Source organism: Physcomitrium patens, chromosome 11 (genome assembly GCF_059467195.1).
Source record: "Physcomitrium patens ecotype Gransden chromosome 11, ASM5946719v1, whole genome shotgun sequence".
NCBI classification, from domain to species: domain Eukaryota; kingdom Viridiplantae; phylum Streptophyta; class Bryopsida; order Funariales; family Funariaceae; genus Physcomitrium; species Physcomitrium patens.
Window position 1 is genome coordinate 10,350,817 of NC_143420.1, and position 72,089 is coordinate 10,422,905.

At 31.3% G+C, this 72,089-nt stretch overlaps 4 protein-coding genes across 9 annotated transcripts; 3 read left to right on the forward strand and 1 right to left on the reverse strand.

Annotated features, from left to right (window-relative positions):
- Positions 1-19,883: 19,883 nt before the first annotated feature.
- LOC112288750 (D-3-phosphoglycerate dehydrogenase 3, chloroplastic) lies at positions 19,884-23,808 on the forward strand. The gene is made up of 6 exons (XM_024533278.3): positions 19,884-20,533; positions 21,173-21,350; positions 21,782-22,158; positions 22,409-22,615; positions 22,804-23,109; positions 23,224-23,808. The coding sequence occupies exons 1-6, from the start codon at positions 20,030-20,032 to the stop codon at positions 23,587-23,589; spliced, it is 1,938 nt and encodes a 645-aa protein (XP_024389046.1). The 5' UTR covers positions 19,884-20,029; the 3' UTR covers positions 23,590-23,808.
- A 1,677-nt stretch (positions 23,809-25,485) lies between these two features.
- LOC112288873 (lipid phosphate phosphatase delta) lies at positions 25,486-31,127 on the forward strand. 5 transcript variants are annotated; one of them, XM_024533560.3, is made up of 10 exons: positions 25,598-25,883; positions 26,074-26,290; positions 27,482-27,781; positions 28,037-28,132; positions 28,603-28,677; positions 29,031-29,158; positions 29,398-29,495; positions 29,691-29,819; positions 30,126-30,241; positions 30,533-31,127. In XM_024533560.3, exons 3-10 carry the CDS (start codon positions 27,572-27,574, stop codon positions 30,941-30,943), a joined length of 1,263 nt encoding a protein of 420 aa, XP_024389328.1. In that variant the 5' UTR covers positions 25,598-25,883; positions 26,074-26,290; positions 27,482-27,571; the 3' UTR covers positions 30,944-31,127. The 5 variants fall into 5 exon arrangements, with proteins under 5 accessions (XP_024389330.1, XP_024389332.1, XP_024389328.1 ...); XM_090254288.1 differs by having other exon boundaries at positions 27,485-27,781; XM_024533562.3 differs by lacking the exon at positions 26,074-26,290 and having other exon boundaries at positions 25,486-25,883.
- Positions 31,128-31,236: 109 nt separating this feature from the next.
- On the reverse strand, positions 31,237-34,656 carry LOC112288874 (F-box/kelch-repeat protein At5g15710). Of its 2 annotated transcripts, none has more exons than XM_024533565.3 (4): positions 34,281-34,656; positions 33,721-33,907; positions 33,006-33,269; positions 31,237-32,401 (listed from the first exon to the last, which is right to left on the reverse strand). In XM_024533565.3, exons 1-4 carry the CDS (start codon positions 34,381-34,383, stop codon positions 31,714-31,716), a joined length of 1,242 nt encoding a protein of 413 aa, XP_024389333.1. In that variant the 5' UTR covers positions 34,384-34,656; the 3' UTR covers positions 31,237-31,713. The 2 variants fall into 2 exon arrangements, with proteins under 2 accessions (XP_024389333.1, XP_073393453.1); XM_073537352.2 differs by having other exon boundaries at positions 34,239-34,656.
- On the forward strand, positions 34,600-37,662 carry LOC141045942 (uncharacterized). Its single transcript, XM_090253993.1, has 2 exons — positions 34,600-34,916; positions 35,136-37,662. Exons 1-2 carry the CDS (start codon positions 34,600-34,602, stop codon positions 35,233-35,235), a joined length of 417 nt encoding a protein of 138 aa, XP_090110119.1. The 3' UTR covers positions 35,236-37,662.
- Positions 37,663-72,089: the final 34,427 nt, after the last annotated feature.

A 72,089-nucleotide genomic window follows, 5' to 3' on the forward strand; every position in this document is an offset into this window, starting at 1 on the left:
TGGAGATGTGATGTGATGTTGCATTAGGAGGAGGCAGTTCTTGTCAATGCCCGTCTATTTATGTTCTGTGAGTTGGGGTGGAATCGTTTGTCACCGTGAAATACCTCTATGACCTATTCCTGTGGCTGCGTCGTGGAGGCTGTACGATGTCGAGGGGAAATTCAGGGAGAACTATCTCGCGGGCTACTTTGGTACAGTAGGAGGATCAAGTTTTAACGTGGGGATTACGGATCAAAGACGACGATCGAGTTGATTTGGTTCCCAAGGCTGCAGGGAACTCCACGCGGTGCAAAATTTTGGGTGACTTAGTCTTAATTTTGATAGTGTTCGCTCTGCACGCTCCGGATATAGATTCTTTTCAGTCTGCTGTTTTTCAGTATGAGAGTTCTGCTGATAGTGCTGAGTCACTCACTCAGAGCTGGCGCGTACTTGGTTGGTCATCTCGGCCTGTTCATCATCATGATTGTGAACGAGGAAAGGAAATACTAAAAGCAAAAAAGCAAATCAAAACATATAAACAACAAAATAACAAACTAACAAATTGAATCAAAACAAAGAAATTGTACTTGAATAGGACGAGTTGAAAGTAGCATAAGTTGCCATCTGGCTCAAACCTTTGAACAATTCGCGCCAATGATTTATTTTCAGTGCCACCACAAGATGTAATACAATCGCCCGGATAGGTACTGGGCAGGTTGCGTTGATGAAGAAGACACATTTTAATGCCAAGTTTCAAACCTTCTATTGAAACACTCGCTTCACCCTAGGCTTGAACTCGCATTCAACTAAGTTGTCATAACAGTGATGGCAGACGCCATTTGAACCTCAACTATGCTGTCAGTAACCGTCATCGTTATACGGTACTCTGAATTTCCAAGAAGAGATTATTTAATATGCAGGTATTTTTAGTTTCAAATCTTGTATATTGCTTCGCTCCTTGACAGTACAACTTTGTCGGAGCCTACTGAATAGTCTTTGAGGCAATGATCATCTTCCAGGATTCGAAGCAGTACTGTCGATGACGGAATTACACGGCATCAAGCACCAAAAGTAGGCAGTAAATATTGCTTTGTATGTGGTGGAAGTAGCTACTTGGAAGTAATGAGGCTCCGAAGCGAATTGTTTTTCTGAAACTTCGTGAACATGCAACTTGAGTGTGCAGGGTAAGTTTATGATTTCTCCCATGGATGACCACGACGTACTACATCATAAATTATGCTCTCAATCCATCTCGAATCACAAGTCAGTTGCAAAGTATCGAACATCACTTGTGACAGTTACCAAAATTGACCGCGTCGGGAGAAATGAACAGAATCGCCAGTGAGCCACCAGTTGTGATCTCCCCCCTTTAAACGTAAAAATTCAGGCACTTCTCGTGTGGGTTTGTTGGAGGATAACAATTCAAGATTTGTGACTGCACCGATGAACTAGAATGTGATTCAGCGGGTGATGAAAATCGTTCCAATCCGTAGACCGAACACTTCAGCGGTGGTGCTCTCACTGTTGGAACCTCCTGCTTCCGACGTCGCTTCCATCACCATGAGTCGGTACACATGCGATGGTTGGACGATGTGATTATTCGCAAAGTGTGTGAGAATGGGGCGCTTCCGATTACCGAAGCATTTGGAGCGACGGGACTGCAGCGCAATTTGTTCCGTTCTTCGATAATAGGACGCTCTGTGGGGGGAGAGTCCGATGCAAAGAGAGCGCCGCGGCAAAACTATCGTTCCCGCCTCAACATTGCTATTTATTTATTATTTGACGGGGCTGCAAGTCCATTACAGAAACTAGTTATTGTCTATACCTCTTTTGCCATGTAAATAATTCATCTCTATTACTTGGTACATAATTATTTTTCTTATAAAGAATTTAAGAATTTCATTATATTTTTATCATTTTAAAGTTAAACTCATATCTATTATATAAAAGAGTATGGGGACAAATACACAACATAAACAAGAAGACAAAACTGCTTTTTGAATCACTACATGTCTTATTGTTTTCATCAAAAAAGTGAACCAAAATTGGAGTTCACTCTTAACTTTGTTTGAATTAGTCCATAGTCATAGGACAACCTTCTTTGTTAGCTCTTAACTCTCTTCGAGTTAGCATCTTGCTTACAAGCTTTTTGAGTACTCTTTGCATACTCTTGCAAGTGGATTTCAACACAATAGCATTGATCATAGTGTTGTTCTTTTTTGGCCCCTCTTCATGTATCTCGTTTGCAACCATTGCAAGTGTTTTTATGATTCAATTGTTTTAGATTTTGTCAATTGTAATTTTTTCTCTTGCCTAAACACATAATGGCTTTTCATTAATTAAGTTAACATTTATGCTATTGATGGATTTAGAATCAATAGGATATACTAGATTCGTATTATAGTGGTATTGTTTTTTGGTTTTGTTCATGTTGTGACATGATGCAATCATTGCAACAAGGACAGATATGGGTCCAAGTGACTTGATTTTAAAACTAATCATATGATCCTCAAATCAAAACAGAGTTGGGATTCACTATGATTTATTATATGACAATATAAATCAACAGTGTAGTGAAAAAATACTACTTAAGTCTTTTGAGTGATGCATGTTTTATTTTGCATGAGTAAATTGTGATTAAAGGTTATCACCTTGATGCAAGATTCATGCAAAAAATCCAAAAGTGTAGTATCTAATTAAGCTAACACATTATTTATACAATTAAGCATTAGCAAGCAAATTTGTTTCAAATGAAACTAGATCCATGAGAGGTTTAGCAGTGGCAAAAGACTCATCTAAAACGTGCATGGTTACTATTTAAGAGTACCAGCCAGTCTACAACTTGATCTTCCATAGCTGAAGCTGAGCATTTGACATGACTCATATTAATAGACAAGAGTATTGTTTGTATCAACTTTGATTTCTTGTACCTTTGTATCTTCCAATACGTCCTATTTATTTTACATTTCTAACTTGAAATATTTTGACATCGATCCCATAGCACATAATAAATCAAAGCTCTGATTTCAAGCCATGGCCTCATTGGATGTGTAACTACACTTTGTGCTCATAAACTTTTGAAATATTAAGAAGGCAGTCAATGGTGCAGAACATTTGATACATGATACACGAAGATATGTAGTTAGAAATTGGAATTGTGGATTTGTGTCAGAAGAGAAGGCTTCACTTACAAATGGGGATAGAGGGTTGTTATTTATGCTTAGAGTTGGGTCAAAAAGAAAGCATAGGAAGAAGAATGGTGGTTGGGCATGTATGTATATGGTTATTGATTACTATAAAACTCTTAGAGTTTTGGAGACAACAATAATGTCTAAAATCAAGTGTGCTTATTAGAAGCTTATCAAAAAGGTTGTTTTTTGTCAATTTTAGCCTCTATAAGAATTCATTCAGGTTTTTGGAACTATTTACTTTTTTTTAATTTATTTTTATTTTATGCAATTCTAGTGTATATATGCAATCATATTATCTATTAAGAAATTGGAATTTAGATGGCGTAAATCAATAGGTTCTATTAGTAATAGGTTTAGAGAAAAACTATAAATTGTTGCTAAATATTTGTAGAAAATTGAGCTAAGATTATATGATTTGAAGCTGTTATTTAATTCAAATCTTTATTCTCTAATAGTAGCCAAAATATGGCAAATGGTGCTATAGGTTGTTTGAATGCCTCAAAGATTCATGTAAAATCGTAATAAGGGAATAGAGGGTATATCTATCTTAAGTATTTTTGATATTAAAGTGATGTGTTGCTTGTATTTTCAATATCATTCAGATGTCAACAATGAAGAAGTTGCTAAGAAGAAGTTCAAAAAGATTAGCAATTCCTTTGAGGTGAATTTTACAAGTGAACTTTGTCCTCAATCTCAAATATATCAGCTATATCATTTGTATTACATTATTATGTTTTATGGGTACTGATTTTGTTTGTGCCTTCCATAGTAGATTTTATCAAATGATGAGAAGAGGTCATTGTATGATTAGATCACATATTCTATTTTTTTCTACTAATTATATATATATATATATATATATATATATATATATATATATATATATTAATTAATTAATTAACACTTTCTTTTTTTCTTTAAGAGTGGTCAATTTTTGAATTAGCAACTACAAATTAAACTTTTATACCTTTTTGTTGCTAATGACAAGGATTTTTGTTAATTAATATATATATATATATATATATTTATATTTATATTTATAATTATCAAGTTATTTTTTAATTTTTTATATATATCTTATTACAATGTTCATTCATATTCAATTAGATTATCCTATATTATTTTTTGTATATATTGGTTATTTTATTTTTTATTATGAAAAGAAAATTTGTTTTTTTAGGTCCATATGATTCATCAATACATGTTTTGGAACAAAGATTATGTTGTGTTAAAAAAAATCAACCATTTAAAATCATGTAAATAAAAAGTACTTATTTTTATAATTTTTATTTAAGATTTGTAACTTTTTGAATTAAGTACTAATTTAAATAAAATGAATATATTCTAATGTCAATAATGTATAGTTAGAAAATATTTGTAAAATCTATAGAAGTCATATTTAACAATTTTAAATATGCATAATTTATAAAATTAAAATATTTTCATATTTTTTATATTTATTATGTATTTATTACAACTTCTTAATATTAAATTTACCATATTAATTTTGCTCCTTCCCAAACTTAAGTTTTAAACTATACGTCTTTTTAAATAAAATAGAAAATTGGTTCTAATACATCTAAAATATCAACAATTTGGTGTAAGTAGGATTCATTACTTTAATTATTAAAAAAATCATGATTATTATTATTTTGTCATAGTTCTAAAGACATTGGTCAATTTAGAATTTGCATAGACAACTAGAAGCTCAACTATACAACTTACAAAGACACATTTATATTATTGTTTATCAATAACTTTTTTTATAAATAATATGCCATCTTTTATAATTTTTATAAATGGTAAAAGTAGATACAACTCAATTAAAGTATATCTACCTATTTATTATAAAATAATATTTGTAATAAAGTAAAAAAAACTTGTGTTTAGAAGTAAATGGATTAGGATTCCTTAGGCTACCCTTGCAAAGGTGTCCATTAGTGCCAAAGTAGCCTAACTAATTTAAAAATATAATATCAATTTATATTTATTTATTTATTTCATATTTATTCTCTTTGTGTTGTACACCCTATCAAGTAGTCTTCTCCACCTTATTCTCTTTGTTCTTGTATTGTTTTTAGAAGAGGAGGTAAAAGGAGATTTTGTTTTTGGAGCCCCATTGTAATGCCCAATCATAAATCTTTAGTTTTTTGTTATGTAATTTTCTACTACTAAATTATTTATTTATTTATTTATTTGTGGACTGAAAAAAATATCTTATCTCATCCATGCAAGCTTATACATCTCCACCATCAAAGTAACAACTGTGCATGTAATTTTCACTCTCAATGTCTAACCAATGTCTCAGAATTATTGAGTACATGATGTGTGGGAGGCAAGTATAAGTGCCAAGTTCCTAGTATCTTTGATTTTTTTCTTGAATTGTTTTACTTTTAGATTTTATATTAGAGTAGTTGGCTTATGTGCTCCTTTTGCATGAAAGCTTGAGATGAGTAATACCAGCATATGACAATTGGCTGACTAAGTCTTGTTATATTGTCATGGTGCTAAAAAAACATGAGAGAGTGGATTTTGTGAGCTCCATCTATTGCATCCTTCTTCCCTCCCTTGTTCTACTCTCTCCTTGAGGGACTTCTAGTCTTGCTGTAATTTATCAATGTACAACCATTTTTTTCCAAGCAGCTTCATGTCCTGTTGTGGCTCTCTTCCTAGTTTTGTACTTAGTTCCTACTATTGTGGTTTTCACCTCTTCCGATAAGATTGTAGTACAATTTGAAATTAAAAAATATATATATAAAATTTATAAAATTTATGTTGAAATATTTTACTAAGCATAAGACCATCTTGAGAACCATCTTGTTTTATTATGGATGATCCAATTCAAAAATGACAAGCCATTTTAAGTTTGTTAAAGATATGAAGCTTGAAGAAAGAAATCCTCTATATAATCTTCTATCATTCAAAAGAAATAGAAAGTCACTCAAAGATGATATAATATTAAACTAGAATAGCTATTGTCAAAGACAAGAAGACTAGAAAGTCTTGAAACAAGACTAAAGATTAGAAAAGTATTGAAAAGAGTGAAGAACACTTCACTCTTACCTCCATATATATTCTTAATTAGGAGCTATAAGGCAATGTCTTATAAGACCTCCAAAACTTATTGACTTTATAAGACATATATCTTAACTTGCAAGGCAAGTTCTATATGTATGCCACATAGTTAGCTTGTTTTGCAAGCTACCAACACGTGGTTAATTTGTTGACCAAGTTTTTAACCTATTAATCAACTATAAACACATATAAAGTCTAAGCAAAATTTATAAAGCTTTTAGAAAGCTTTTTTAGAAAATATTATGAAATAAATTTATTTTTACTTATTTCTACTTAATCATATGGATAAATGTTAGAATAAATTTATATATTTGTGATACTATCTTATCTTCTAAGGAGAAGTTTTAAGATAAGAAGTCATCATAAATTAAAAAAATTCAAGATGCAATGAATTGTGTTTGCTACATACTTTGATCTTTGTTCTCTTCAAAGATAGTTAATAGGTCCTCTTAGCCATCCATAGTATTCTATACCAAAGCAAAAAGACTATGTTGTTATTTAATTATTATTAAGGCTTTTGTAACTTTCTTCAAATAAAACATTTGAAACACCGTTAAGAGTCATTCTGACCTCTAATAAAATTACCAAACATTAGGATTTTTTCTAAGGTTGTAATATCAAATATATTATATTTTGCCATTTATTTGAAGAATGACATATCATTCTAAAGAATCTTCATCTCGATTATGTCATCTTAAAGGTTGTGATAATTGCAATGTTTCATCCAATAAGTTAGCAAGTGATAGTTCTTGAGTTGAAATTTCTAGTTGTTAATTTTTTATTTCTTTAATATCACAAATATACAAAAGTATCAAATAAGAATAAAAGATAGAATGTTATCTTCTCTAGATCTTGTTTCTTTCATAGCAAAAATTTTATATTCTTCATCTTAGTTTTAATAGATGTCATCAGTAAAAAAAAAACTCAACCTTCTTTATTGTATTTACAAGATTTTTTGTTGGCTTCTTTGTGCATTCACAAGTATTATATCTGCACCAATCAACAAGATATTTTAACGTATTATTGTGCCACCTTGAATCTAAGACTTCTTCCACCTTGAACTCTTGATTATTATCTATTTCTATAGAAAGAGATGACATTTGTCTTCTTCCTAAGATATTCATTGTCTTATATGACTTAAAAAGAGACATATGGAATATAGGATGGATCTTTATAGACTTTAATAGATTTAATGAATAAGCAACAAGATCGATTCGTTCACTAATAGAAAAAAGTCGAAGTCTATAATAATCTAACTTGTCACAATAATATTACGGTTGTTTCTTGCAATAAGCATCTACATTGATCTTTTGTCATTTTTGAGCTTCCTTAAATTATACTTTTATTATTGCAAATAATTCTAAAAAATGATTTTCTAAATCTTTAGCCATAGGATTATCAACTTTTGAAAAATCAAAAGTATCAAATTATAGATGATAATCATAATTAATAAAAAAAAAATGTTTATTAAGTAAAAAAATGTATTAAATTATTATATACAAACTTTGCCTAATGCAAAAAATTATCCAATCAGCTTGATAACAATTGAGAGTATATTCCAAATACTATTCTAAAACTTAATTTATTTGTTTTTTTTATAATCAATTTGAAGATTAAAAGCCAAAGAGAGTTTTATATCCACCTTTATTTTAGAAAGGATTTTTTTTTAAATCTTGATATAAATTAAATCATCCTATCTAATATAATATTTTTGGACAATCTATGATAGTAATAGATGTTATCAAGAAAAAGCTTAGCCATTTCTTCACTTGTGATAGATTTTGAATATAGTACAAAATATGTAATCTTAATTAAATGATCTACTATTATAAATATAGAATCATATAAACTTGAGATTGGAAGGTCTATGATTAAATCTATAGAAACAAAAGACCATATTTATTTCAAAATAAGTAATGGGTGAAAAAATCCATAAGATTGATAATGAGGAGTTTTGGATCTTGAAAAAATATCATATGATTGAAGAAAGTCTTTAACTGCCTTTTACTTTTGAGACTACTAAAAATCTGTAGATATTAGCTTCAAACTCTTGTTGTATCCAAAATGTCCGGCTATTGGAAAATCATGACAAGCTTAAAAATATACACAATTACACTTTGTCTTTTGGAATATATAATCATTCTTTGAAGTAAAGTAAATTATTCTTAAACTTAAACTTAGAAGTATCATAAGATTTAGAAGAATTATTCTTAATATCATAAATAAGAAGATCAAAAGACATACTTGATTGAATTTGCTTGACAAAGATTGAATCAATAATCAATGTTGATTTTATTATTTGAATATAAAAATACTCCAACTTCAAGAAAATTGTTCTTTGTAAATCAAAAGCTATATTTTTTTTCTTTTTTTGTAAAATAAGAGAATCTAAAAAGAGCATCTGATAAACCTTGTTATTTTTTGCATTCATAGGTAATCTTAAAATCAAATCTTGATGTAGACATACTCCAATGGATTTGGTGACAATTCAAAACATGTTTCAAAATGAGATACTTGACATTTTGTGATTAATATATACAATAATTAGATTAGAAGCACCTTCTAAATAATGACTCTATTTTAAAAATGAATCTATAATTACAAGCTCATTGTCATGGATTTCATAGTTAATCTCAACTACTAAAAATTTCTTAAAATAAAAAGCAACCAGATGGAGCTTATTATTTACTCCATTTGTGAGAAAACATCATCTATAACAAAGTCCAATGCATTTGTTTACATAAAGAATGCTTTAGAAAAATTGACGTAATATAAAATTAGTATAGAAATAAATATTATCTTCAAGGCTTCAAAAGATGTTTATGCTTCTTTGCTTCACTAAAGTTTGTCTTTACATATCACATGTGTACAAAGAGCCACAATTTGAAAAATATTCTTGATGAAGATTTAATAATAATTAGTAAATTTTGAAAACGTGACACATCTCTAACTATTTTTGAAACCTTTTAATATATGATAGTTTGGACCTTCTTAGGATCCATCATTAATTCTTTATTCAAAATGATGTATCTTAAAAAATCAACTTAAGTAGTCTGAAATATACACTTTTTCATCTTTACATATAATCTTGCATCTCTAAATTTTTGTAATACATAACAAATATGAAGTTCATGTTCTTATATGTTCTAAGAGTAGATTAGAATTTCATCTAAATAAAAAACAACAAAATCATCAAGAAACTTAGAAAAGACATCATTCATGAGATGTTAAAAAGCAGTTGGTGTATTTGTGAGTCCAAAAGACATGACATTTTATTCAAAATATCCATTCTTTATTCAAAAAATAATCTTTCATTTAATTCTTTTTTTTTAATATGGGCCAAGTTATATGCTCCTTGTAGATCAATTTTTGTATAGGTCTTTTTTTTTGCTTAAGTTAGTCAATAAGTTATGAAATCAAAGGTAGAGGATACCTATTCTTGATGGTGATCTTATTAAGTCCTTTATAGTCTATACACATTCATAGAAACCCATCATTTTCTTCACAAATAGAAGCAGCTCTTGTTGGATATTTTGAATGGCATATGAATTTTTTAGCCAAATTTTTGTCAATGTATTCGTTTATTGTAATCAACTTATTTTGCAATAAGTTGTAGATTGATCCAAAAAGTGGTTGAATTCATTTTTATAAATCAATTGAACAATCATAGGATTGATGCTCTAGAAGAATATCTACATTATTTTTTTCAAAAACATCCTAGAAATCTTGATATTGGCTAAGAATATCACTTGACATCTTTTTACCATCAAAAATGAGTGTGGCATATATAGCAAAAGATGACTCCTCTTTTTATACATACTTAAAAGTTCTTATACCTACCAATAAGAGTTTGGATGTACTAGGCTTATCTATTTCTACTTTATTGCCAAAATTTTGGATTAAATTACAAAATATATAGATATATATATATATATATATATATATATAAAATCTAATCTATGTAAGGATTATATTTTTTAACTAGAATAATCCTAAAATAATTAGATTGAAAGAAGATCTTATCACTTTAAATATTACTATACTATTATAATCTTTAATCATTATATGAAAACAAATAAACTTATGAGTAACATTTTCAAAAGATAAAAAATGACCATCTATAACTTCTATATGTATAGATTTATTTTTTTTGACTAAAGATATTTCTTGTTTCTTGACAAAGTCTTTGTCTATAAAACAAGTTAAGGCTCTAAAATCTAATAATGCAAAGACTTTGTGATTTTTAGGTCCTAAACACATATCTATTATAAAACAAGATGAAAGATCTGAGAAAAGAATAAGACCTTTACTAGGTATTACACATGATTCCAATCACACCATCCCTATTATAGCTAAAAAAAACTTATTTTTTAACATATTATCTTCTTTAGCAATCATGCTCCTTATTTTGTGATTGCATTGCTACTTTAGACAATGTTGAGCAGTATGCTTAGTTTTTTCATAATATGAGCACAAATCCTTTCAATGACATCAAATCTTTTCTTATTGAGTATAAAATTTACAGTACATTGTATCAATTTGTATTGATTTTAGCCTTAATATATAAGTTTTAAAAACTTAAAAGTTGCCATCATTACTTAGTTTATATTTCTGCAACTAACTCTTTATTTTTGATGCCCTTAAATTATTCTAAAGATTTTGCTTTTGATATTATCAATGACAAATCTTTGACGTTATCCTTGAAGCCATATTGAAATTGTTTGATGAGGGCTTTATCATTCCAATTGATGTCATAAGCAAGATTTTGAAATTCAGAAGTATATGTAGTGGCTCATTGTAATCTTTATTGTAAAGGTGAGAATTTGGTCTATACTACTTTTTTTCAATCACTTTCTCTAAATATGGCCGTAAACACTTCTAAGAATGAATTCAAATCATAAAAGAGTCGTGAATCCTTTTCTATCAAAGGTGCAAATCAAGAAAGAATACTTCCATATAGAAGTGCACTTATAAACTTAACTTGAGTAAATTCATTAGAATATTAGAAGGAATGCAATCTTAGATAGAGCTTGACTTATTGCAAAAATCCTCAAAATTTTGATCTTGTTCCATCAAACTTTTCAAGCATACTAATACTTGCCTCTATTGTGCTTATAGGTGCAAAACTTCTTAGATTTAGTTGTGAAGTTAATTGACTTTCTTCCCTTAAATATACAACTTTTTGATATAGACTTTAAACTTCTTTCATAGGCAATGGATTTGTATTTTCATAGTTGGTGGTTGTGATGCGAGAAATTTTCATCTCAAGATTATTAATAAATTTTATCAAATATAACATCTAAGATTTTCTTTTTTTCAAAAAACTTAATAAATCCACAAGTCAAATTAGAGGAGGATAATCTTCAACCTCTAATATCAAATAAAAATTTCTACATAGAAGGATAATCCACTTTCTTTAAGGATGATATTAGTATTAGAAAACTAAATTTTTTTTTAAAGATAAATAATCCACAACTTTCAAAATATAATAATAGAAGTAGAATAAATAATTTATTTTTAAAAAAATATAAGAGAAAAAAATTAGCACTCTTATAAAATTGTGAAGGGCACAAAGCTCAAAAAAACAAATCCTCAATATACTCTTGTATCACTCAAAAGAACTAAAAAGTCACTCAAAGATGGTACAATATTAAACTAGAATGGCTATTGCTAAAGACAAAAAGATTAAAAAGTCTTGAAAGAAGATTAAAGACTAGAATAGCATTGACTAGAGTGAAGAAGGCTTCACTCTTGTCTCTATATGTATTCTTAATTTAAAGCTTCTCTAAAAAAATATTATGAAATAAATTTATTTTTACCTACTTTTACTTAATAATATAGATAAATATTAGAATAAATATCTATATCCATGATACAACTATGTCAACTAAGTATGGATATTACAAACATACTTAATTATTCTAATAATTGCATAAATAATATGAATAGTTAGAAGTATATTAAAATAGATTAATTTAATACTATCTTATAGAATAGCTTCTTTAAAGCTTTATAGATGCAATTTCATCTTTTGACATATTTATAAGTGATTGGTAGGTTGAATACTTAGTCAACAAGTTAGTCACATGTTATACATATTGATAGCTTGTGGTATAAGCAAATCATATAGCACACATGTGAGAAACTTGCTTTGTAAGTTAAAACATATGTCTTGTAAATTAGACATATGTTAAAAGTCCTATAGAATGTTGTCACATAACTCTTAGTTAGATATTATATATAGAAGCAAGAATGAAGTTTTTTTTCTCTTATCAATTTCTTTTTTACTTCTAATCTAGTTTCAAAGGTCTCTAGTTTGTTTTATCTTTTGGCAATAATCATTTCAATTTCTTCTTAAATATACATACTTTCTTATTTCCATTTTGTCATATTTTTTTAATACAAATTTCACTTTTTTACATATCTTCTTTGGATTCTTATCCTTGATAAATTGACAAGACTGCACTTATAATATGAAAGCTTTGTCTTTTTTTTAAAAAGAGTAGATTAAGTTTTTTTTCTTAATAAGACATAAGTATATTTAAAGTTGCAAATTACCCTCTTCTAAACTAGTATTGTTTTTAGCATTTTCTTTGTTATCAAGTCCTCTCTTGTACTTGTTATGAGCAATATTAGACATCTTCTTTTCTCTTGTAATACCATGACAAAGCTTGTTGAAATAAAGAATACAATGGCACAAATGCAAGAGCAATTGAGGATTTGATTAGGTGTTATTGATAGTTTAGAATTTAAAGAGACAACTTATAATAACCTTATTAATATAATCAAAAAGAATAAAATTTCTAAAAAATATTAGTATATTTTTTAAAAAATTAGTTTTACTAATAAAAAATTATATTAAAAAGAATCAATGATTAAAGATAAATTCTTAAAATGTAATATTTTTAAAGATAAATTTAAAAAAAAAAAAAAAAAACAAAATTTGTCTTTTAAAAAGCTAGACAGAGTGTTTAAATAAATAATTGTTATTAAATATAAATCAAAACCTAATATTCAATCAACAAAAATAAAATTGATTCTATCTTTAAAAACATGATAGAAGAATCAATTCTTAAATATGTATTTAACCAGTTGATACTTATTTTTTAAAAAAAATAAAGAAAAAAAGATACAAAAATCATTACCTTTAATAACAACATCCTCATTAAATATTAATTTACCTTGCAAAAAAGATCTAACTATCATACATAAAATCAAATAAGCAAAGTTTTTAAAATTAAAATTACTTATTTTTATTTTAAATATATCTATATATATATATATATATATATACATATATATATAAAAGAAGAAGAATCAATATTAATAAATAAAAATAAGAATTATCTATTAATCAATTGGAACTCAAGTATCTACATACTAGCAAGTCAAATAATGCAATCAGATTTAAAAAGGACATTTTTTGTAAAGAAAAAATTCTAATTAGTGTGAAAACGTAGAAGCAAATAGAAAAGAAAATTTATAAATAAATAAATGATTATGACTAAATAATTTAGTTAAAGAACAAATAAAGGATAGATAAGGTGAATTGAAATTAAGGAGACTATAGATAAGAGAATACATTTCAGCATTTTCAAAGACTAAAGAATGGCAAATCAATAGCTATAATTAATGAATCAAATTATATATTAATATATTTAATTATTTTTTAATTAAATTATAAATATAATAAACAGTGATAGAAGTAAGATAAATATAAGCAACTACCAACATTTCTGAAATCAAATCAAAGGTTCTACAACATAGTTAATAAAATAGAGTTAGATTGTTTTTTTTTATAGTCCAAGTTTTTAATGCAAAAAAATAATTAAAAAAAAAAAAAAAAAAAAAAAAAAAAACTAAACTAAACTAAACTAAACTAAACAAAAACTAAAGAAGAAGTTTTTTCTTAAATCAAATTGATCTATATCAACATATTCAGCTTAAGTCAATTAAGGTGAGAAACAAATTAAGTGTCTATACAATAATTACATTAAGTTAAAAAGTTATCTAACTAAAAGAAGTTAAGATGTCTCTTTTTTTACAGAAGTTATGTCTATTGTATGATCAAGTATAATCTATTTAAGACAAGGAATCAACTACATAAGTTGAGTCTAAATTTTTAACTTAAAAAAGGCAAATGAAGCTGAAAATAAATTATTTAAAACAAAATAGCTAAAAAAATGTGAATAAATTTAACACAAAACAGTACTAGTTTGATTCTTAAGTAGATTACATTAATATTTATTGAATAAATAATGTTAATAATATTTTATTTATAATTTTTATAAGAAATTTATATTTAATTTTCAAATAACTAATTATATTTTGGTATATATAAAAAACAATCAAATAAAATATTATTTATTTAGAAATGCATAAAAATCTTAATATTTAATAATGTAATATATATTTCTAATATTTTTTTATAAATGACATATTTGTGGTCACAATTTACCCATTGTCATTATTATCTATAAACAATGGCTTGCTCGTCGTTTGTTATAGTATATACTTATTCTTCTTCCAAGATTCAAACCTTCAATATAGACTAGAACAAAAGCCAAATATTTATGAAAAATATTTATATTTACTTCTTATATACATATTTTAATATGATATTCTAATTTTCAAAACCCTTGTATTTTTTTTTTACATCTTTTATTCCTAAATTATCTAATTTATCTAAATTTATATTTATTAATAAATATATTTTATGCCACCTTGATTTACTATAGCTTATTTAATTATATATTCTAATATTTTGTCAATGCATTGTATATCTTAGACCAATGTATTTTATAAAAATATTTTCGATAAAAAACTTAAAGATGATATTTTAATAAAGATTATACAATAATTTTAAGATTTGTTTAATTTTAAGAAAGATATTAAGTATTGCTATTAAAACTTTTAATTTTTAAAAGATAAATTTTATAGTTACAATATTTTTCTTATTATTTCTAAAATATAATTTTACTACGATATAATTCAATCTTCTTTTAACTATCATTATTTTTTTACATGGATATGACAAAGCTTAATTTGAAAAAGAAACAATAGTTTTTTAAATTTTTCAAATTTTAATATTTTTAAACTCTTTATCCACAATAAAGTTTTAATTTTGAAGATTAAATTTTTGAAATACTTTAAAATAAGTAGATGTGTATTAATTTAATTATAATAAACATAAAATCCATTTACCATCAATCATAAAGTCTTCTTTTTTGAATTAAAATACATGTATATAGTAGGTGCTTAATTATTTTTTTGAAATTAAGTTCTAAAATAGAAATATATATATATATATATATATATATATATATATATATAATAAATAGATATAAAATATGTATTATAAGAAATATTAAGAAATTTTTTATTTATTTTGAAGGTAATATGTAGATAATAAAAAGTTTTAAAAAAATATATATATATATATATATATATATATATATATATATATATATATATATATATATATATATATATATATATATATATATATGATTAAGTATATTTTATCAATGTAGAAAATTTGGGCTTTAAAAAAAAGATCTTGTACTTGGTAAGTCTAGCAAAACTTATATCTTAAAGAGATCAAGTTCAATATTGCCATATTACTTCTAAGTGTCTTGAAGTTGATAATAATAAAATTAAACTAATAACACACACACACACACACACATATATATATATATATATATATATATATATATATGCACCAAATTTTAATTGATTAGGTGGTATCAATAAGTAGTTTTTTCAAATAATTAACTAAAATTTAGAGAAAAAATATTAGAATTAAGTTTCAATAATATAAATTTTATAAAAAAATTCAATAAATCCATATTTTTAATATTTAAGGATAATCATGTAAAATTTACTGGAATTTAAAAAATAAAATTATATATATATATATATATATATGATCAATTTTTTTTAATATTTACCTTAAAAATAATATTTTTATGTAAATAGTAGAAGAGTTTTAAGATATCACATGTATAAGAGATGGTCTAAGTTCTGTTAAATACTATTTATGTTTAATAACTTCTACTAGGTAACTACAAGTTATATTAAAAAAATATATTTATATTATCTTATTTCTAATTTTATATAATATACCTCCTTAATATACTTATTTTTTAAATATGAATTTAAACATGCTTTTTAATATATACTTCTAGCCTAAAAATCTCAGAAAATATTTAAATCCTTTTGTAATAGCATTTAAAGGTTAACATTTATCTTAAAAAATGTAAAAAAATTGAAAATATTCCATAAATCTATTAATTCTAATTCTATTTAAGGCTAATTTTTTGTATCCTTTTATTTTTAATAATTTCATTAATTAATTACAAGTATGATCTAGATATATTTTAATTTTTTACATTTTATGAAAAATATTAATATTTAATTATAATATATATAAATATTTTCTTTTAAAACTGTGGTAATTTGTTTTTAAATATGGTAATATCTGAAAATAAATACTATATGATTGACTATATATATATATATATATATATATATTTGAAGTCTACATAATTTTCATCTTAACTTAAGGTAAAGATCATATTTAATTTTGAAGGTATATAATTTTTTTTATGAATTGATTTTCTTAATTGATTTTTAATATAATAATTAATATATTTATAATTCAATATTATTTATTTTATTTTATATTTTTTTTTGTTATCAAGCTAAGCACTTTCAAAATATGATGAATTAATAAAGGTATAGAAAGGAATGTAGAATATAAATTTAAGTAAAATATCAAATATTCTTGTAATTATAAAAATCTGTAGTATCTTATTTAGATATATATATATATATATATATATATATATATATATATTTTTTATTTTAATAATAAAAATATTGTTCTTTTTAAAAACCAATACTTATAAGACAAGTATACAAGACGACTATGATGATGGTTATGAAAATGATGATTAAAGTAATTACTATTGGATGCATAACAATAAGATAAATTTGCAAATAAAATTATAAAAAATATATATTAGTAATATCAAACATGTGTATGTTGTAATTAATTGTTGAAAACAGTAATATATATCAAAATATTAATAAAACAAAATTATATTATTAAATAACTATTAGAAGTAGCATAATAGAAATAACTTGTTTAACAGAACAAAGTTGCAAAAGAAAATAACAACTTGAAAAAATAAAAGTGATCTTAACTAAATATTTAAAAATATATATATATATATATATATATATAGAGAGAGAGAGAGAGAAAATTAAGGAAGAAAATTCTTGTGGTACAAAAATGTACACACATTTATTTTATTTTTTTAATTTAAGATCATAAACAAGATTTTAGGCATATATAAAAAATAAATTATAAAAAACTTCCTATATAGACATCTATGTTTTATTGCATGGATATGCCCCCTTCCTATATACAAAATCTTTTATGTAATTACTATTCATAAAAATAAATTGAAAATTGTTTGAAAAGGTATACATGTTGCAAAAGGAAATGTCTACTCAGTGGTTTTTTCAAACAATCTTATTACTTTTGCTTCTATAGATTTAATCCATTTTCAAACTAACATAATTATAAATAATATATATAATATGAAGCATACTACTAATTAATTGCTTTTGTATTAAAAATCATAATAAAAAATTGAATAATATACTACAAAAAAATTGAATATAAAAATATCACACAATTAATTAGGAAGGTGAATAATAAGTTTTATATTTAATTTTTGGTTTTTCTTCATCATATTAGAACTACTACAAAACATTGAGATAAAAAAAACCCTTAGAGTGTTTCCTTATTAAGAGTCATTGTTATCATAAATTTTATTAATACTCATTAATATCTATTAAAATCATACATAGTTGATATTTTCTGTATAATAATTATCCACTTACTATGGGTATATAGATAGATACAACTTTTTTGTATAATATAAACATATATTTCAAAAATGAAGGGTAATTATGTTTTTGATTCGGGAACAAACAAGAATATCAAACATTTTTGGATTGGAAAAACTAAACAAAAAAAGTTCATTAAACACAAAATGTGAACAAAATGTGAACAAAATCTTCAAATATCCTTACGAAGACAAGTCATGGTTCCAATTCGATCTCCATCATTAATCTCCACAGTCATCCATCCATAAACCTAATTACATTCATCCAAAAATCCCATCCATCCAGGCATTAATTCATCCATCATTTGTACAGAAGGACCCCCACTTGTGTCAGGAAATATCCATCAACTGAATTATCATGCAGTTGGTTTTGTTTTATGCATAACGAATTTAGAGTCATACGTACGTACAAATGTGTTTCGTACATAAATATACGGTATATATTTTGTAGGCTAGCTGGATCCCAATACCATGGCAAGGCAGGCTGATATTATTTTTGAGACCTAGCCAGCATTAGAATCTACTTTTTAATTGGGACCCAGGACGTGTTGTTTCCTGAGGTCACCTGTTCAATCTTTTGTCCTCATTCACTCCCGCTTACTCAAATGGAAACTCACACATCAACACATTCATTTCTAGATTAACAACATGGATCTTGCAAATAAAAAGTAATTAGCGTAGATAAAAAAGAAGAAGTGGTTTTTGTAAATTAACGTATGCATGTACAAACAATATATGTAGAAAAATACTTGAAATTTAGTAACATTGTGATGTGGAGATTTATCTACGAATGATGTAACATTTTAGCAATGTCTCCCCTGTTTCCATGAAGGAAAAGTGTTGATCTGAGATTAGTTCATTGGGAAAACGAGTCATAACAGTAACAGCATGGTATTCTAGTTTTAAATTGGAGGAATTAACTAATCACAATCCCACTGTGAATCAAAACTCATTTAAAACACGTATGCACCATGAATTTGATCATCAAAATATTTATTTATTTATTGTGCAGCCAAAGAATGAATCATTTACCGGGAAAAGTGGTGGGAGCAGCGTCACCAAGGGAGGTAAAAAAAAAAAGAAAAAAAAAAGAAAAAAGAAAAAAACTCTGTTAGCCAACACGGATGAGAAACGTGGCGCACAAGTTGGCACCCTCATCGGCAATGAATGAACATGCCATTCATTCATCCATCCAGGGACATTCCAGGGGGGTGGGGTTTGTTTCCGCCCTTGTCGGGATAGTTAGCGCAGCACCTGCTGGTGCTGTGTGTGTCTTTTTCTGTGCCGTCGTAGATAACCTCAAGGGCTTGAAATAATTCCCCGAACAATTCGAAGATATGAACTAAGTAAGAGGGACTCAACGGGGTAGACGAAGGAGAAGAAGGTGAGATGATGAGGGAGAATTTGGAATAGTAGGGGGGGTGGGGAGGGCGAGTAATTTAGAAAAAAGAGGGGGACGGGGGATCAATCGGTGGGGATGAAGGAAACGCGGAAGGGAAGGGCAGCCCTAGTGGGCAGTGAAGGGGTGGCGAAGCTCCACGATCCGACGCTAGATGCATGCCCACCCAGCTGGGCCTGGCCTGGACTGGGGAGGGGAAGGAAGGCACCGAAGCCTCGAGAGAGAGCCAGCCTCGAGGGGGGTGGTGGTGGGGGCTTTGCAAGGGGTTTACATTGCATCTGCGTCACCGTCCTATTGTCCCCACATTGCTTCTTCACTACATCTGTTAGGAAGCGAGTGAGATCGCTGCAGTCTGCGCTGTGTGTTTAATCAGACTGCAGTCAGTGAGTGGTTCACTCTCTTCTCTCGTGTTAGGAGTGAGATCGAGAGAGCACGAGGGAGTGGGAGGTTACGCACTCTGCAAGATGGAGACGGCATCCATGGCTGCCACGGCGGGGAGCGCCACCATCGTTGGCGCCAAGCTCGCGGTGAATTATGGGGTGTCGCAGAGACGCGAACCTCAGCTTTCGTCGCGCGTTAGCTTGGGGCGTAATTCGGTGTTTGTTAGCAAGGCTGGAGTTTATAGCCGAGGCCCGAATGTGGGTTCCAGGAGGGTCGGGGCCTCGAAAAGAGTGGTGGCTGTGAACTCTGCTGCTGCTGCTTCTTCTTCTTCTTCTTCTTCTTCTGCCGTAGCCGTGCCGACTTCGAGCGACGGCCAGAAATCTGTGGCGAAGCCCACTGTGTTGGTGGCCGAGAAGCTGGGCGCCGCTGGTATCGAGCTGTTGGAGAAGATGGCGGTTGTGGATTGCTCCTACAATTTGTCTCAAGAGGATCTGTGTGCGAAGGTTGCGGAGTGTGATGCTTTGATCGTGCGCAGTGGCACGAAGGTTACTCGTGAAGTGTTCGAAGCCTCCAAAGGCCGCTTGAAGGTATTCACAACTCTCCTTTGGGGCCTCTCTTCCGACACTGGACCACCATTCCCCTGTCTTGGAAGTGCTCTGTTTATAAAAGAACCCTACTCATAGTTTTCTACCTTTTCTAGTCGTGATGTTGTGGTTTTGTAACCGGTGCCGATCGTTCTTGACTTTTCCAATGCTCTTCTAGGAATGGTGCATTCGATCCCTAGTGAGTCTGCATTCATTCTGGTCTTTAAGTGTGTATCTGAGTCTGTTGCCTGTCCATCAAAGCTGAACTTTGTGGCAGAATCTTTTGAATCTTTTTGCTAAGGTGGGGCCTGGTATTGGATATTCTGATGACTGAAATAGCCTGAGAATGACATTCCTTGTCATCTACCAGAGTAGGTGGTCCGTTCCCAGTTGTATTTCTGAAAGCTAGTTAGTTGGACGTTAAGCTGAGTTTATTATTCATGGATGGATATTTCAACCTTTTACAGGTGCTTAGATATCAAGCGACACTCTCTGGGATTATTTATTGCTCTCTTCTGTGATCGCTTTCTTTTAGAATACTCACCTCAAATGTTTTTGAAGCCAATTCTGGTTCTGTTTTCTCTTTTCTTTTAATTTTCTTAGTTTCTAATGTTTGGTTTTTTGAAATTCTTCATTGTGCAGGTTGTTGGAAGAGCTGGTGTGGGAATCGACAATGTTGACTTGCAAGCTGCCACTGAGGTTGGATGCTTGGTTGTCAATGCGCCTACTGCCAACACTGTGGCTGCTGCCGAGCACGGCATTTCCCTTCTGACTGCAATGGCCCGCAATGTTGCGCAGGCTAGCGCATCCATGAAGGCCGGTATGTGACTTTTTTTTTGCCATTTCCGTTGAATATCTTGGTTTCACCCGGGAAGAACGCTAGAGTCTAGTTGGGCGTGGATTGCAGGGCTAGTTATAAAAAAAAAAAAAAAAAAAAAAAAAAAAGGACTCAACATCCTCGTCTAGAGGGTCTGTTGTATGTTGATTGATAAAGAGACACAGATGAATCGTCATAGTTTTAATCTGGGAGTGAGGGAATCTTGAGTTATATAGAGTCCAACATCCCTCGCACAGTCTCACCAAAATTCTGCAACATTTATGATAGTTTTATGTTTTATTCCTGTACAAATTCGTCTTTCGTGTTTTGAATATTGGAAGGATTGGGTGGCCTGTCGGGTAATCTAGTTGCCTGATGATATTGTTTTGTTCCGAGTTAAATTGACGATTAATAGAAACTGTTGTTGGATGCAGGGAAGTGGCAAAGGAACAAGTGGGTTGGTGTGTCCTTGGTAGACAAAACACTGGCTGTGATGGGATTCGGGAAGGTAGGCTCAGAAGTGGCTCGTAGGGCTAAGGGCTTGGGTATGACCGTTGTGGCCCACGACCCCTATGCTTCAGCTGAGCGCGCGAAGGCTTTGGGAGTGGAGTTGGTGAGCTTCGATGAAGCTCTTGCTGCTGCTGATTTCATCTCTCTTCACATGCCACTAACACCGACTACGGATAAAATTTTCAACGATGAAAGTTTCGGGAAGTGCAAGAAGGGTGTACGCATTGTCAATGTAGCACGAGGAGGCGTGATCGACGAGCCCGCGCTTGTTCGAGCTCTTGATGCTGGCATTGTAGCTCAGGTTGGTGCACGTTGTTAGATTGATGGAGCGAGTGACTAGCTACAGCTGATAGAACATTTTGCCTCACATTTTTGTGATCAAAATTGTGTCATCATTTTGGTTTAGGTGTTGGTTGCGAGTCATTAAAAATTGTGTAATTATTTCGGTTTTGTTTCGTTTTGTTCCTCAGTCATTTACATATTGCAATTCGCGTGAGTGGAATATTGCAATTCGCGTTGGAGTACTTAGATGTAACTGTATCATGTTGCAGGCTGCATTGGACGTGTTCACTGTGGAGCCTCCCAAGGAAGGCGATGCACTCGTGAACCACGAGAATGTAATTGTCACCCCTCACCTGGGAGCGAGCACCATGGAAGCTCAGGAAGGAGTCGCCGTTGAAATTGCTGAGGCAGTGGCTGGAGCTCTAGCAGGAGAGCTTTCAGCAACAGCTGTGAATGCACCTATGGTTCCCGCTGAGGTTGTAACACGAAACTCCGATTATTAATTTGTGAAAGTAGCGGGATTCCTTTAACGTCCGGGATATTTACTGGTGACTCATGAAGATGAATTATCTTGTCTTTGAGGCCGTTGAAGAACTCCCGTCATAACTGATGATGTGATACTGGCAATTACTTCGCTAATACTCCGTAACTGCTTGTTTTTCAGGTTATTACTGAATTGGCCCCATACGTGACCCTGGCCGAGAGATTGGGTAGACTTGCTGTGCAATTGGTTTCAGGCGGTGCTGGAGTGAAGCAGGTGAAGGTGGTGTATAGATCTGCTCGTGCTGATGACGACTTGGACACTCGGCTATTGAGAGCGATGATCACGAAAGGTTTGATCGAGCCAGTTTCGAGTGCATTCATCAACTTGGTTAACGCTGACTACGTTGCGAAGCAACGTGGTTTGAAGATTAGTGAGGAGCGACAGCCTACTGATGGTGCAATTGAAGTACCATTGGAGACTATTACGGTAGGTCTTGGAACAGCTCTCCTTGTGTTATAATGTTGACTTGTCTACTACATGTTGTTACGTGGTTACTTTGAAGAGGTAAGCCTTTCCTAATGCTTATTTCTGTGTCACCAGGTGACGATCGCAGGCGTTAAATCCAAATTTGCAAGTGCCATTTCGGGGAATGGATCAATTACTCTGGAAGGCAAGGTTAAGGATGGTGTGCCATATCTTTCAAAGGTAGGAGACTTCGGCGTGGACGTAAGCTTAGAAGACAGCATCATCCTGTGCCGGCAGGTAGACCAACCAGGCATGATTGGGAAGGTGGGTTCTATCTTGGGTCAAGAGAATGTGAACATTTCATTTATGAGCGTAGGACGAAAGTCACCCCGTCAGCATGCTGTGATGGCCATCGGTGTGGACGAGGAGCCCTCGAAGGTGACACTTCAGAAGCTAGGTGACATTCCGGCTGTTGAGGAGTTCGTGTTTCTCAAATTATGAGTTATAACTTAAGACATAGACGGTTCAGTTCTATAACTTGTAGTGAAGGGAGCATCTTCTAGGTATCTTGCTTACCTACCTGGATCCAATTTTTTCCCATATTTGTCTGATGTAAGCATTTTGAAATGCTTCGAAAATCGATGTGCTAGCTGGTAGTGGGAACTATTCAGAATGTAAAGCAGAAGCATTTTCCCCAAACAACCGAGATTTTTGATGGAATTCCTCTCACCTCATACAGTTTATTAAAAAAAATTAGTCTGTGGTTTGTTAATGCACTCCTTAAGCAGCCTAACTTGCACGTGCTTGATAAAATCCGCCCATTGACTAGGTCTTCCTCGAATCACTGGGAGATGGTACTCACCAAGTTCAAAGTCTTTGTTACACTGTTTGTCTAAAATGTTATGCTTCGCGTTAACGCTGCAAACAACAGTCCACCAAGAACTTGCACGACCAGCACAGCCAAGGATTGGTATTACACGCAAAGTTAAATGAACAAAGCATATCAGACAGAAGTTAGCTTCAGCTATAGAACCAAACATTTTGTACAAGAGTGCCTGTCTCATGGTTTTATTTGTTTGCTATGATATTTACTTCTGTGGTATTCCTTGTTGTTACTGCTCTGTGCCACCGTTCTTTATTAATGACGTAGAACTGCAGTAGTTTGCAGAAAACCCTCTAATTCTTGAAATACTCGTGAATGAAATGAGGGAAACATCAAACTGCATTACCATATTTAATGCGTCTGTTCTTCTTAAAACAAAAAACTATTATTAATGTTCTTAACTGGGTAGTGACAATAACACACTACTTGGTGTGGTCAATCCTGTACAGTGGATAGGGGACGTAGTTATTGTTTAAAAGCTACCTCAATAAATATTTTATATCTGATTGCTCTTCTATGGAAAATTTTGAAGAAGCATTTCTCTGTTACAGACAATGATGTTTTTGCGTGTGTGCATCCATCCAAAAAGTAGTCTATTTTTATGTGTCTATCCATTTATGAATTCATCCATTATTGCTAGTCAATTCTTATTTCAATTGAGTGCTCTAATAAATGAGAAAGGTAGAGAAAGACTCTTGGATTAACATTCAAGATTGATATTAAGAACTACATTCTATGAACTTAATTTGTATATACATTCTATATTAATTTGGATTTATCACTTGTTGTTGGTTTATTTTTTTATTTGTTTTTATGTTCTGTCTCTTTCTAATTTACATCTTGCCATGTTTGGACAATAATCTTTTTGCCTATTGTCTCTTGCTAGGCTATAGAGATATAATACACAAAATGTCATGTTAATATATATTGGCAATATCAAATGTAGATATTGTATATAAAGATGTAAGTTGCTACTAATAAGAACCATATTGGCAATTGGTACCAACATTTGTTTAATAGATAGATGAAAAAATAAAATAAAATGTAATTGACATTAAGCATAGTTTAATAGAGGCATGGTTTTTAGAAAGATCAATCTCAACAACATTATTTTTGTATTTAGCAGTGATAGATGTGTATTTCCATGATGATAAAAATACACATTGGACATGTGTATTTCCATGAGAGGTGGTGCCTTAAGAATAATGTGGTCTATTCTAACAACATGATTTATATTTTGTTCTTATTTAAATCACACACAACTGGAACTCCTCGCCAGCTAGATCCATTGTCCGTCCAAGTCAGCATCCACCTGGACACTCTGTCTGGCTTTCTGGCCATGCCCGAGAAGCCTGTCCCGGCGATTCCACCAACAGGCCGCGCTGTGTATGGAGCAGAGAGCGAGAGGTAGGTACCAAAAGCAAACGAGTGTCGAAACACGGCGTATGTGGACCTCACCAACTGAGAAGGAGAAGAAGGCTCACTGCAGCATCCAACCCGCCAAGGGGGGCTTCACAGACTGTGAGCTTCGAAGCATTGCAGAGTAGTAGTCCAGCGGGTGCCGAGATTCTCACAGCTCCAGCCTGTTCAACATCCAAAACCCACATAACTGTCCCAACACAAAAAACACAGATAGAGACACAGAGACAGAGATGACAGAGACGCAGTCTAGCTCCCAGTTGGCAACTGGTCCGGAAAGCATGCGCTAGTCCTCCCCCGCCCCCTTCCCCCCGAGGCGCGATTACTCGTCCGTCGTCAAGTGAGGCTTCATCAACGGATGCCGTGTGCTTCGTTCTGCCTCGCTGGAGTTGGACTCGGAAAGTCGCACTAGCCTTCAGTGGCGACCAGAAGAAGCCAGCTCCGAAGGAGCGTTAGGCGGCCTTAGATTTCCCTTGCATCTCCGGGTTGCCAGGTTTGATCTCCTCGCCCATCGCCACGCTCGCGTCTTGTTCCCTTGCTTGCTCTGTGTTAGGTGGAGTCCCCCCTCGCTGCGCTACATACCGTTTTAGTAGCATCCTGTTTTCCGCGTAATGGTGTTTTTCGGAGCGTCTAGTTTCGAAGACTCTCTGATTCCTTTGGCTCTGTGCAAGGAGTTTTTACAGTGATAAGATGGTGGTGTGAGAGTAGGAGCCGTTGGCGGTGATTTTTTAAGGGGCGAGGTTGAGTTTTGAGGATGGAGGAGTAGCTCTTGGAGATTTTCGGAAAAAGGGCAACGAGTGTTGATGTTTATCTATGGTTGACGGGTGGTGTTCTGTGCGGGAGGTTTAGCTGTTCGGATCTCGCGAAAAAGTGGAGTGGCTACAGGGGCTCGTTCCTTTGGTATAGGATTTTCCCACTTATTTTAAGAATGAAATTTAGATGAGTTTATTCGGGCATTTTCTTGAAGGGAGTTTCCTGTGAGTGCATGGGCTATTCTCGTTGTTCCCTGCGTTTTAATTATGAAAAATGTTCTCTTGGTGAAAATGACATGTGACTGTCTTTGCTGTGTTTTGGTTTTTAATTTTTGTGGCTGTAGTGGAAATGTTTTTATCACACGAGAATTACTCTAGGTTTTGCGAGGATGTATTGTTCCTCAGCTAGTTAGGAAAGGATTTCTCTCGAATGATTTCCGGTGATACCGATAACCCTGGATTCTATCTTGTGAAGCAGATTTCTCTTTGACTGCTGTTAAGCTACTTGGTGTCCTTACATTGATAGCTCATCTTGTCCAGGCCATGCTGCGATAGATTAGATCTCTTCACAATGACCAATTTATGCACTTAAAGAGTATGCATGAGGCCTCTAGTCGAAGAGCTGCTGTGCCTTTAAGGGCTAGTTCTTTATCCATATCTCTAGTTCTTCTTCTTCTTCTTCTTCTTCTGTCTTCGAATTTCCTGGCCTTCTATCCTCTAGCCTTCCTTTTGTTCTTAACACCGTTACATTTACCTTCTTTCACGGTCAACAACTGGTGCCTTGTGCACGTAAGTTGCTTTCTCTGCATCTCATATTTCATTATGTATTATGTCGTCATACATTTCTCGTATTTTCTTCGTTCATTTCCTAGATCTTCGTTTTCATGTAGCTTTGCGTCACTTACTGGTACTTACGTGTATCTTACAGAGTATGTGGCGATTCATCTTTTAGATGAAATGTTGAGCTGTAGGCTCTGCATTGTAATGATTCTGACATACTGAACTTCATGGTCTCTCTTTATAATATTCCATAAAAAACAAGCATTCGAATTTGCTATCTACAATGAAGTTCATGACATGGATTCAGGAGAGGGCGTCAAAGTCGATGCTATCGTTTCAGTTGCGTAAAGTCCTTTTATCGGAGTGTCTCTGGTTCCCGATGAAGCTATTCTTGCACCCTACAATTTGCTCTTATTCTAAATCATCACTTATGTGTATCAAACACAGACTTATTTGTGGTATTTCTGTATGCTAACTATCACCAATATTTATCCGACTTTATCACACTTCTTTTTGGTACGGCGTTCCTGATCCTTGTCGATGCTTTGTCTGTATGTAGAAGATCATTTCGGCGGCGGCGTCAAGGAGGCCGTAGTCGCTTGCTGTGTTTGACAACTACCACTCAGACAGGGCACGCGTGGAAAGCCGCATGGCCGGACTTAATTTCACTATTTTGGAGACTAGTGCTATTCCAGTATATAGCACCTTGGCACCTTGGCAGATTTCCGTGGTTGGTGCAATCTTTACTTGGTTGATTTTTGCACAGCTCACTGCCTTATCTAAGCATTTGCGGGCACTGGTACAACCATTTGTGCTCCGACATGTGGAAGAAGGGGTGCCGGTGGTCCTTGCTATTCAGGTACCTAATGCTAATCAGTTGCATCTAGAACCTGCTGTGCTTCAACCATTTTGAATAGTGCTCCTTTGGCATTAAATAAAGATCGTGGTGCAAAGGGAGTGTCTAGACCTACAATTGCACCGCCCATGCAATGAGGTAATTGCTGAGGTTAGGATGTTGTTATGTTTTCGTGTTTTGGTTATTCACAGTAGATTTCATAGTAAGGATACCGCGGGTTTCGAACTAATATCTGGTTCATGCCCTCCATATTTCCAGAAATACAGGCATCCGCAACTTGATTATTTCGTGGGGGTCCTTGCGACTTTAGTATCCACGGAATTTTATTCATTAGTGCTGCCCCTGCTTTTTTGGGTACGTTAATTACGGTTTTCAAAGCCATATACATTGTGGTTTTATGGTGCCACCCTCGCTTCTGTTGAACATACGTTATGCAGGCACTGTATTTTTTCTGACAGTCTAATGGAAAAATCCATATCAATATTTGTCTAATAGGACCAGAGGAGTAAAATATAAATGGAAAAATCCATATCAATATTTGTCTAATATTTGTCTAAGGACCAGAGGAGTAGTTGATGAGACTTTGGATGTTCCTTTTATTAGGTTTGTAGCTCTTTCAAGAGGACTCTCTTGGTTGTTGATATGTGACTGTCTAGGTGCGATTTTGACTGGTCAGCTGCTGTAGGCCAAGATGACAGTTAGTATTTGAATCATATAATTGTGCGAGTACTGGTAAGTTTATTCTAAATTAGTTTTCTTAGTGTTTGTATGCATGCAAGAGCGTCGGGTTTGTGATATCATATTCTTGTGTGTTATTTCTGCAGCATGGGCAAACAAAGCTTGCGAGGCAATTGACCTTATTAATGGCAACGTGCATCTATGTGGGCAATTGTGTTAAGGTACTGAGCTAGCAAAGCTGCCATCTTATGAAACAATTACTGCTCTTTAATCGTATGCAATTTGATGTCTGCGTTCTGCTTTTGGCAGTTGTGCGCTTTCGTATTAAGACTTAGGTTAAGGACGTTCTCATTAATGATCAATTTTAGGCTTATATTGGTCTTCATACAGAGGGAGCGTCTCATTTTGTGAAGCCTTTAAATTGGAGTTTTTTGGATTTGTATATCATACTATTCAAGTAACTTCCAGTGTTTGCATTCAAAGATGATTTTCTTTGCTAAAAGTTGAGTTGTTTCTGCTGAATTTTAGTACTTTTGTGAACTCTGGAAGGCCTTAACATTCAATCTGTTGGCAGGACGTTGTCTGTGCACCAAGACCACCACCTCCAGTGCACAGAGTTGTTTCGTCTGGAACTGAGGAAACTAGTGCTGAAGAGTATGGGTTACCTTCATCTCACACAATCAACATAATCTGCTTTGCAGGGTAAGAAGATAAGCTTTGTGGATTGTGGACTGAGCGTTTGCTTTCTTCTTGATCGGGAGTAGCGAAGGACTGTTCTGATTCTTGGTGTGCTAGTTGACACTAGCTTGTGTGTGTGTGTGTGTGCATTGAAACAGTTAAAATCTAGTCTGGATTACATTGAGTTCATTCTATCATATATTCATAATGCGATCTAAATTTTTTTATCTGAATTTGGAACTATCATGGTTTTTGAATATTAGGTATGTGCTCCATTATCTTAACGGCCAGCTTGTGGAGCCGAGAGCATTTGCCACCACCGCCGTTTTGTTTACCATAGTTGTATTGCTCGTCATTTCTGGTAAATACCACAACTGATTGTTATCCCACAAGAGTTTCATGGTAGATTGATATTGATATTCTGAGGTGCTTGAAACATCATGACGTTGCATTCTGAAACGATTACATTCTTCTCAGCTTTTTTCGGTCTTTGTTTGTTAACAAAAATGCTAAGATATTGTACTCTAATTTTAAAAAGCATATTTTCTTGATACAGGAAGGCTATACCTGGGGATGCATTCTCCAATAGATGTGTTAGCTGGGTGTACAATTGGAACCGTATTACTTCTTTGCTGGTGTTGTATCGACGAATATTTGGATGCCTATGTTACTAGCGGCGAGAATGGTAGGTTATGAACATATTAGTAGTTGGTTTATGGTAAATTCGGACGAGGAGTGTTCATGTCTTAGATGTTATGTATGAAGCTTTAAATATGATATAAATTTTTCATATTAGCTTTGAAATTAATTTGTCTAAAACAAGGTACTTGGCTAGTGGCTATATAGTTTGTTGATGTATAACTGATTTGGTATATATCGTGCAGGTTGTATTATTTTTATTATTTTAATGGTATTTAGAGTTCGGAATTTGAGTAAATCAGATGCATACTTTTGCTGATGGGTGACATGATTGATGTTGTTTGTGATGCAGTTGTTACATTTTGGGCAGCTATTGCCATTCTTGCTTTATATGCATATCCTACTCCAGAGTCACCTACTCCTTCCTTCGAGTATCATACGGCTTTCAACGGCGTTGCCTTCGGCATAGTAAGTTACCTGAGTTTCATGTATCTTTTCTGAAACGCTTTGTTTGGAATGTATATTTCTAGTTAAATATAATGGCCATATTTGATATAAATACTCATAGGACTGCACCTTTACGAGTCCTTATCCTTTTGATGCATTCTTTCTAGTGAATACATTCTCATCTAAAGAGCCCTTGATTTTTTGATATTAACCTGGATAAAATGCATCATTAATTTGCCTCACGAGCTTTGTTTCTGCAGCAGCATGTTTAGATTCCGTATCAAAACTAAAATCTTCTGTTTATTTATGCAGGTAAGTGGAGTACGTCGAACATTTTCACACTATCCTTCTGAACTTGCATCAGAATTGCCACTCGCCCCTGCACATATTGGTTTGAAGACGGCACTTGGCATAGTCACGATCTTTGCCGCCAAAGAAGGGAGCAAGTACCTGGCGACGATTTTTCTTCCCTTTCTTTGTAGCCTGTTAGAGACGTTGTTTGGTTTCCGTTTCCGTTCAACTTCATATGTGAAATCTATGAGGAAAGGGGTTGAAGATGGTACGAAGGCCTCGGTAGAGAAGTTCGGCGGTGCAACAAAGACTTTTTGCAAGATTGATGACCCGATGGATGTTGACACCGGTATTAGATCAGTGCAATATGCCACAATGGGATGGGCAGTTGTCGAACTTGTCCCATGTGTGTTTTCTCTTTTCGCTTTGTAACACCACTCTAGGATGTGCTTCGTTTAGGACGTCGCCAATTGGAACTAGTTCTTACGGCATAGACGGTTTTGACCTGTTGAGCTGTATAAATGTGAAACTCGCATTCTTGTAACAATACTATTTTATGCAATAGTACGATTCTTTCGGGTGTCTATGTACACCCACGATATTATACAGGAGAAAATTGACTACATTTACTGTACCTCTCTTGACATTCCAGCATACCCAGGAGGTTGAGAGCAGGACATGACATTGTTTTGAGATTTTTTCGCTAAAATTGTAGATATGGAGTAGTCGTGCTTGTTTTTCTTTTGTCCTGAGGTTTGATCTGGTTCACTTCTGGTTTACACAAATTTGAGAAGCGACGGTGGTTAATCTAATGATGCACCTCAGCTCAAGGACAATGCCGACACATGTGCCTTGTGAACACATTTCATCGTTCAATTAGATTCTGCACTAAAGTGTCAAGGCAGTGAGCTATCTCTCTGGGATGGATTGACATGGTACAGTGATCCTAGAGCTACGGCGAATCACAGAATCTCTAACTGTATATAACAGGGGTAGGAACCGTTCTTTTCATTTGAGAAGTTTTCCTTGTGAAAGTTGTGTGGTCCGACAGGATAAATTCATTTCTTGATTTTTGAGACAAGACATTCTTCGGACATAGCTCCGGGAAAACCGTTGAAAACGATTGAAAATGGATGATGCGATGCATCACATGTTGAGCAACGATCTAATAGAAACTGCGTGGAGTCCAAATCTTGATGCTTTTAGACTGGAGCATCCAGCCTCGGATTGAAAGGGAATCCAATAGTAGATCTGTAGTCCTCAATGTCGGTAAGCAAAGGGCAGCTTGGCACCCATCGCCATGACCGCTTCGAGAAGTCGTAGATCAACGCGTGCGGGCACTTGTAACTTGTTAGGCAAATGAGGTCGTTGTGTCCAACGCACATGAAATCTCCATTCCTCGAGTCTTTCAGGAATCTCTTACACAGCGTGTGAGGCATCCGAACGATCTCCACCCAATTCATTGTGCTCTGTTCAAGCTCCCATATCCTGATGTTCTTCGGGATGGCATGCTTCTTCAACCCCCCCACCATGAGGAGACGCCGTTGGCATCCCACCAGGTGAGGCGAAGTGAGGAAGGAGGGCATCGGAGCCCGGACCACACTCCAAACTCCGTGTTGCATGTTAAAAGCTATGACCCCGTATGGATCCCGGGTGACCCAGAAATGGAAGCCGTTGCAGAATGCATTGCGGAGCGTGTAGTTTGCAATCGGCAAGTGATTTCCAGTTATGCGCCAGGTATTCGATGTGGAGTCGTAAACCTCTGTTCTGACGTTGTCTTCGTAGTAGTCTCCAGCGACCACAATCTTGTAAGCTCGTGTCTGCGGGTCGACCACCATGCCTACGAGATTTGGAAACCTCTTGTGTAGCATGGGAGGCAACTCCCTCCATCTACGACAGCAGGCTTTCTTTTAGGTTAATGTTGACTTGTTGGAGCCATGAAAGGCCATGAATGCAGACCTCACTGCTGATGAAACTCTCCTCCTGAACGTTTCCCATACTCATTTTGCAACATCATGCAACTTCCATGCCAGCTGATTGGAGACCACAGGGGACAAAAGGAAACTCAATGTGAAAAACAAGTGCTCATGCGAACCCGATAAAAAATTTGATGAAACCACAACAGCAGATTCACATACTCCGGTGAGATTATGCTCACTCGCCATTCTCTTCTGTTTTGCAGAATTCTAGTCACAAAAACCAGTCGTTTTTTACTGAAGAATCATGGACACTAAGCATCACGGACACATTGTTGCTGAACATGATGTCCCCCGAATAACCAGCGGCTTTCGAAGACTAGTCATACGACTAGTTCAATCAATCATTAAAGCACTAATTCCCATCAATGAATAATTTCATACAAAGCTAGAGCAAAATGATGGCAACTTAGGGACAGTATGTGGGATTAATCAGAGATTAGAGTTCACACAAACACTGGTCACAGGAATAAACACCATGCAAGGATGCTCAAAAGCAGGGTTGAAGAAAATGGTACCTGCGAGTCACAGGGTTGCACACTGACAAACTGGGGTAGGCACTTACGCCACAAAAGCAAAGCAAGCCCCCAGCTGCGGCGCAAGGGAACTTGGTCTCATAGTGAAAAAATGTGAAGGGAATCCGGTGCCAGCGGTTAGATGCAGGGTTATACACAGAGCACATGCTACGGTCCTTGGCCTCAAACATCAAGAAGCATGGCTCTGGTGATGGAACCCGCCGGTACATTTCCAAGAAACTGTGGGAGTACATTACAGAGTTCCACCTAGCAGGATCAAAAAGAAAACAAAGAAAAAAGAAGGTTACATACCATAGATTCAAAGCAATTGATCAAAGTAGTTTTGCGATAACCAGCTACAGCAGATAACGCCCTCCACAGACTGTAATCAAGTCACACAAGCGCAAAGAACTTTTCAAGTTCTAAACTAGACAAGAAGATAACGGAATCTAAGAAAAGAAGACGAAAACCCAAAAAAACCAAAACAGCACTGAGCATAATCTTAGATTTAATTTCTTATGAGTGGGGAGGGCGAGACACATTGCAATTTATCAGATGCCGGAAGTAGCTGTCGAGCAACCAGTTTCATGTAAGACATGATCAAAACAACTACTCAGAGAAGGAGCATGACAGGGACAGGTCATTCGAATACGGTGTGGATTGAAGCATCCATGCAAGAGGTTGAGAAAGTAAATGATGCAGTTTTTGACAGTTATACCGTTTGCAGACTGTGCAAGCCCGTGCGAAAGCGGGAAACGGCAGCCAGGCCAAAATACGGTCCTGCAAGTCTTCGGGAAGCGATCCCCACAGTCCTCCATCCAGTTGTGTAGCCGAGTCACCCTGCTCAGCTTCCATTTGCGTTGTTCCGGCAGCAGCGCCATCCTCTTCCTCCCCCTTTCCGTCCTCTGAAACGAGACCAGCAGCTGCCTGTGAATCCCCGATCGAGGTTCGTCTGTGGCTGCTACCTTCTAGATATAATTCTTGCGAGGTGCTACTCATGATGTTATATTGCAATCGCTGAACAAAAGTCCATATTCCTGGTTTCTTTCGTGCCTTCCCACGAGAGTGATAAATTATTTACTACACTAACCTTTCTCCGTGCTGCCATGCATAGCCGAGGTCTGCTTCACTTCTTGTGATGGGAAAATTTTCGAGAGGTACAACTAATACCATATCAGCTCCTATGCATTCCCACCAACTAAGCAATGCTACAATCAGATCTCTATGAGTACTAACCGCACATTATTGTGATTGCGCTCCAGAAACCCAGTACCATACCTCCTCTTCCGACTTCTAAGAGGTCTTGCTCTGATCCACTTCTTTCCTCTTCGTGCAATGCACAGTTCTGCCTGACTGGGTAACATGAGCCACTTCCAATCATGTCAATTTCATCACAACGTCTTTCTCCGCCAATGTCAAAATAGTCCTACAACGTATCAGTAGCACCGCTCGCTCTTTGCAGATTTGTTATCATTCCTGAGTGCTAAGTTTCGCTAGCGCTGATGGAATATCTAAACCGAAGTATTGCCATCACTTGGCTGTGAAATCAATTACACTCTTTTTGCCTAACTCCGTGTGGAGCGAACCCAAACCGTGGATGCAGCAGTTGGGAGGGAATTTTTTTTTTCGAGTGGAGGGATGCAGGCGCATCAGAAGGGGAGACGAAAGGACGCACTCTCACGTAAGAGGGAAGCAGTTGGGAGATGAACAGGTGCATCAAAAGGGCACAATATCCAGTTATGAGTTTAAGATCGACACGAAAATCAGCTTATTCTGTGTCAATCTACGAAAGGGGATTTCCAAATGTGAGAATTCTTGGTTTCGATCCATGGTGTCCATAAGAGCCAGAAATATTTCTAGACATGACGCCGCCTTTTTGCTCAGTATGGGTAACATTCGGTCGGTTCAGTTTATGTAAGAAGCCTTTGCTTACTTACATGTACTCTGATTAGCACTTCTAAACAGGAGAATTTATACTGTTACAAGAGGTAAGCTACGTCTTTCAGTTTGAACTTAGAGACGTGGAGCTTTCTTAATCTCCAATTGCTTTTAATCTCATTAAGTTTATCCCGTAACAAGTGTCATTACTCAGGGTGTTGTAATCAAAACTTATGATATACTTGTCCCCTCCAGTTTCTGTCGTAAGGGGAAAGTTGGTGCTAATAAGCCATGGCAAGTTACTCTTCTGACTCTCATAATTCTCACCTCCTCTGTCGATAGTGAAATTGGCTGATTGTATTAGCAATGCACTACCTCTTTGATGTGGTAATCAACTTCTTGTGGTCTCTCTTCGAGCTCCTGGCTTCTGATGTGAGAGCGCTATACGGTGTCCTTGGGGCAATTAGCCATGAGGTCTCAAGGGGGGACAACATAATGAACGGGGTGGAACTTCTAATCGTGCCGTGCGAAGAAGAGCTTCTGCAGCAGGTGTCAAAGGAATACGGAGTCGTCCCCAAGTTGATTTTAGGGCACGCCAAGTGAATGAGTTCCCTGGAAACGTCCATAGGGCTTTTCAAACCAGGGTAGAAGCAAAATTCTTTCTATCCCATTTCGAAAAACTACAGACCTCTTGTGGCTAGAAGTTCTAGCCTAGAGCAAACTATTTCGTTCCTCCTAGTGTGGAACTACTTGTACAATTGCCTGATGTCATGTAAGACCTATGCAATGACATTCCTTATCGACTTGACTCCCATGGAATTTCTGTGCTTCTCAAAGACTAAACGGCCTCGGGATTTCGCGAGAATATCTGCTGTCTGCTGCTGGGAGCTAACGTGCTGTTTCTGAATGCCTTCTTCTATACCTTGCTCACGCACATAATGGTGGTGTTACTCTATGTGCTTTGATCGGGCATGAAAGACTGAGTTTTTTGCAAGTTTAATAGTTCTAACGTTATCGCAGTTGAGATGAATATCAATTTCAGTAGGTGAGGTAGCAGCGCGCAGATAATGATTCTTTTGGGAGATGAATAGCCTCTTTTGCTCCTTCCACAAGGCTCTATATTCTGCTTCAGTAGTTGATAGAGCAACGGTGGGTTGTTTCTTGCTGGCCGAAGAGGTGGCGCCCCCTGCCGGTGAGAAAGTGAACCCCCAGTGCTGCGACATGAGTCTTTACAGGCAGCCCAGTCTGCATCCGTGAAACCTTCAAATTGAGTGATAGGCTGGCTGTGAGTGAAACCAATAGGAGAATATGCTGCGTGAGGATTTTTGGAGTGGACGATGCCAAAATCAAGGGTATCCTTGAGGTACCTGAGGATGTGTATGACCGCATTCCAATGTCGCTCCTGTGTGTTAGCCATGAATCTACTAACAAAACTAACTGAACAGGCAAGGTCAGGTCGAGTATCCATGAGATAAAGTGATTAGCCTACCGAATGGCAGTAGGTCAATTGATCAAATGAAAGAGATTCAGAATCAAGCGCCAAAGATGAATTTTTCAGGTAGAGGAGTAGAAGCATGCCCACAATCTTCGAGCTGAGCTTCAGATAGGATCTGCCGAGAATAAAGCTGTTGATGGATCATAATTCCAGATTTCAGCATAAGAAATTCAAACCCAAGGGACCGTTTGATGAGTTCTAAGGTTTTCATTTCACATTACAAATAGAATTAAGCCGTAATAACAACAATTTTTGAGTCAAAATTGCTTGTCAGTTGCAGGTCGTCAACATAGAGAAGGACAACAACAATATCAGAGCGGTTCCGCAAATAGTAGAGGTTATAATCAACAATGCTGCGAGACCAATTTTGAGCTAGTATATACAAATTGATTTTAGCGTACCAAGCTCTGGGGCTTAGTTTTAGCCCATAAATTGAGCCGTTCAATTTGCACACTAGGTTTTCTTTCCGAGGTGAAATGAATTCGTCAGGTTGCTGCACACAGATGGATTCCTCTAGTTTTCCATTGAGAAATGCCCTTACTACATCAAGATGCACAATGTTCCATTCAAAACAAGCTGCCCATGAGATGGCTGTTTGCAGCGTAGACCATCTCACTACAAATGCAAAAGTTTCAGAATAGTCAAGTCTAGGCTTATGTTCAAAGCCCCTGGCTACTAGTCGAGTTTTAAGATGTCGTTAGAGAGGATGCAAGTCGAGTTTCACCAGGAGGACCCAGCAACTAGATGAAGCTTTCCGTCCTAGGAGCAAAGGAACTAATTTCCAAGTTTTATTTTTATTGAGAGAATGTAGTTTCTGAATAATTGTATCTCTCCAATGAGGGTGCAATGAATAATTGTATCTCTCCAATTGTATCTCTCCAATGAGGAGTGCATCTTAAAATGATACATTGTCTTTGAAGCTTTCCAGGATATCCTCAGAACATGCTGAAGAATTGGAAGCACTGAGATACAAATAATAGTCTTTGTATATGGATGGTAATCCTAATGTATAATAAGGACTGAGCTATGGTGGTGAAACCGGAGACGAGTGGAAGTGACCCTTGAGGTGAAATTGGTGGAGACTAGTTGTAGAAGTTGTCAGTAAGTGCATGCGGACCTGGTGATAAAATAGTTGGCACAATGTTAGTCTTGGCCTGGTCCTGAGCAATAGAAGGTAGTAAAACTTAAGAAGGTGTTGATTTGTGACAAAAAACCTAGTTAGTGTAGGCATTTGTCAGAAGAAGGGAAAAGATAATAAATGGCACAGGAGTGTGAATGTTGTTTGGATATTTCTTAAAAATGACACATCTCAATTAATTAACATTTTCCTTATGAAGTTATAATACACATATGCTTTAAAAATCTCATCATTGGCAATTATAATAGAAAGAATGAATTTGAATTTAAGCTTAGTTTGTCATTTTTTTAGATATATGGAAAAAGATTTGTTATCCAATGATAGCTAGATGTCTAATATTTGGTTTTGATTTGTAAAGGTATTCAAACAGTATAGCATTTTTTAGATTTTTTTAATGTTGTACCTATTTTAGAAGTAATTTGCAATGTCATATTATGTATTGTTTCATTTAAAAATGTTCTTTGCACTTGATTGTAAAAAGTAAATTTGTATTTTTCAATTAAGTAAGAATCCAATAATTTTAATCAAACCTTAAATAAACTCCAATTGAATCTTAGCAATTGTAATAAAAACTTTAAAAAACCTTAAAAGAATTATAAAGAAATATTAAAGAATCTTAAAGAAATCATAAATAAAAACTTATTAAACCTAATCAAATCCTAAGTAAGTTCTAAAAAATCCTAATGAAATATAAAATCTTAATCTTAAACAAATTGAATTTTTAGATCAAGTCAAGAAGGTTCATTGTAACTTGTTTCCTACCTATTTTGCAAAAATATGTTACAACATAAGTTGTTGCAAAACCATACAAATGATTCATATATTTTATAATTTGATTTTGGTATATATAATATAGAAGATCACTCATGCACCTTGAAAACATTAAAATCCAATAACTACCTCAGTATGATATATGAATTGAAAAAGCTTTCTTATAAATTATGTAAAAAACTAATTCTATGGATCTAATACTTCAACATCAACATTGGACTAGATTGGCCATGCCAACTGTATTGCAACTAGGATCTAAAACACTTGACACATTCATGTAATCTCACTCTCTAAATCCTAATTATTTTTTAATAATAGGATTATAGATAAAGATGTAGATAGAGTGATATTAAAAAAAACCAATGGTCGTGGATATTAAAAGATAAAAAGTGTATATAGATTGTGTTAAAATAATTTATTAATTTATTAGATAATATGGTGCAAATTAGCATAATTATGTACAATCTATTATATAAGTTTAAAATACAAATTATATACTTTTAAGTCATTTTTATATATAATATATTAAAAAATTAGTCTAAATATGATAATTTGCAACTACAAGATATATATATATATATATATATATATATTTATATAAGTTATATATTTCATTGTCATTATGTAAATAAATCTATATAATTTTATTTATTTATATATATTGTATAAAAGATAAATTTATAATTTAAAAAATCTTATATCTTATTAAATACATAAATTTTAAAGATTTTAAATATATAATTTAAATCAAAATTATTACAAATAAAAAATATTTTAATTTAAAATCTTAAAAAGATAAAGCTAAAAAAAATCCACAAAAATAACATTAAGTTAAAGACCTTATATCTAGAAATTAAAAAACCTATACAATATTCTAAGTCAACTACTAGATTTGTAGAATCTAGAAATAAAAAAATCAGTCAAATAAAAACTTATAAAATTCTATTTATTTTTAACTTAAATTTTAAAATAGTAAAACCTTTAATATATATAAATTTATACTCTTTTAGAATAATTTAGTGACATATTTAGCATAGACAACTCTCAAATAGAACTAATAATATTTTTAAAACTCTTAAAAATTCTCCAATAAAAAAAAAAGAAATCTAAAGCCCAAGTCAAGATTGCTATATCTTGCAAATTAAGATCTTGTAGAACAAGTTATTTAAACCATCAAAATTACACACAACAAAAAATGGAAGGATAAGTTAAGTCAAAATCAAAAAATAAAGAGATCAAAATACTAGTATTGTATTGTAATACAACTATTGGTTGAAAGAAAAAAATATGCATTACATTGTAGAATATATCAATTAAAAAAATAATAAAAAAATAAGTAAAAAATAAGGAGGTAGTAAAAATATTTAGTGTTAATTTTTTTTTTTGTAAAAAAGAATTTTATTCTCTTTATAGGACTATAAAAAAAATAAAATCAAAGTAAACTATTAAAAATAATATTATAAGCATCTTTAGATAGAAGTAGATAATAGGTTCTATTTAGAATTATGTTGTTGTATTATAAATCCATGGTAGTATACTTTAAGTAAATATTTTTTTTTCAATTGGCATAATAGATTTTTGACTTGTCATGAGTTCAATAGGCATGTATCTTATTACCAAACTATGAGTTGTTTAATCAGTTCACAATGCAAATAGAAAAAGTCAAGGCCATTTTCTAATCTTTCCATTACAAGTTTTAACTAATGCTTTTATAATTGGTAGATGGCCATGCTTGCTTTTTGTATTTCTTTTAGGAATATAAATAATAGTCAATGATAAATTAATTTTACATCTTTCAAAGAAATCATGAGCTTCTTATGCATTTAATTCTCTAATATTTGTAGTAATTTTTCTTATATATCTATGGCAATAAATAACATCTTTAAGTAAAAATCTACAAATTCCTTTTGTAAACTTTATTTTCAATATTCTGTGTTCTACTTGGTTTGATAAATTTTCAGAAGCCAAGACCAAATATTGTATTTTCCATAATCTAATTGGCATAATAATCAAATCAATAATCTATTTAAAATGAATAGCCAAAGGATATGTTGGATGTAGACCATCTCAATGTTGTACATTAGAATACACTTGATAAGTTTCACATAATTCTACAAATAAAAGTATATCTCAATAAATATTTTTTTACCAATATTATTCTTTGAGTTTAGCAAAAGTAGCTCAAATTTCTCTATGGCTTATCCATAAACTATTGTGAAATCCTTTTAGTAGTTTTTATTGCTCTTTTTTATTTTCTATCACTTATTGTAGCATTCCAATATCTTTCTTTGGTCTCTTCTATAAAAATCCTTCTTAAAATAAAAAATCATATGTTTTTTTATTTTTTTATTTATTTATTTAATTTTTTTTATAAATCAATTTTTTTATTTAATTAAAATAATCAAATAATAATAAATATTTAATAATTTTCTTTCATAAAGATCTTTAAAAAACATCTCATCTTTCTTGCTAAGATTTCATACTAAATAGAATTTTGATCTTACATCATTAATATATTCAACCATTTCATCTTTTCTTTCATATTAGGCTCAAGACAACATGTCTACCAACAAATTATCCTTTCCAACAACATGCCTAAACTCTAGATTTGATAATTTTATATAAGCAATCTATTTTAACATTGCAATATCTGGTGTTGAATAATTAATAATCATTCCAAGCAATTGCAAGCAATCTATTTTAATTACTACCATTGCAGCAATCAAATAATCTTTTTCAGCTTTTATAGCTGAAACAACTTCCCATAGTTCTCTTTTGACTTGCAAACATGTACATTGACGAGTACTTAAAACTTTAGCTACAAATCAAATTGCAAATCTATTTCAACATAAATTATCTTGATCCATAGTCCATCCAATAGCAATTGGAGTAGTACTTATAGTAAGTATTACACATCTATTACATTTATAATCAATTCTTCTTAAAATTGGAGGTATCAAAAATAATACTTTTAGTTTTTTACATTACTTTAGTATTTTTTTTTTCTATTTAAATTAAAAATCTTTATATAATAATTTATATAGTAGATTTGCTATATGAGCATAATGAAGAATCTATATATAATAAAATATACAAGCCTCTAAAAACCTACGTACTTCTGTTAAAGAGTCACATGCATTATTCATCCTTTCAATTGCATTAACTTTGCTTGGATCTGATTGTCTTCCATAAAATCTACATAAATATCTAACAATGATAACTTTCTATATTCCAAATGTAGATTTTGTTTTCAAAAGTGTAAAATAAACTTTTTCAAGTTGAGTTAAAATCTTTTCACAATCTTGTATATAATCAATAATATACTTACAACATCCTTTTTTATCTAAAGTCTTATCTTTTTTTCCTTTGTTATATCTTTTGATAAGAGTATCATCTAAAAAAAGAATAATTTTAAAAAAATGAAGTCTCTCAATATCTTGTTCATCATATGTGCAATTGAATTAGTAGAATCTTGTAGAAGAGTACACATTTTAAGTAATTCAAATAGTGTTCTCATTATTGTTAAATCTCTACTTCTATGTGCAAGTTGAAATTAATCATAGCTTGAATATAAATCACCTCTTGAATAAATTGCCATTCTTACAAATACTTCTATAAACTCACCTATTGAAGGTCTTATACCTATATTTTTAATAGTTATTGCATTTATTGATTGTATATCTTGAATAAAATATAATGATCTATTTTTCTTAAGTATGAGCTAGAAATCCTTCCTATCTACTTTAAGGAGATAATTAACTACACAACAAGTTTGAAAGGTAGTAGAGACTATTTGTGTGATTACTTTAATGGTTAGTTAATTAATCAAGTGGTTGTAATTCCAACTCTCTAGATAATACCTTCCAAGTAATGATTACTATTTGATATAACTTAAAACAAGTGATAAAAAATAAAATAAGAAAAAAAAGAATGAAATAGAAATAATAAGATAGAAATAGCTAAATGAAGAAGAAAGAGAAAAAAATAGCTAGATGAAACAACACAATTAGATGAAAATAATACTAGTAGATGAAGACAATGCTATTGGATGAAATATCCGTATTGAATAAAATCAATAATATTAGACAAAAATAATATTATTATATGAAATAAATACAATTGAATGAAAAAAATATTATTAGATGAAAATAGGTATAGTTGGATGGAAATAATGCTATTAGATGAAAATAAGCATAGCTGAATAGAAATAGCACTATCGGATAAAAACAAGCACAATTGGATAGAAAAAACAGCACATGGCAGAGCAACAAGAGTAGCAACCTCTAGAGAAGAGTAATAGCACCAAAAAAACCTTTCAACTTCAAATCTATATAACTTTCTGAATTCAACTCTAAATTTGATGATTTTTTAGCTCAACCTTATTGATTTCTTCTTTCTTTCATAATAAACATTTTTAACCAAAAAAATGATTCTACTAATAGTGGGCTCAAAGAAAACTAGAAAGAATATAAAACAAAGAACTTATAATATAAGTTTATAGTAAATAAAAATACTACAACTCTTTGGTGCCTCAATGGACCACCCTTACTAAGGGCTCAAACCAAAGGTGGAAGAGAAAAAGATGAAGAATAAGGCTTTGAAAGGATCTTATATACCCAAGTCTTCAAGCCATTTAGTGATAATTATCTTTCTAATAACTTGCAAGTAACAACTAATTTGAGAGCCTTTTCATTAATTAATCCATGTAAGTAGTATAGTTTTCATAATACTTTATCTTATTTTAAGTAATTTCAACTACCAACCAATATTTTTACTACCATTAGTCATTAAGAGGTCAATCTATACCTCCCATGATCTCTGACTAATACCATTTGTAAAAAAATAAATGGTTGGCATCCATTTATTACAAGATGATGATTAATCACCTTAGACATCAATCAATAGAAAGATTTTAATTTATAATAATTTATTTAATCAAAACTTATATAAAAAAATTTACTAACTTTTGAGAGGGATTTGTTAGAAGTCAATTTGATTTATTGTTATGAAAGTAATGGTTGAAAAATAGAACAACTATCTGTCCTCTTCCTTTATCATTACTATAAGCTTCAATAGCAAAATAACTCTCTATCTTCTTCTATCACCATCTCTTGTGGCTTCAAGAGTAAAATAACTTCTTATCATTTTTTATCATACTCCAACTACAACTATCTCTACCTTTCCTAATAATCTCATCTTAAATAAGAATTCATATTTTTTTAGAATCTAATTTTTATAATTAGATTCTATTCAAATCAATTTGATAATTTAAAACCTTAGTTTATGATTTAGGCCAAAAACCTCTATTTTTTATAACTAACAAATAAATAATATTATACTTTATCAAAATACCAAAAATTAATTAAATAAAATTTTAGTGCATAATTTAGAGCTCTTACTTAAACACTATAAACCAATAACTAGAATATAGAGCAAAAAAAAGGCTCCAAAATATTTATTTACATCTTCTCCTTGAATTATTCTACTAATTTAGATAAGTATCTTCTTAGCACAAGAATTGGTTTTAAATTCCAATGCACATGTGATATTGTGAACATAATGATTGGAGCAAAAATATTAGAATTAATACATCTTATTTCATGAGGTCCAAAGACAAAAGATTTGCCTTATTTTTCAAGTATTATTTTAAAATATTTAATTTTTATTGATAACAAAGAATCACCACATTTAACCTTCAATTCTTCAACATTCTCTTTTATAAATTGATGTCTAATATTCTTAAAATCTTTTACAGTCTCCTCTTTTGATACTTCTTTTATTTTTTTTTTATAGGATCTTTTGATAAATGTTTGGCAACTAGTTTTACTTTCTTATTTATGATTTTATATTTTGTCTCTACAATAACTTTAAGTACTTGAAAAGATTAAAGTATAGAATAAACCTTCTTTGAATAAATTTCTACAACTTTATCATTATTTTCTAATCCAATAGATATAATTAAATCCAAAAAATCTTCTAATTCATTTTCTTCATAAATATTTAAAATATTCTTATCATCTTTTAATATCTTTAATCTACATAATTATTTTTTAATATTATATATTTTTTTTCTTTCTTTTCTTTTTAAATCTTCAATTTTCTTATATATAATACTTTTATATTAAAAAATACCAATAAAACTTGCATCAAAAGTACATACATCTTATGAGAGTACTTCTTCTTTTGTACCTTTATAATTCTGCTTTATAGTGGTACTTCTTCAAAATCCTTAAATTTTTCAACAACTCATTGCAATAGCTTCTTCTTTAATTTATGTCAATTTTTTTCATTATTAAGAGATACAATTAGAAATTATACCGCATTCCTTTCATCTTCATTATATATTCTTACATAAGCTAAACTATCATCAAATATTTTTGTTTTCATCTATATTGTAATAATATATGGTTGTCTTAAAATCATTGGATAAGATGTTGTATCTTGAACAAAAAAATGTTGCTCCATTGAAACATTTCTAATCCAGATTTTATCATCTAGGTAAGATCTATATAATTTACTTTATGTATTATTAGCTACTCATTTTATCCATCTAAGCTCCATATCAATTGGCTACCTTTGCTTTTTATAAAGATCTTTGGAAATAAGATTTATCTCAAAATTGTTGTCAACTAAAATAATAATTAGTTCTCTTATATCTCCCACCTTTGTCAATACTTCTATAGTTGTCCTTATTCAATGTTTTTGAATATAATAGCTTGAAGCTTCTATTTTCTTATCACTATAATCTTCAAAATGCATTCATTGATTATACTTATTCTTTTCATTTGGTGATTTCTTGTAACAATTATCAACCTCTTCTTCATCCTCATATATTATTGTATTAATAGCATCTCATTCTAGCTTCATTCATTAATTGTCTCTTCTTTTTAATGTTGTCAATAATAACATCATGAAACTCCTTCTTTACAATTCCTAAAATCTCTTTTAATGTGAACACCACCTTAGCATTTAATATATGTTCTTCTAGCATTCTTTTTAAATCTATTGTTGCTTCAATATTAGAAAGTAGTTTATATGTTGTTGATTTACTTTTATCTTTTGTATCTTTTTTTTTCCTCCTAATATTATTAAAATATCTTTTGTAGGTAATTCTTGTGAAGCCACCTCACGAACTTTGTGTCTTTAAGTTTTTCTCTTGTAAAGATTTCCTTTTTTTATATCGCCAATTTATTTATTTATTTATTTATTTATTTTTTTCTTCTATTAAGGCTTCATGTTGGCTCTTAGCAATATTTGCATGAATTGAAAGAGTTTCTATAAGATCTTTCTAACATATTATACTTTGTATTAATGCTATAGTTTTTAATAATATTTCTAAGGGGTCTTTTTTTTTTTTTACATTATAGAAATGGCCAAAGTCCAAAATCCACTTGTCTCTACACTTCCGTCAAAGTTATCATCTACCTTAGTACCATAACTTGCACATTCTTGTATTGCTACTCCATGTACTACTAAATAGTCTTAAATCAATGATTTCATACTTCTTATATTAAAATTATTTTGAAGAAGATTTTTTATATCCTTTAATACCAATTTCTTATACTTCAAAAAAAATAATTCTTTATTGCACCATATTATTAAATTCATTGCAATCTATCATAATATGAGAAATATTGTCACACCAAATGCATCTTTGTACATACCTATGTTTAGAAATAGCTTTTAAATTGATTGTAGAAGTCTTTTCTTCAAGTCTTATCAATTTGATTTGAAGATCCTGCATATCATGTATAATTTTTTCAACTTCTATATCTTCTTTCTTTAATGTAGATGTTGAAGATTGAATAATAGGCATTATTGGTCATATTATATAAACTTAAGTTTTAGGTGTTTGTACTACTCTTAGAATATTAACCATGTCCTTCTTCTTATTTTATTTTGCAAGCAAACTCATAGCATGTTCAATATTTTTCTACTTTGTTGTTAATTCCTCATCTTCTACTTTGTTGTTAATTCCTCATCTTCTTCTTTGTCTTTAAGAAGTAATTCCAATTTTTCTTGTAATTCCCCATTAACTACTTAAAGAAATAACTCAACCTTCTATAGCTCTAATGTCAACTTGTCCACCTTTGATAATTGATAATATTGCCTTTCAAATTCCCTTAATAGCTCTATTACTTGTAAATTCTTATCAAGCCATTTAATCCATTCTAGAAATAATTTCTTAGTAATATAATTAATATCCTCTAAGAAATATTTGTCTTTTAATTTATATAAAAATATCTCCCATGAACTTCCATAATACTTCATAATTACTCTAATATGTTTTTGTATCTTTGATACCATAGCAAGTTCAAATAATTCAATAATCTTCTTCTCAAAGATCCAATTTAATTCCATTTTCCACATGTAACATCTTAGATACTTTGCAATGTTTTTTTCATTAAATTGGTCAACCTTGTTAATTACTACTTACAATGCTTTGATTGCCAAAGCTTCTTTGCAATGATTGCTCTATTGTTGTTGCATAGATAATATAAAAGCTTGGAATGTCTTTGCAATGGTTGGGTCCATATTTATACCTTGTCCTTTAGTATAAACTCTACTAGCAACTTTATTCGAAGCTCCTTCTATAGCTCCTTCAAAACTCTTGCTCTTGTTATCTATTAAATAAATAAATAAATAAAAAATTAAATTCAATACCTTCCACCTCAAGCTTTCACATTAAGTTCACCACTTACATTGTATTACATGTATTCTTGCACAAGAATGCACTAGGTACCTAGCTATAGAAGATAAATAGAAATACAACAACTATTCTATCAAGTCTAATAGAATCTTAAATAAACTTTAAATAAACCATAATAATCCTAATCAAACTTTGATCAATAAAAAATAAAATTAAAAGAAGTTATAAAAGAAACATAAAAGAAGTTTCAAATTAATTTCAAAGAAAAATAATAAAAAACTTTAAAAAATATAAAAATAAACTTTTAAAAAAATAACAATAATCTTAAAAAAATATTAAAAATAGAAAATTTAAAAAATAAAGAGTCTTAAAGAAATACTAAAAATAGAAATCCTAATTGATTCTTAATCAAATCATAAATCAAATCTTAATTGAAACTTTAATTAAACCTTAATCAAATTCTAGATCAAATCTTAATAAAATTCTAATAAAATCCTAAATCCTAGAGAAATCCTAGGAAAATCCTAATCAATTTCTAGTCAAGTTCTAAACCAAATCCCAAGAAAATCCTAATCCTAATAAAATCCTAGACCAAATCCTAAGCCTTTATCAAATTGTAGATAAATCCTAAATCAAATTCTATAGTAAAATAGAATCTCAACAATTAATGATCAAATTATTGATATCAACTAAAAATTTTTACACCTCTTAATATCTTAGTTAAAAACAAGTATAATAAAGATGAAATCAATTGCACTTATTAATTGAAAGAAATGTAAGATAATCCAATCAAGTGTTGGACAGCCTCCTATTTCAATTTAAATGCTGAACTTCTAGTACTAATATCTCATTCTTGAACTATTGAATTACTTACAAATTTCAATTAAATATTGGAAATTGAGTCTAATATCCACACAAAAGAAATTCATTTCAATCCAATTGACAGATTGCTAAAGATTTTAGAAACAATCACTAACTCTCAAACTTCAATATTTGAGACCTCAATCCACAAAAAACTTCACACACTTCAATCTAATTGTTTAATTGACCTTAAAATTAGCATACATATTTACAACTACTACACCAACACATTGAAAAAAATTCACTTATATACATACCAAAAAACTCAAGAAATCCTCAAATTTATAAACATATTTTTATTTTTCAAAATCTAAATCCACGAAGAATATTACTAATTTTGAAAATTCTTCAAAAATTCAATATTGATTAAATTGACATAAAATCAATGCTTAAAAATCTTCCTTTAAGTTTTCTCTCAAATTCTAATCTTTGATCTACCAAAGAACCCCAAAATCGTTGTATGGATGTAATTTTATGCCTCAAGTTCTGATTTCAACTTAGATTGACAACTAGCCCTCTTCAAGTATCATTTTTTTAGTAATTTGAGAAAATTTTTGCTTTACCTTATTGTTAACTCTCTTCTAAACATGTTTATATAAATTTCTTATCTCATTTACTTTGATTTGGCTCATTTATTCTTCTACAAAGTAAATAGAAGTTCCTTCTATAAAAAAAAATAGCATTAAAACTAAATCTTTTATTACCTTTTTATCTTTTATTCTTATTTTTTTATTACATTTTTTTTTAGGTTCTTTTATAATATCTATATTTTTATTTTTTACTATATAGCTGTGTTACCACACAAAAACATAGAGAACTAAATATTGGTACTTGAAAAGGACTAATTTTGAATATGGATTAATATAAAATCTTAAGAGACAAAACCATACGACTAGTGCAATTATAAGGTTCTTTTGTTAATTAGAGAGTAGATTTTAAGAAGTTTGTTTCAGTATTGGTTTTTTGTAATTTTAATTATTATTGACTTTGTGAGAGTTGTGCAAAATTAGAAATATTTAAGATGATTTGAGATTTTAAAAAATAAAGAAAGAAAATTTATATTTTTGATTTCAAGTATTAATAAGGATTTCTTTGAGCTTGAATAATTTTTCAATCGGATTAAATTTGTTTTTAATCAAATAATAAATTTAATTTATAACCTTTCTATGAATTTTTAAAGTAATTAAATGATTTAATAAGGAAATATTGCTAAAAATAAATTAATATTGATTTTAAAAAAATAGAATGACCAACATCAAAAAAAAATTAAAAGCTTATTATCTAATTGATAAACTTGATTTTAAAAAAAAAAATTACTTGCTTTTAAATTGTAGATTGAAATATGTGTAAATGTTTAAGGAATATCAATGATTTAACTAATAATTATTGAGATTTTGAGACTATTAAAAGGATTGATTAATATTAGATAGAATTTAGTTAGGATTTTATTAGGATTGTTAAGATTTATAGATTTTTCTTAGAATTTCATTAAATTTTGATTAAAATTCATTAGGTTTTTAAAAATTTTATTAGGATTTAATTAAAATTTATGTAGGATTTTTCTAAGAATTTTTTAATGGTTTTTTAAGGATTTTTTATATTAATTTTTAAAAATTACTTATAATATTTTAAAAGATTTTTTATGATTTTTTTATTATTATTTTAAATATTTTTTAAATATTTCTTTGAGATTTGATTAATATTTAATTAATGTTTTTGAGACTTAATTGGAATTAATTAAGATTTTATTAGTATTTATAGATTCGTTTCTTGTTAAAATATTCATGTTTGTCTATTATAGCCAAGTATAAGATGCATTCTTTAAAAGAAATAATATATAGTACAATATTAGAGACGTCTATATAATCCTAAATTCCTAAATTTATAAATTCTAAAATTTAAATAAGAAAATTAAAAAAACCATAAACATCCATGTAATCCTAAATTAAAAATTCTAATCCTTAATCTTAATAACTACATACAAATTATCATTGTCTAAAGAAATATACTAAATCATTGTTGTGAAGTAACACGACCATTCGATGAAAGAAGAAAGAAAAGACTATATTATAGATGAGCTTAAATGAAATTATTTTAGCAAATTATCATAGAAATATAAATAATAGATAAGGAGGTAGTAAAAATTAATAAGTACTAATGCTGCCTTCTTATAGACGAGACTTCTACTTACTTTGTAGAAGCATAAATAAGCCAAATCATAGTAAATGAGATAAATAATTGATATAGGCATTTTTAGAAAAGAATTAAGATTCTATTTTACTAAAATTTATCTCAAAATACTAATAATTGATATCCGGAGAAGACCAATTGTAAACTAAGGTTGAAATTAAATCCCAAAGTATAAAACCATGTACCTACAATTAATTGGAAAGTATGATATGAGAATAGACTTATGAGAGGTTTTTTGGAAGTTTTTTTTTTTATGTGAGTTGAAGATATATTGAATTTTTTAAGGCTTTTCAAAGTGAGAGATTTATTCAATGGTTTTGAATTTCAAGAAATAAATAAGGATTTATAAATTTTAGGATTGTATAAGTGGTATTACTCATTTATAGGTGGAATTTTGTGAGGCTATTATTGTGCTTGTTTAAAATATGTGTGTAAAATGTAATTTCAATCAAATTATTAGATCAAAGAACATGAGAGTTTTATTGGAATACAATCTCAAATATTTGAAATTTAGCATCAATAAGGATTTTTGTGATTTTAAAAAATCTAGTAATTTTATTAAAGAAAAAATTGGTGAAAAAAATTTAGACCTAAAAATCTATATATTAGTATACTTTCAAAGAAATTGAATTTTTTAGCAAAGAAGAAATGCTACTGAAAGATCAACATTAAAATTAGAAAATAAAGGAAATTGACATCCAAGAGGTTTCAGAGTTTTTATTTTTTATTTTTTTTATTTTTTTATTGGTAAATTTGATATTTTTTTAAAATTTGTGTAAAATTTATTATCAATGAATTAAAATTAAGATGGAATTTTAGTTGAAATCAAAAATTTAATTGATATTTATTGATATTTTAAACATCAAAAAGAATTGACTAGGATTTACTTTGGATTTTCTTAGATTTATTAGTATTTTTTTTGGATAAAGTTTATATTTTGTTAGGATTTGATTAGGATTTGGTTAAGATTTGGTTAAGATTTTATTAGAATTTGATTAGGATTGGTTTAGAATTTTATTAGAATTTTTTTAGAATTTGGTTAGAATTTGATTAAAATTGATTTAAGATTTTATTAGAATTTATTAAGTATTATATTTGGATTTAATTAGAGTCCTTTTGAAATTTGTATTTTAAGATTTTTTAAATATTCTTTTGATAATTTTTTATGATTTTATGTATTATATATATTTCTTTAAGATTAATTTATGATTTCTTTATATTTCTTTTATAATTTCTATGGAACTTAATTTAATTTTATTAAATATTAATTAAAATTATTATAATTTAATTGGAGTTTTTTTAGGATTCTATTAAAGTGTGAATGTAAATTTCACTCCTCAACCCCAATTACAAGATGGCCTCAATTAAGAGTTTTTTGTAATTGGTGGTATGAAGTAAAGTAAGCAATTGGAAAAAACCAAGAGGAACAACCACTATACAAGTGAAAAAAATGAAATCAAGTAATCTCAACACCCAAAAGTAAGTCACAATCTGTTCACTAGATTTTCATTCAGAAAAAAATAAAAATATATAGTAAAAATTATATTTTTAGATGGATAATTTTTTTATCTTTTCAACAACATAAAAATCATATAATTCCAAATTACTATAAGTAAGTTATGATAGATTAAGTATAAAATATAAATAATAGAAAAGTTAAGTAAATAATTTTTACCTCAAGGATAACTTGCTTAAGAAATCAGGAATTCAAGCCTCACTAAGGCTCAAAAGTAGTGTATATTGGTTGTTTAAAGAAGCCTTCAGGCCTTAGTCTTATCTTCCTACCTATACTCAAGGTGCTACAACCCATATGAGAATTGTGCATCTCTCTTCCTACAAGGACTACACTAGCTACTGGTCCTCCTATTTTCTACTAGTAAAAATACTTTTTTTGTATTTTTGACTTCATCAAGGTATCCAAAAATACCCAATTAGCCTATAAACCTTGCAAAGTCTTCAAATCTTGCTTCATTTCTTCATAATGGCTCTCAAGGTGATAAAACTCAATTTTACCAAGGTCTTGAAATATTCTCTAAAAATTCATAAAAAATCCTAAATAAATTTTAAATAAATTCTAAAAAATCCTATAATATTTCTATAATGATAATATCCATATAAAGCTATATTTTTCTATCTTGATAATTTTTTATAGTAATAAAATCAATTTACATCTACTAAAAATATTATTTTTTATATAATTAACTAAAAAGACGTCGTATTACGTGTTATTTTGCTCAAGAATGCATTGGGTACCTAGCTATGGAAGGTGAGATTGTGTCATTGCCATAATCATGTAAGCTAATAATTACATATAGAAATAGGTAGAAGTAAGTAAAAGTAGGTAAAAGTAAGTTAATTCTATAATATTTAATATAGAAGCTTCCTAGAAATTTCCTAGACGCTGCTTTGACTTCATAGGTGTCTTTAATTGACTTTTTGGATTAGAAACGTGGTCAAGAAGTTGGCCATGTGCCACACATGTTGTTAGCTTGAAGATCAAGCTAACTATGTGGCCAACACGTAGAAAAACTTGCCTTGTAAGTCAAGGCATGTGTCCTACAAAGTCAACATATATTGGAGGTCTTATAGAACGTCGCCACGTAGCCCCTAGTTAGAGAGTATATATAGAGACAAGAGTGAAGGCTTCTTCACTCTTGTCAACTCCTTTCTTGCTTCTAGTCTGTTTCAAGGATCTCTAGTTTTCTTGTCTTTTGGCAATAGCCATTCCAGTTTCTCTTTCAATATATATACTTGTTTATATATATTTTGTTACCTCTCTTTGAGTGAATGCTCACTTGTTTGAATTATTTTTTCATCGAGTTCTTGTCCTTGACAGATTGACAAGAGTGTACTTACAATATCAGAGCTTTGTTTTTCTTGAGTAAGAGTGGATTACTCCTTTCTCTTGACAAGACATAAGCATATTAGAAGTTTGCGGATTACCTACTTCTAAACTGATATTGTTCTTAGTATCTTCTTTGTTATCAAGTCTTTTTTTTTTTTTTTGTCTTGAGCAATATCAGACAAATTTTTCTTCTTAGTATCATTATGGTAGAGCTTGTTGAAATGAAGAGTGCAATGGCACAAATGCAAGAACAATTGAGGGAGTTAATGCTTGCGATGCATCAACTCAATTCACCAACACAGGAAAGAAAAAGAATAGCAGAAAGTGGAGATATAGAGATGATCGGAGCTGCTTCAACATTTGCACCAAATCACATTCCTTCTCCAATTGTACAACACCCTGTAAGCACTAGAGAACCAAGAATTGCTTTACCCGAGAAATTTGATGGTACAAGATCAAAGTTTCGAGGGTTCATCAATCAAGTACAATTGGCAATTGAACTTCAATCGCAAAGCTATCCAACTCCAGGATCACAAGTCAGGTTTATTGGCACTCTACTTTCTAGTTCTGCATTATCGTGGTTTTCGTCTTTTCTTGAACAACGAAATCCAATATTGGACAATTTGGAAGCTTTTTTGGCGGAGTTTCGATCTATGTATGGTGAACACGATGCAACTCGTGTCGCAACAAACAAGATCCGAATTCTGCGATAAGGAAACCGCTCAGTAACAATGTATGCTTCACAATTTCGACAACATGTAATTGACATCAAGTGGGATGATGCTCCACTCATCAGTCAATTTCTTTATGGATTGCAATACGAAGTAAAGAAATTGATGCTCAACTTACCTGATCCTCAAACTTTGAGTCAAGCAATCGATTTTGCGGTAAAATGTGACAATCAACTTTTTGAATTTTGATTCGAGAGTCGTACACGGGAACCTCAACATTATTACTCAATGGCAACATCAGCATCTTCGCCAAACGTACATTCGAAAGTAGAAGACATGCAAATTGACGCGATACATTTTAAACCCCTAACTGAGCAAGAAAAGATTCATCGTCGTCAAGAAGGATTATGTTTATACTGCGGAGAACCTAAGCACACTACTCAACATTGTCCAAAGAAACAACGTAACTATAAAATGAGGGGTACGGCGGTCAAAGAAGACAACATGTCAGAAAACGGATTCGTCCAGCTACAATAGGGACCGTGCAGCTGGAACCTTATAAAATTCCTAATGAAGGTCCTATCCTCTCCTCAGAACCCTCTTCTTGTTTTATAATAGAATTATATTTAGGACCTAAGAATTACAAAGCCTTTGCTTTATTAGATTCAGGAGCCTCAGTATGTTTTTTAGATGAACAATTTGTTAAAAGTCATAAAATACCTTTTGTACAGAAAACTAAACCCGTACATGTAGAAGTCATTGATGGCCATCCTTTGTCTTCTGGAGATGTCACTCATGAAACTCGCCCTATAAAAGTAACAATAAACGGTCATGTTAACTACATAGCTTTTAACATAATTAAATCCCCGTCCAATCCAGTTATTTTAGGTTTATCCTGGCTAGAAAAATATAATTCTCGAATAGATTGGAATTCTCGTAAACTTGACTTTTTCCAAAGCATTATTAATAGTTCTACCAAGCAAGTAAAAAGTTATAAATCTAGTGTAGTAAAACCCGTACTTATAGGTGCAAAAGTATTTATATACGCAGCAAAAGAAGGACCAACTTTTGCTATTTATGCTGCACCTATTTCTGAAAACGTAAAGACTTCAAGTGGCATTCCAAGTCAATATCAGGATTATCAAGACGTATTTGAGAAAAAGAATGCAGATATTCTTCATGAGCATCGCCCATATGATTGTTCAATCGACCTCAAGGAAGGAACTCAGCCACCATTTGGACCAATTTACAGTTTATCGCAAGATGAGTTGGCTGAACTCAAGACATATATTGACGAGAATTTAGCAAAGAATTTCATACGCCATTCAAAATCTCCAGTAGGAGCTCCAATTCTATTCGTAAAGAAAAAAGATGGATCTTTGAGAATGTGTGTTGACTATCGAGGACTCAACAAGATCACAATCAAGAACAGGTATCCATTACCTTTGATATTAGGACTCCTTGACGAGTTGAATCAAGCTAAGATCTATACAAAAATAGATCTAAGAGGAGCATATAATCTAGTACGAATCAAGGAAGGAGATGAATGGAAGACTGCGTTTCGAACCAGGTACGGACATTTTGAATATAATGTCATACCTTTTGGATTCATGAATGCACCAGCTGCTTTTCAACATCTCATGAATGATGTATTTCGTGAATTCTTAGACAATTTTGTCGTTTGCTACCTAGACGATATCGTGATCTATTCTAACAACGTCAAAGAGCATGAAATACATGTTCGTCAAGTATTACAAAAACTTAGAGATGCAGGATTGTACGCCAAGATGAAAAAGTGTGTATTTCACACTACTCAAGTTGACTTTTTAGGATACATCATTTCAAATGATGGTCTCAAGATGGATTCTAAGAAAGTCCAAACAATCATGGATTGGAAGATTCCAAGGACAGTAAGAGATGTCCAATGTTTCTTGGGATTTGCCAATTACTATTGGATCTTCATCAAAGACTTTTCACGAGTTGCAGCTCCACTTACACGCTTCACCAATAAAGACAAATTCTAATGGAATCAAGAAGCGGAAGCAGCATTTGAAGCCTTGAAGACATCGTTTGTATCTGCACCAGTTTTATATCGTGTTGACTTTTCCAAGGCATTTTTTATAGAAATAGACGCATCGGATTTTGCCTTGAGTGCAGTTTTATCACAAATGGGAACAGATGACAAACTTCATCTGATAGCTTTTCATTCAAGAAAATTCTCAGCAGCCGAGATCAATTATGAGATCCACGATAAAGAACTACTTGCAATCGTGGATTCCTTTCAAGAATGGCGTCATTATCTAGAAGGCGCTTCTAGTCCAGTCACTATGTATACAGATCACAAGAACCTCGAGTATTTCATGTCAGCACGCGTGTTGAATCGTCGTCAAGCTCGTTGGAGTATGTCTTTGTCAAGATTCGAGTTCATTATCACTTATCGGCCAGGAAAACAACAAGGTTTGTCCGATGCATTGTCTAGATGTTCTTATTTTGCACCAAAAGAAGGAGATGCAGCTTTTGAGCAACAAAGAACGGTCCTCTTGAAACCGGAGCAATTTCATCTCCGAGCAATGAAATCAACATTGACTGTTGATTCAACTTTTTTCAAGCAAATCCAGTCCAGTATGTCCTTAGACCCTCTTGTTCATGATATTGAGAATAATTCTTCCAAGTCTCATGATTCTTCTAAGTTCGAGTTCAAGAATAATCTATTATATTTTGAAGGACGCCTATATGTTCCAGAAGGAGAAGCACGTTTATGTGTTCTTCAAGCACGTCATGATTTTCGAGCAGTAAGACACTTTGGATATAATAAGACTTTGGAATTCATATCAAGAGATTTTTGGTGGCCACAAATGTGGAAGTCAGTCAAAGACTTTGTACAATCATGTAATATTTGTTTAAGATCAAAAACTCCTCGTCATCGACCTTACGGACTTCTTCAGCCATTACCTATACCAGAACAACCATGGTTTTCTGTTTCTATGGATTTCATCACAGATCTTCCAAGCTCAAGATCTTATGATTCTATATTTGTGATAGTAGATCGTTTCACCAAGATGGCACATTTTGTGCCATATACAAAATCTATCACAGGTGAAGAAACAGCTAAGCTTTTCATTGATAATATCTATCGCTATCATGGATTACCTAAAGATATCATATCGGATAGGGGAACTCAATTTGTGTCAAGATTTTGGAGGATCCTTTTCAAGATTTTAAAAGTGGACATAAAGCTATCTTCGGCTTTCCATCCTCAAATTGATGGACAAACACAGCGCGTAAACCAAGTCTTAGAGCAGTATTTAAGGTGTACCATCAACTACCAACAAGATGATTGGACAACCCTTCTGCCATTGGTAGAGTTTGCTTATAATAATACGGTACATTCCTCCATGCAACAAACACCTTTCTTTGCCAATTATGGCTATCATCCACGACTTGATGCTTTTGATTTTTCAAAAGTTGATAATCCTGCAACAGAAGATATGGCAAATCGGTTGTCAGAGTTACATGCAATAATGAAGGCGCAATTGAAGGAAGCTCAAGAACGACAAAAGATAAACACAGATGTATATCGTAAGGAGCAACCACAACTCAATGTGGGTGATAAGGTATGGCTACTTTGTCGTAATATCAAGACCACTCGTCCTTGCGATAAGTTGGACTATCGAAGGCTGGGACCATTTTCTATTTCTGCACAAATCAATCCAGTTGCATATCGTTTAAATCTACCGAAGACAATGAAAATCCATCGAGTATTCCACGTGTCTCTTCTTGAACCATACAAGACAATGGACATACTAAGAAGACGACAAGCTCCACCTCCTCCTATAGAAGTGGACAATAATGAAGAGTTTGAAGTAGAAGAAGTCTTAGATTCAAGGCGACGTCGAAATAAAATAGAATATCTTGTCCATTGGTGTGGATATGATATTAGTGAATGCACATGGGAGCCATTAAAGAATCTTGCAAATGCAGCAAAGGCGGTGGAGGCTTTTCATCGACGACATCCATCAAAATCAAGATGAAAACCTTCTTTATAAAAGAAACAACATCTAGGCAAGATAACATTCTACTTTCAATTCTTGTTCGTAGCTTCATTGTAGTAGTGGCGCTCAGGAGATGGAGAACCAACAACCAACAGATTTAACTCAAGAGCCTTCATTTGCTGACATGTCGGATGAAACATTACGATTGTCACAACCTTCAAGACGACGCAATCGAGATGAAGATCTTCAAGAACGACATGTTCTTCCTCGAATAGATGGTGAGATACAACGCGTTTGGTATCACGAGTTGGGAAGGGACTCTCGATGTTTGGTGATTTTGCTAGAGGTAGGAATAACTCCTGATGGTGTTCCAAATATTCTATTCGAAGGAAGTTACGAAGGCCTCAACAATGACCAAATAACTGGGTGGTCTTCCCGCCCTGGTATGGGACACTACCGATGGTTGAGAGGCCCTATCAATCATCTTCGAAGAGAACAGAGATTAGAGTATGTGGCGAATACAATTCGTCGCATCATAGATTTCCTCAACATATAATGACCGCTCCTCGTGGAACTCGTCCCTAGAAGGGGGGGTAATGTCACGGCCATAATCATGTAAGCTAATAATTACAAATAAAAATAGGTAGAAGTAAGTAAAAGTAAGTAAAAATAAGTTAATTCTATAATATTTAATATAGAAGCTTCTTAGAAATTTCCTAGATGCTGCTTTGACTTCATAGGTGTCTTTAATTGACTTTTTGGATTAGAAACGTGGTCAACAAGTTGGCCATGTGCCACACATGTTGTTAGCTTGAAGATCAAGCTAACTATGTGGCCCACACGTAGAAAAACTTGCCTTGTAAGTCAAGGCATGTGCCCTACAAAGTCAACATATATTGGAGGTCTTATAGAACGCCGCCACGTAGCCCCTAGTTAGAGAGTATATATAGAGACAAGAGTGAAGGCTTCTTCACTCTTGTCAACTCCTTTCTTGCTTCTAGTCTGTTTCAAGGGTCTCTAGTTTTCTTGTCTTTTGGCAATAGCCATTCCAGTTTCACTTTCAATATATATAATTATTTATATATATTTTGTTACCTCTCTTTGAATGAATGCTCACTTGTTTGAATTGTTTTTTCATCGAGTTCTTGTCCTTGACAAATTGTGTTTCACAAGTAGCCAAGAAATCCTAATAGGTTTTGCCCATACGAGAAGAATATAATCTGAATTTCAATTCAAAAGTGCTTAAAACATTCTTTTTAGTAGACTTAACCATACATAAATTCCAATTATCTTATTACTTTCATATTTAAGCAATTTAGATTTTTCTTGTAAGTCCAATCCTAATTAGTGAGCTTTAACAAGCTGAAACATCCAATCCGACCATCCACTTGATGTGGAATTTTGCATGCAATTATCAATGTAAGTCTTCTAAATGCTCAAGAATTTTTAGCCCAATCCAAATTACAAATTGTGAGAAAATCTCCAATAATTGCACCAATGTCACTCTGCCGCCAACTTGAAAAGTGAAGCAAAAACCCCAGCAATGATTTCTCCTTCTTCAATTATTAACTTTGTCTCAAAATTGGTGTATAGCTTGATCTTTAATTCTTCCAACACCATGCCAATTTTCACCTTAATCCGAGTGATAGATCTTTAAATATCATAGAAATCCTATCCAACCTCAAACTACCACCTTCTAAAACCTTCTTGTGCTAAAAACTAGATATCTCTAAACCACGCTGTTAGATAATCTTAAAATTTTTTATACACTTAGCACACCCAATAATCCAAATAATATTAATTTTTCAACCAAAGATGTCACACCAATTGCATGAACTAGCCAAAATTGCTAGCCCTAATTATATTATATAAAACCCAAATCACTAATATAAACCTTGACTTTGAACAATAATTTTTAAGTCCTCCAAAACCCTCTTAAAACAGTTCTTATGTCTTTGGAAAGAACTTCAAGCTAGCTCTCGAATTCTAACCTCCAATCTTTGAATGATTCCTTAACTTGCCCTCGGTGGTTGTTTTAGTCATCAAAGGTCTGATTTCAACCCTATTTGATAAATGGTCGACCCCCGAGTATCAATTTTACTTATCCTAAGGAGTTTTTAGTCCAATTCTATCCTTAACTTCATCCTTGTATCAACTATATCAACCATTTACCTCTTCTATCCTAATTTTATCAATTTATGGTCTTTCTAAGGTAGTAGAAGAGTCTCTACAACCTAGAAGGTAAGATTACTAACTAACCTTCAACTTACTAACTATTAAGAAAAGAAAATAACCTAAGAGGATTTTATAAAAGCCATGTTTAGTTACCTCAAATTATAATTGAACTAAGATAATTAGATATTAATTAAAAATTCAATTTAACTATAATTTCACTATATAGTCGTATTACATCACGACATCCACCTCTTCTTAACCTGAGTAATCCTTTGGCATGCGCCAAATGAACCATATGTCAGAATTAGCATCACACCATCTCTTCATTTTCTTTGTCAAATCCTTCATTTTCACCATCCTCTTCAAAATAATTATCTTCTTTAAAAATATTGATATCTTCAGCATGATCTTCTATATTGATTTCTCTATCTTGTCTTTTAAAAACCTTCACTCGCTTCCCAACAATAGGTATTTTCAACTTGGTACCATCTAACTCCCTTAATGAATATGTGGCATTATCATGAACCGTTACTACCACATATGGTCCAAACCAACATTTTGAAAACTTCCTCATAGTACTATGTTGGTTATCCAGACTGCTATCATAAACAAGTACTCAATCACCTTCTTCAATTGCTCTAGCCCTTAATCAATGTTGCTTATCAAATTGAGTCTTATTTCCTAACCTTGCTTTTTGTAATTTTTTTAATTTCAATTTCACATCTTCTGATCTTTGTTCAAGTTGCCGAATTCTAATGGCTAATAATTCTTCCCTTGTCAACCCATCTTCCGATGGTAGTCGAGGCCATTCTCTCACTCTTAATTATAATTTCACTATATAGTCATATTACATCACGACAACGTGAAGTTCTTTTTCATGCTTCTTCTAACCACTAACTAATCATTGATAGGATTTTATAAGTAATATATGTAGATAGGAAGCCAATGAAGACATTGGTCTCAATTATTAATAATTAATACTCAATAATGAGCGGAAATACTATACTAACTAAGATAATTGCCTTTAAGACTTATTAACACTCTATTTTAATAACTTTCCTTCTATTAAGACTTTTTTAGCTTATAAATACTTCTAAATTATAATAAATACTTGAAAAATCAAAAAGACTCTATAATCTTAACATTTATATAATTAAATGACTTAAAACTATATTTTTAATTAATCCACGATTTATAATTAATTTGTGGGATTCACATAAATTTTTTATGAACTTATTGTTATAAATTCCATTTTACCTTCTACAACCAAGTGCCTAGTGCATTTTCAAGCAAATTTTACATAATATAATATCATCTATTATAATTATATTAAAATTCACTGAAATTCTAATTTATAGACCTCTTATTTAATAAATTTATTTTAATCTATAAAATCTTTTAATTCATAATAAATAATTAGATTATAAAATAAAATTTATAATAATAGTATTTTATATTTAAATAATATTAAAATTTAATTTATAATAATTCTACTAATTAAGCTATATTGGTAGAATTAAAAATTTATCAAGTAAAAGTTTAAATAATAAAGATTGGATATGTAACCCATATATAAAATATAATAATATATAGGTTATATTATATATGATGTAATAATATAACTATCTATAAATAAAAAATAAAGATTAATTTAATTCTTTTATTCTAAAAAAATATATTTTTATAATAAGATATATTTCTACAATCCTATAATAGACAAATAAATACAAAAAATTTATATGCTAAAAAAATAGAATAAGAATTTTATAAATGTACAGATTTGGATTATAACCATCACTCATAATTGCATCAAGTTAATAATTTAGAAGATCTTGTTGTCTTATTTGTAATATCTATTTACATGTCCAAATACTCTCAATCACAAATAATTGTGTGTATAAACTCCATCAATAGCCACTCTCTTGGATTTTCAATGATAGACTTTGCTAATCACCTAAAAAATAAAGACATTAATAAAGTCAAGATATAATACTTTATTCAATCAATAATGTCACAAGTTTCAAAAATATAATCAAAAATTTGATTTGTAGTTTTTAATTGATTTTTCAAAATAGAGGTTTTATTGAAGATGTACCTAATACATTGAATAGAGAAGTTTTACTCAAAATCGTATCTTTCATTTCTTATATTGATTCTATTACTTCTTTTTTAATTTCATATATTACTTCCTTCATATGTTGTATCCATTCTATGCCTTCATCTTCATATTTGAAAATGCTATTAGATTCATATTTTGAGCTAGCCATTCTCATATCTTATAAATCTTCATAATCCATTGTATCCTTGAAAAGAACCAATTTTATTGTTGCTACAAAATGGATGAGCATTTGTCAAGGACATGAATCTCAAAGAAAAAAAACCTCAATACATTCTTGTATCACTCAAAAAGATTAGAAAATCACTTGAAGATGATATAATATTAAACTAGAATGGCTTCATAAATAAAGACAAGAAGATTAGAAAGTTTTTAAAGAAGACTAAGGATTAAAAAGACATTGATAAAAATGAAGAAGGCTTCACTCTTGCCTCCATATATACTCTTAATTAGGAGCTATATAGTAACATCTTATAGGACCTCTAAAATGTGTTGACTTTATAAGACACATGTCTTAACTTATAAGGTAAGTTTTCTATATATGCGTGATATAATTAACTTGTTCTACAAGCTACAAATATATAATTAATTTATTGATCAAGTTTCTAACCTATCAATCAATTACCAACACATGTAAAATCAAAGAAATATTTATGAAGCTTTTAGGAAGCTTCTCTATAGAATGGATAGAAATTGATTTTTATAGGATATTGGTTAGATATTACTAAAATTAATTAATCATCCATAAGGTAGTCAATTTAGGAGGTAGGATGGATGATATAGTCAAAAAAAGCGGTTAAGTGAAAAATGTTGGTTGGAATCTTTGTTTTGAGCTAAGTATAAATTGATTGAAGAAGAAGTAGACAGGGCCAGACTGTGATAGTCATGAACTGCAATAAGCTTTGTGCTATCTTTTTTTTTATTTTTTTTATAAAAATAAGAGTAATTGATAGATTTTGAATAATATGAAGTAAAATTTTGTAATGAAAGAAAAAATTGGTTTATATGATGTCAAACAAGAAATTAAAATTATTATATGCTAAATTATAAGCAGAGAATTGAAAAGTCCAAAATTGAAGAAGTTTGTGGAGTTTGAAATTGTGTGAAGTAAATTATTGGAAATGACAATTAATTTTAGAAAATTTCAATGATGAGATTATGGAATGTTTTATGTAGTATTTTAAGATAGTATAGTATTATATATTGTTGTTATAAATTTGGATAGAAGAAGAGACAGTGAAGGCATAAGATGAAATTATTAATTGTAATATTTTATTTATTAGAAGAAGAATTGATAGAAAATGGAAAGCATTGTAGCATTCTTGGATGTTTTTAGTAGATCAAAAGACTGTTAATTCTTTGATCCTAATGTATAAACTCATGTGGATAGTCTTTTCCTGTGTTCAAATTTCCCTTTACAAATTTATTTTGAAAATGTATTTGAAGAATAAGTAAAATGATAATTACATTTTGGTACCACTGTCAAGGATTGATAATAGTATTGAGTGTTAGGAATTAACTACCAAATGAGTGATTTTGGATGTTATACGAAGACATTATAAAATTGATACTGGATCAAAAGTGAAGCCAAATATATAGTTAGATTGCAGATAGAAAGCAATTTTAATATTATATAATAAAAGATTATGATTAATAAAAATGAGAGCATTGCATTAAAAAAAACACACTTTCATATTACATGTTGTCTTGCTTAAGAATGCATCGGGCATCTAGCTAAGGAAGATGAGATTGTGTTTCACAAACATCCAAAAAATTCTAATAGGTTTCATCTATATGAGAAGAATATAATTCAAATTCTAATTCAAAAGTACTAAAAACACTCTTTTTAATAGTGTCAATGACACATAAACCTCAATTATCTTATTACTTTCATATTTAAGCAATTTAGATTTTTCTTATAAGCCCCAATTTTAATCAGTGAGCTTTAACAAGCTGTAACTTCTAATTTGACTATTCGCTTAATATAAAATTTTACAAAAAATTGTCAATATAAGTCTTCTATATGCTTAAGAATTTTTAGCCCAATCCAACTTACAAATTGTGAGAAAACCTCCAAAAATTGTACTAATGTCACTTAGCCACCAACTTGAAAAGTAAAGTAAAAATCTCAACAATGATTTCTCCTTCTCTAACTATTAACTTTGACTCAAAATTGATATACAACTTGATCTTCAAGTCATTCAACACCATGCCAAATTTCACCTTGATCCAATTTGTAGATCTCTAGATATCATAGAAATCCTATCCAACCTCAAATTGCCAACTTCTGAAACCCTCTTGTGCTAAAAACTAGATATCTCTAAACCACAACTTTAGATTATTATAAAATTTTGTATACACTTAGCACATCCAATAATCCAAATATTGTCAAATTTTAAACTATAGATGTTACACCAATTGAACGAACTAGCCAAAATTTCTAACCCTAGTTATATTATATAAAATCCAAATCACCAATACAAACTCTGACTTTGAATAAGAATTTTCCAAACTTCAAAAATCCTACACCAAAAATCCTTATGCCCTTAATAAGAACTTTAATCTAATTCTCAAATCCTAATCTCCAATCTTTGAATGCCTCCCTAATTTTCCTTAAATGATCGTTTTAGTCACTAGAGGTCTTATTTTGATCCTATCTCACAAACAATCAACCCTAGGGTATTAATCTAATCTATCTTAAGGATTTTTTAGCCCAATCCTATCCTCAACTTGATCCTAGTATCAACCATATCAACCATTTATCTCTTTTACTCTAATTTTAATAATTTATGGCCTTTTTAAGGTAATAAAAGAGTTTTTATATCCTAGAAGGTAAAAATACTAATTAATTTTTATCTACTTGCTATTAAGACAAAAAAATAGGCTAAGAGGCTTTCATAAAAGCCTTATTAAAATATTTTGAATTCTTATTGAACTAATATAATAGAATATTAATTTAAAAATCATTTTTAGTCATATTTTCATGATATAATTCTATCATAATATGACAATGCCAATTGAAAGGAAGATAGAAAAGAACACAAGGAAGAAGTTTGTTGGAGGATGAATAAGAATGTAATCTAAAAAAGAATTGTCGACAGAGTTGGATTAAACCATGGTTGCATGCCTATCGACATATCCAAGCATACCTAGAACCTGACAGACTTTTAATATTTTAGACATATATACTGTTAAGAAAATTGCCAATAGTACTCGAGAAATTTTTTGTCAACAATCCAGCATATCTCTTGAGCTCATTAATTAAAAGTAAAGGAAGTACAAAAGAATTGGATACTCCATTGGGTACCATTTCAATAGTAGATACAATCGATTCTAACAAGAGTGATTTTTTAGAATGGCATAAATTGCTTGCCAATAAAGGCCAATTTAGCATGTTTCAAAATCTGTTGTTTTCACCTCTAATTCAACTAATAAAATTATTTGTACATAATAAAAGCAAATTGAAGAGGCCTAAAGTATAAAAAAGACAATTAGAGAAGGCAATGTTCATTTTCATAAAGAATTAAGTAGAATATTTTCATCTTTAATGGCGACATGGGATCTAACAGTTTCAATTGCACTCCAAATGGATATGGTGGGAAATTGCACAACTAACGTAGCTCCATTATTTACTTTTAGAGGTTTACCAAGTATAAATCTACATCAACATTTGTCTCAATTCTTGACTATATGTATAGCCAATAATAGTAGAACTAAAGATATTTGATTGAAATGGTTGCCAATGACCTTGAAAGATACAATATTTGAATGGTATAATTGCCAGCATGTGGACCAATTTCTTAAAAGGTATTAAAAAATACATTTTTTATCTATTTTTGACCAATTGGATTTGAAGAACATCTCAGAGAAAGGTTAATGAATAGTAGAATATTACCAAGAGAAGCAATGCACTCATCTTATTACCGAGTAATAGATATCCTTTGTAAATAGCCAAATAACCAAATGCGGGGTTGGTTTGTTTTGTCTATATTGATTAATAGACTATATCCACCAGAATTGAAGATGTTTGTAAAGGAGGCCCAACCAATCACTATTTCTTCTTCACTTGATTGAACTAAGGTATAGAAAGAATGTCATTATGAGTAATTTCTAACCATAGGAGCCACAATGATTCCATCTCACGGAGATTATCGAATGCCAACTTGAAATGAAGCAGTGGGCAGTTACCCAAGAATGATCGATTATGATACAAATCTTAGTGTTAATACATAAGAAATAATTAATGCTATCCTATTACAGGTTGTACCTCTAATAGCAACAGTTCCATATTTGTCATACCTTCTATATCAAAAATCAATATCTACAAAAGAGTTATTTAATAAAATACTATCGAAAGATCCAAATGAGATTTTGTTGTTAATTTTGACAAAGAAGATGGATGAATTGGCTGTTAATCTGAAGAAAGATAAGGAAAAGAGGCATAAACTGACTAATATGAGCCTCAATATTTGGTACAATAATTGTAAAGGATAAGGTCATATGGTAACAAAATATTTTTCACCACCTCAAATGATTGTGCAATGTACATTTTGTGGAGGTAAGCATGCCACCACCAATTGTTGGAATTTTCAAAAGCAACAACAGTTTAGTAATCAAATTATGATTCAACAAACTTCATGGGATGTTAATCAAGTCTAGATAGAAAATAGGTTTAGTTGGAGCAGGATTTGTTTAAATAAATAAAATAGGAATTTTTCTAATTTTTAAGATTCTATATATAATGAAGAATATGACCTAATTCTCAATGTATTGAGCAGAATCAACAAGGATATTTCTAATCTCTACCAATTCAGAAACCAATTTCAAATTTTAGAGTACCAGCTCCACAACCAAGATCATTTATTCATCTAACTTCGAAGAAGCCTAGTCAGTATATATCAATAGAAACATCCAATATTCTTGATGGAGTTGGAAGAAGACCACTTTGATGTTATTGTTGTAGACAGATAGGACATTATGCTAGAGAATGTCCCAATCAAAGAGCCAGTGATGAATATACTCCAATATGTGAAAATTATAAGCAATTAGGACATACATATCAGCAATGTAATGCTCAATTTAATTTTAATAACTGAGACGAGCAGATCTAACTAATTAGTAAGATAAAAGATAATTATTGAGGCCCATAAGATTCTCTTGTAAATTAGGTGGGATACATTCATGTAGTACTTACTAAAGGCCAACAAAAAGAAAAAGACCCAATTTAATAATTGCATGTACTAGTTGCAAAGGACCACTTTAATCCAATTATAGGAACTCCAGATTGAATATCTATACCAAAAACATTACCAACAATGGAACTTGGTCCATCTGTACAACCCAATGATGTTCTTAGTATTGAGGTATTGATTCAACCTAAACTAATACCATTATCTGAGAAGTTCCAAGAGCCATCTTATATATTATAGGATCTTCTCATAGACGAATATTTCAAAAAAATTTATTTAGCTATTTCACATCCAAATTTTATAAAAAAAGATATATTATCTTAAGGAGTTAAGTTGAAATCCATGAAGAAGAAGAAGATCTTGGGAATCACTACCAATATGGAACCATATGATATTTTAAAAGATTTGGATGCAATTCACCCCTCTATTATAATGAAGCAACTTTTGGTGGTAGCCCCGGAATGTTGCTTTATATTGAATTCCTCATTAGTAAGACATAAGTCCCGTAATAGATAAATTTATAAAATTAATTTAAATCCCAATCTGAGAATACCAATTATTGATGTATCCATCGATGGTGTTCTTATTTTTGGAGTTCAAGTGAATAGTAGCTGTAGTGTGAATTTAATGAATGCTAATACAATTGAAAACTTTGACTTAAAACAATTATTATCCATGACATTGATATTGAGAATGGCAGATCATATTTGGATGAAACTAATGGGTATCTTATGTAATATTGATACTGTAATTGTTGGAATCATATATAAGATTGATTATATTATTTTTCAATTACAGAGTTCTACATTATTCTATTCAATCTTATTAGTTCAGCCGTGGCTATATCAAGCCAAAACTAAGAATGATTGAGGCCGTGGAACTTTGACTACTAAAAAATTAAAAGATAAGATTGTGTTACAAATGTATCCAATTCAATATCATAGAGAATCTCAAATTTTGAATTTAGAAGTGATATTTGATAATGATGGTCAATCTGATGCGGAATATGATGAAGTTATTAATACAATGTAAGTTAATGATGATCTACTTTACATGCAAAAGCAAGGTGTGTTATACCAATGTGGAGGTACCAAAGAATATTTAGTATATCTAGAAGATACAACAAACTCTGATCAATTAATTTGCTATTGCCAATTGGATGAATAATTCCATGATTATTGAAGTCAATGCATTAGAATCAAAATTGGATAGTTCCAATTTGTCAGATTATATGAAGGATTATGAGCTCGAGAGGAAAATCAAATCAGATATTGTTGAGGAACCTATGTACCAATCCCTCAACTTAGGTACCAATAAAACACCAAAGGTTTTCAAAGTATACAATGGAATTATAGATATCAAGTTGGAAAACTGGAAGACTTTCTTCCTAAATCATAAATCTTCTTTTGCATGGTTATATGTGGATTTGAAAGAGATTCCTACTCAAGTTTGTAAACATTGAATTATTTTGGAGGAGAATGCTACACCAGTTTGCCAAAGACAATATCGACTCAATTCAAAATATTTCCTTATAGTAAAAAAAAATTAGATAAAATTCTTGATGTAGATTTTATTTATCTAATTTATGTATAGTAAATAGGTTTTACTAATTTTAATGGTGCCAAAGAAGAATGAAAAAATTTGAATCTATGAAGATTTTCATAAATTAAATGCAGTTATGAAGAAGGATTATTTTTCTTTATTTTTTATGGATAGTATCTTGGATGTGGTGGTTGGACATGAATGTTATTTCTTTTTGGATGGATTTTTTTATTACGATTAAGTTAAAATTGTAAAAAAAGGCCAATTAAAGACTACTTTTACTATGGACTAGGAGACCTTTGCTTATAAAGTTATGCCATTTGGATTATATAATGTCCCAACCCCATTTCATAAGGTAATGATGCAAGCTTTTTAGGATCATTTATAACATTTGATGGAGATATTTTTAGATTATTTTTATACATTTAGTACAAAGATCGATCATTTGGAATATCTTGGTAAGTATTTGGATCATTGTGGCTATTATGGAATCTCTTTGAATTTTAAAAAATACCAATTTGGGATACCGTATGATAATTTATTGGGACACATCATCTCATTGGCTAGTATTGCTACTGATCCAAATAAAGTTACTTATATATTGGCTTTATCAAAGCTTGAATCAATGTTGGATGTTTGTGATTTCATCGACCATGTCAATTATTATTGACAATTTATTCATTCATTTGTGGTTATATGTCAACTTTTAAATAATTATTTAAAGAAATCTACTTCGAATGGATCTAGTCCAATTTGGAATGAGGAATGTATAATTACGTTTAAAGAATTGAAATAAAAATTGGTGTCTGTACTAGTACTAATTGCACCTTGTTGGACAAAATTATTTCATATTTATATTGATGCATCTAATGTTTCTATTGAATCGGTGTTAAGTTAGAAAGATGAAAAAGATTTGGATCATCCAATATATTATGATAGTCGACAATTGGTTAAAGTTGAATGAAATTATACTACGACTGAACAGGCAGCTTTGGGAATGATTTATTATGTTCAAAAATTTCAACATTATTTACTTGGTTATGCATTCATGTTTCATATCAATTACAATGCTCTTAAGTATATGATTAATAAACCTCAATTGAGTAGAAATATTGCTTGATGGATGTTACTACTTCAAGAATTTAACTTAACTATCAATGTCAGATCAAGAAAGAAACATACTAATGTAGTCTATATGTCTCGTTTATCTAATATATTATGTAATGAACCTATCAATGATACCCTACTTCATGCAAAATTATTTATCGTCGAAGTGATTACACCCAAATATAGTGAATTGATTTAGTATTTGATATTTCAAATATTTCTACCTACACATAGTGAGAAACTTAAGAAACACTTGATTTTAAAAAGTGCGCCATATACAATAATTGGTGATGCCTTCTATAAGCAAGGGTGGGATGGAATTTTACACCACTATATCTTTTAAAGTGAAGTATGTACCATATTGGAAGGTTGCCATTTGGATAGTTGTGGTAGATATTTTGCCAGTGATAATATTGCTTGTAAAGCTTTAATGGTTGGATATTGGTGGCCAACAATATCTTCATATGTACACCAATATGTCTGACATTGTGATCTTTGTCAATAAATTGGTCGACCTATTAGAACTTCTGCCATGCCGTTGGTACCAATTTTGGTACAAGCACCATTTGAAAAATGAAGTATTGATTTTGTAGGACCAATTACACCAGCCTCACGTAATAGATAGAAAAGATATATTTTGGTAGTAACCGATAATGTAAAAAAATACATTGAGGCAATGGTAATGAAAAGTGATACTGCCAATATAGTAGCCATATTTTTATATGAGAATATTATTATTTAGTTTGGATGTCCCAAAGAATTGGTTAGTGATCGAAGAACCCATTTTATTAATTCTACGATTGTAGCCTTGATGGATAAATATGAGATCAAACATCAAAAAACAATCTCACATTATCCTCAAGCTAATGGATAGACTGAAAAGACCAATGGTATTTTGTGCAAAGTTTTAACTAAGACCGTGTTTGATGTGGGATCAAATTGGGATACAAAATTGTTTGCAGCTTTGTCGGCTTATTGTATCATATATAAAGTGACTAGCAATTCCATACCATTTCAATTGGTGTACAAGTAAGAAATAATATTACCAATTGAATTGAAAGTTTAGAGTTTCAAAATTGCGTTGTATGAACATCTTGGCGACAACAAATCCCTCTAATATTGGTTCACATAATTGAAAAAATTAGATGAAGTTAGGACTACAACTCTTTTGAGTATGGAAGCTACACAATATTGTTGTAAGAATTATTATGATAGTAAATTACATCTCAAATCTTTTTTGTCCAATGATCTAGTACTTCTTTACAATAGTCGATTTCACAATTTTTTGGAGAAATTTCAAGTCTATTAGTATAGACTATATTATGTAGCAGAAGGTTTTTCTAATGATTAAGTTCAATTGGAAGATTTTATAGGTATCCAATTTACCACACATATCAATAAAAATTGATTACGACTTTATTATATATAAACCTGGAACAAATTTCAAAAATTAAAAAGAAGAGGGCTTATCTGTTAATGATAGATTGCCTATATTCATAGGTGTATGATGGATACTAAAGATGGCTGATGGTTGGTTTTGGATCCTAATACCGATTTGTCAAGAAAATTAGAAGTGAAATTAGGATAAATCGGATTAAGAATTATTGATTCAGACCTCAAATAAAAGGTTAAGAATGAGACACTTAGTAGAAGTTTTCTTCAACATTTCAAATATTATTATTTGAGATAAAACTATTGAAGTATAGGATTTACTTCAATATGATCTAGAAGATGGTTTGAATATTGTCAAGGAGAGCATTATTGAGATCGATGAGACTATCTTACAAAAGATATTGTACCTCCCAATTGATGAGTTTGCAGTGGGTATTGAAGTATCCAATGATTTCAGATGAAGAAGTTATTTTAAAGGTGGAATGTCATCATTTGAAAAGAATCAAGATTGGTGAACGACGGAGGTACTTACACCAGAGGTTATGGAGTGAATGTATTTCATTCAAAAGTAGTTAAATTTAAATTGACATATTATGTATATGTCCAAATGGCTACTATTTGCTACAGTAGGAACGCTTGAAGGTGTGGTGTTTAATTAGATAGCTTTTGTAGCAACTAAAATCTATATAGAGATGGGAGCCAAGCAAAAGAGAGAAAAAATTTACATCTTTGCTCTGTTCCAATTATGTGCACTCTGTAATTGCGTATGCATTGAGTCAAATACCGCTAATAAGAGAGAAAAATATACCTTCCTCAGTACATCAACAATGTATTCAGAGTTTAATAATATTGACAGCTAGTCCAATGGTCTTGATGCATGAAATTGAAGAATTGAATAACTCATTGGGATGGGAGGCTATACCAAAGTGGATTCCAATTTGTTTGGCAATCGAGGTAGAGATTGAAGTTTCAATTTTGATGGACATCAACCAATTAGCATTTCTATAGGATAGAATACTAAAAGGAATGAATCTCAAAGAAGTTATATTGGCTTAGATTTCATAATTATAACTCG

Coding starts and splice junctions, on each gene's coding strand:
- LOC112288750 (XM_024533278.3), top strand. CDS start 20,030: ATGGAGACGGCATCCATGGCTGCCACGGCGGGGAGCGCCACCATCGTT. Junction 21,351..21,781: donor TAGCGCATCCATGAAGGCCG/GTATGTGACTTT, acceptor TGTTGGATGCAG/GGAAGTGGCAAAGGAACAAG. Junction 22,159..22,408: donor ATGCTGGCATTGTAGCTCAG/GTTGGTGCACGT, acceptor ATCATGTTGCAG/GCTGCATTGGACGTGTTCAC.
- LOC112288873 (XM_024533562.3), top strand. CDS start 27,572: ATGGCCGGACTTAATTTCACTATTTTGGAGACTAGTGCTATTCCAGTA. Junction 29,820..30,125: donor TGTTACTAGCGGCGAGAATG/GTAGGTTATGAA, acceptor TTTGTGATGCAG/TTGTTACATTTTGGGCAGCT. Junction 30,242..30,532: donor ACGGCGTTGCCTTCGGCATA/GTAAGTTACCTG, acceptor TTATTTATGCAG/GTAAGTGGAGTACGTCGAAC.
- LOC112288874 (XM_073537352.2), bottom strand. CDS start 34,383: ATGATTGGAAGTGGCTCATGTTACCCAGTCAGGCAGAACTGTGCATTG. Junction 33,270..33,720: donor GCTTGCACAGTCTGCAAACG/GTATAACTGTCA, acceptor TGATCCTGCTAG/GTGGAACTCTGTAATGTACT. Junction 32,402..33,005: donor TGCAACCCTGTGACTCGCAG/GTACCATTTTCT, acceptor CTGCTGTCGTAG/ATGGAGGGAGTTGCCTCCCA.
- LOC141045942 (XM_090253993.1), top strand. CDS start 34,600: ATGCAGCAGTTGGGAGGGAATTTTTTTTTTCGAGTGGAGGGATGCAGG. Junction 34,917..35,135: donor ATTCGGTCGGTTCAGTTTAT/GTAAGAAGCCTT, acceptor TGTCCCCTCCAG/TTTCTGTCGTAAGGGGAAAG.